Source organism: Melozone crissalis, unplaced genomic scaffold, assembly GCF_028551555.1.
Source record: "Melozone crissalis strain CALT ecotype California unplaced genomic scaffold, PUWL_Pcris_2 ptg000034l_1, whole genome shotgun sequence".
Taxonomy (NCBI): domain Eukaryota; kingdom Metazoa; phylum Chordata; class Aves; order Passeriformes; family Passerellidae; genus Melozone; species Melozone crissalis.
In genome coordinates this window covers 7734189-7806277 of record NW_026535812.1, presented here as the reverse complement: position 1 = coordinate 7806277, position 72089 = coordinate 7734189, and the positions used below count along the sequence as shown (strand labels likewise).

General features: G+C 40.7%; 1 protein-coding gene across 1 annotated transcript; it reads left to right on the top strand.

Moving 5' to 3' along the window:
• The first annotated feature begins 24046 nt into the window (after nt 1-24046).
• Nucleotides 24047-51667, top strand: SLC25A36 (solute carrier family 25 member 36). Its single transcript, XM_054282477.1, has 7 exons — nt 24047-24198; nt 33328-33498; nt 37254-37331; nt 39969-40069; nt 47310-47376; nt 48503-48792; nt 49497-51667. The coding sequence occupies exons 1-7, from the start codon at nt 24158-24160 to the stop codon at nt 49688-49690; spliced, it is 942 nt and encodes a 313-aa protein (XP_054138452.1). The 5' UTR covers nt 24047-24157; the 3' UTR covers nt 49691-51667.
• The last annotated feature ends 20422 nt before the right edge of the window (nt 51668-72089 follow it).

Here is a 72089-nt window from a genome sequence, read left to right as displayed (position 1 = left end):
TTTCTGGACCTAGCTAATGCATTTCTGATCTTTTCAAGCTTTCAAGGATTTAGAACAAAACTTAGACACATTATCAGAGCAAACCCTACATTTAAATGCCAGGGAGTGAGCCAAAATAGACTTCCAAGCATTAGTTTAAAACCCTCAATTGACATGTTTGTTTAAAGGCAGTATTCAAGGTGCTGCTCGGCCACAGGAGATATAATTAAAATGGTGTTTCTGACAGGGAAAACAAAACCCTTCAAGTTGATCTCTTAGCCACGCTCACTAACTGCAATGATTTAGCCCAGGGAATATGTGATGATACTTTTACATCAGAGCTTTGGAGGGTATTTTTTAAAGAGCAAGCATGTGGTGGAGGTATATCAGGCAATTTGACATTGTAATATGGTCTGATCCCCACCAACCAGATTCTGCAACCAACAGCAGGAAGCAGGGCATCAGCTGGCAGCTCTAAATTCATATTCCAAAGGCTGAGGTACATTTTACAAGCCATCTGTGGCCTGCTCTCAAAGGGACAGAAGGCACACAGGAGTGCTTTGAATTCTAATGAGTGCATTGGCTTGTCAGTGCCCTCTGCACTGGCACCCTGCTTCCCTTCACTCTCAAAGTTATTTACCTTGAAAAGACAGCAAAGGATCTGTACTGAGTCACCCACTGTTCAGCTGAGGTGCAGTGCTTCCTGATGTCCCAACCACACCCCTGCAACTCTCCTTTTTCCTCTCCTTCTCTGAGAAGACAGTTTCTTGCTTGGAATTAATCTAATGCAGATGAAGAAAGAGCCTCTTTGCTAAAAATAGAGGTAGAGAAGTGCCAGATAATATTTCTCTAGTTTCTGGGAAATTCTACACAGCACTTACTAGAGGACAAGTAATAATTTACTTGATTTCTCCATCTTTTCACTGACCAGTCTGTGGACTCATGTAAGATTTGTCACTCTGACCATTTCCTGGAGACCTTTAGAGGAAATTATTACTACTCCTGAAAAATATTCTGCAAATCCCAAACAGGATGAGGATGACAAGAGAGGAGCTTCACTGCAAACAGAATAATTACATTAGAATTACCAAGGCACAACTGAAGAAAGTATTTGGCCCTAAGTCTCAGGCAGTAAGTGCAAATGTCTTCCTGCAAACAGCAGTTACACTACTTTCCAGCAAATTAGGCAACATTCCAGGGGGACACTTGGCTTTACTGGAAGTGATCTTTTAATTCTTTGTAAATGAAGGACTAAAATTATGGTCAGGTCAAGAAGGTCTGGGGTGCACTTCAGAATGTAGATCAATAGCCAGAAAAATTCCAAATAGACTCCCAGCTAAGTGTCAGTGCAGATTTTCCTCATGAAATGAGTAAAGTGCTGCTCTATTGGCAACCTCATTATTCACTACTTAGCAGATGCAGTAATGACTTTAGGCAAATGTGAATATTGAACCTGAAAGGTCTCAGTACTATAAGCAGGAAACAAGCAGAAATGACAGTTGTGTTATGTCTTAGTCCCTCAGAGGGCCAACAGAGCAGAAAACAGCAACTCAGAATTTGAGCAAATTGTTCTTCTAGGGCAGAATTGTTCTGAGAGAAGAGGATGGAAAGCGAAGCAGAAAGAGCCCTGTGAAGTACTTTGCTTGTTTACTGTGCCTTTCTTTCCTGAAGAGAGCAGGGGCCCCATGAATGTGACACATTTCTAGTCATGTGCAGGGCTGGATGGGGCACACAGCCTCTGACATCCCTGCTACACCACTGGTGAGGGAAAACATGAACCATGGCTTTCTCCACAGCAATGGTAAGATGAGCAAGGAGTGTCAGGGTATTGGTTTCTCTGGGTCTGGATTGAAGGCACTTGAGACAGTAATTCATGTTGGGACTCAGGTGTTTATTATTTCTTATCAGTAAAACAGTCTCACTACTGTGAGCTTGGCAGCTTTTCCTTAGAAGGCCCAAAATGGCCAATAATCTCTTGTTCCAAGGTCTTTTAAGACCAAAGTATCCAAGTAAGAACTGACACCTGTATTAGTTTCCCTTTTAACCCAATAACTGATCCCAAGGAGCTGCAATGGGGACTTTACTGCTCAATGACAAAATGCCACCCAAACCCATGGAGAAGAAACCCAGGACAACACCCTGTGCTCTCCATCTTGCTTCCATCCACAACTTACTAAAAATCCCAAAACCTCAATTTCTCACCAAGTGATACACCTGCACCACTCTCTAATTGTCAAGATGTTGAGGAATTTTTCCTTACCCCTGCAGTTTAACACACCCCCAGACTTGGAGGACAGTGACAGTCTATAGAGCAACCCTCAGTAACACCTCCCTACTCCCCTGTGCCTCACACAGCTTAAGATGTTGCTGTGCCTATAGAAAAACACTGAACACTAAGGAATACATAAGCAAAACTTAACTGAACAATTCCTTTAATTCTCTGGTAAATGAAAACTGAATTTCTGCTTGTACAACCCAACCTGCCCTGTTCCCTGAAGTTTCATGGAATTCTTTCATATGAATAGTTTATTTCCTTCCCATTATTCAGTGTGAATAAAATAAATTTAGACATTAACTGACTAGTGAGATAAAAATCTCAATGCCACAACTCAAGCCTTTTGTATGTCAAGCCTAGGGGAAAAAAGTGAACAATTAATTTCCATGGCATTAATACAGGCAGAAGGACCTGTCACAACCACCAGCACTGATTCCCAAAAGCAACATCCCTCTGCCAAACACTGACATATTCTCAGCCCAACAAGAAAATTGCAGAGAAAACTGAAGCAGCTGAAGGCCAGTCTGAATTCTGTCTGGTTCTGCTTTGTTTGCAAATGAAAACCCTTGTTCACTATGGCACAGAACTGTCCTCAACAATGTTAGATGGGGTTGTCATTTCCCAACAGACTGAGGGAAGCTGCTCTGGAAGAGGCTGTGTTGTAATGGCACCTGATTTACTGCCATGAGGGCAATGTGCTGCAGATCTTGGCCTCAGTTCAATTTAAAACTGGAAACACCAGAGCTATAGCTAGTTTAGCTAAGGAGAAGCTAAAGTAAACTGTGCTTTCTAAAAGTAGTTATTTTTATGATGTGTGAGGGGGAACCTTGCTGTTTGCTTCAGCCATACTGAGCAGAGAGTTTAAAGAAAGAAAACCTTGCACAGGGAGGAACTTTTCCCAGGGCCCAGCTCCCTTGGGATTGCCCCTCCTTGCATGTAAATTTTAAATGCTTGTTGAAGGTCATGGCATGGAAAAACTGAACAGGACTGGCTTTGTGGTGTCCAAACCACAGCGCACATCACCATCGCTTCATCTGTGTCATTTCCTTTGCACACCAGCTACTGTTAAAAAAAAAAAAAAAAAAAAAAACAAACAACAAAAAAGAAAATCAAGCATCTCACTGCTTCAGTAGATCTCTGATCTTGTCTACAACCATTTTCTGTGTCTTCCTTAAAAGCACAAGCAAAATGTGCCATCAGTAGGAGCAGGGCAACCTTTTGTGGTTTAGGATGTGGCGAGTGCAGCAACCCTTGGCATTTTGCAGGTTTGCAGTTCCCCTGCTCACTAAGGCTGGCGTGCTCTGCCTCCCTGTGGTTACTGCTGTCCTGGCATCGCACAGCTCAGAGGAAATCGCCTCCTGCAAGGACTGCAACTCGGGCAATCTTGGACTTGTTCAAGCCTGAGAATATTTTGGAATAAGCCAAAGGATGCTGTGGAGGCCAGGAGCATCATCAGAGGCAAAAAAAGCATTTCAGTAATGCTGGAGTTTCTCTAATGCCTCTCTGATTATGAAGAGACATTAAAAACATCACAAAGTAAGAGGCATTGTAGTGTAAATTAGCTGAATTCTGAGCTGGACTAACTAAACTAAATTTATTCTAAATTAACATATTAATCTTTCAGAGCTGGGCTTTTCAAAGGAAGCATTTCTAAATCTTTTGGCTACAATTTGATTAAATCTCTCTTTTTCCAGCCTAAAGCCTTTTTATTTAACACTGGTATATCATGCATGTTTTCTTTCTAGGATATGCTAAAGGCTGTTTATTATTAGCATTTTCCTTTGATTTACAACAAAGAAGAAAAACAAATTACTGTGAATACTGAAGCACTTTGGACACTTCAGAACAATTTTCATTATTATTTATCAACATCCACAATCGATTGCATAAAACAATCAAATGTGTTTGGAACGTTTTCAAAACTCATTATTTCTCCTGGCCCTTGAAACATAGCTCACAACAGGTGATGATCTATGGAGCTGAATTTTCAGTGTTATACCATGGATGGCTTTTAATATTTTTAAAAGGTCTTGCAAGGGCTGAGCTCAGTTTCACCTCTGCACCACTAGAGGGCAAAATGTTCTCACAGAACGGCTTAAAGAGAGAAAGAAATACATTCAAGATGTTAGTTTTGAAAGTACACAGTGTGTCCTTAAAACAAGAGGATTACAAAAGTAGGAGAGAGAGATATTATAGTCTCCAAAACTTAGACAAAACAGAATTGCATCTTTGGAAGCCATGTGTCTTTTCTGTCTGCATTTTTCAGTTATTTTAAAGTTATAGAAGAATGCTATTCTCGTTTGATAACTGATATCAATGCCCTGTGGGATATATGTCTGTCTCAACTTCAGGAAAACAGTTTTAGTTCACTATATTTTGTTCTTTGCTGATGACTTAATGCTCAAAATATCAACAGGCCATTAATAAACAGAGCTTCTACACACAATTCCTATTTGTTAATGCAGAATCTAAATCAGACCTGCATTAGGATATAAGGAGATTCCCCCCCCCTCCCCCCATTATGAAGTATTTGCTTAAGGACCAGGATAAATGAAGAAAGGGTTTTTCCTGCCTCCACATCCACATATACACCATAAGCATTTGGACAACCTGACTTTCCCCTTTCTGTCAGCACCTCAGTCTGAGAAGGGATGTCCTCACTTATAGAGAACAATTGCCTGTGGCATTTTTGGTAGCATCAAAAAGTGAAATGTGAATTCACCTATATTTTCACCTCAAAGAGTTCTCCCCAGGTGAGGATAAGCCAATAAATACTTATGGATACAACAGAAGTAATGAGAAATCAGTGATAATTGGCAACTCAACACATACCTCCTGAAATTTTTGTCCTCCAGTGCTACCTAGAAAATATACCATGGTTTTAAGGCTTGAGTCCTCCTTGAATAGTTTTTTCATTAATTTTCTGTAAAAAAATATTAAACCAATATAAAACCAATACAGAAATTTTAGTCATTAGTTTGAATTTCCTTTCTTACACTTCTACTTTCCCTGTGTCCACATGTGAAGTCCTACAGAGACTTTGCACATGTAAAAGTAAATCCAGAGCTGCCCATGAAGGGCAATCTTCCACCTTTCTCCATCCTAAGCACTGGGGGGGAAAAAGACAGAAGGAAAAATTCTAACATAACTAAATGTTTTGCATCTGAAAAAGTGATAGAAGAATCCTTCTCAAAAGAAAGTGGCCTGGAATTGATGCAGATGCTCCCTCATGGCTTTTGTGTAAAAGAGTGAGTTCAAATGATCAGTGTGAATGAAATTTTGGATGTAGCAGTATAGGGAAGATGACTGGATTGAGATGAAGTCCTGTTTAATCCAACTTAGTAAGTTTTTCATTTAAATCGGTTCCTGTAGTAATGGTAATGGAAAAATAAACTGTATCTGATGTGTTGAACAATAGCATGCATGTATCTGATGTGTTTAATCATAAGATGTATGTCAGTCCCACAAAAGGGTCAAAGAGTTTTCAGAAATTGCAAAGCAACAGGCCCTGCATTGATAAGGAAAAATGGGATTTCTTTCTCTTTACAAAGCAGTGTTGCAAGAATAATTCCCCTACCAGTGCTTTTGTGAGTGGTGTTCTGAGAAAACTGGTCTGAACTGGCTCTCAGTCATTCACATGTGCTACTTTGAGCTTCTCTGGCCATGAGATTGAGTGCATCTTTTAATTAAACACTGGTTTTAATAATTCACTGGCAGATTTCTCAGGAACTGCTGGTACTAAGCTCCTTTCTACTGTATTACTCATACCTAAATCAGAGAAATAATTGATGCCCAGCTCCATCAAGGCAAGCTGTGCAGACAGGGGTGACTTGCAATTTTAGGGTCCCGTTCTTCATACCAGGAGTGCTGGATGCTGCTTCAACCCCACAGAACGGCCATGAACCTTGGTATCCTCTTTGTGTGGGACACTTTCCCCAAAATAAAAAATATTATCTTCCAGATACCTCATGTGATGGAGTGCTCTGCTGGAAGATAGGGCAATTCAGAATGGCTCTCTGGCATCCATGAGGAACCAGTCACTCCAAGAACAGCAAAAATGCAGCTGCTGCTTCACCTCCTCCTGCAATTACTGATGTGAGGCCCTACCACACATGAGGCATAACTGCTGCCTAATTCAATCTGAGTAAATCTTCAGATGCTTTTCTGCTTCCTATATCTGAATCAGAGGAAATAAAGCTGTGTAAATATCTGTTTCTCCAGGACTCTGACATCTGAGTCAATATGAAGAGGAAAACACTTTGGAAAGTATAATTTTGCTGCTGTAGAAATTGCCTTACCCACATGTTAAGTACAGCATGCAGTTATAGTCTCTGCATTGCCAAGACACAAATTAATTAACAGAAAGTAAATATAAGGGAAACTAAACAGATCAGAAAGATGTGTGGCAATGTTTCCCAAGTGTGCACAATTCCTAGAGCTGCAGTGATCATGTACAGTTTTTACAAGTGTCATCATCCTCTGTTCTTTAACACAGCAGGGAGGATTGCTGGCTACCTTACTTGATAAAAGGAAAGTATTCCCACATAAAATACACCTTAACTTTGCTAATTCCTTCCCTTTCTCTGTCCTATTTATGTCGTTTCCCTGGTGTAGTGCATTTTCAAGGATGGTGACAGCTTGTGATTGATTCAAACTGGTGCGGCTGCTTCATGAAAATTGGATTTTATTAGCTTAAATCAATTAAAAAGAACAGGGAGTTCTAAGGGGGTAATAATATTGGAGTAAAGGGACTTTTTCCCTGAACCAACAGTATCCCTTTAATTTGTTTTCAAATAAATTACATTACTTTATATGAATTACTCAGATAGAAAAAGGACAGAAAAATACAACTGCTTGAGGTGAAAGCCACTCCCATGGAAGTCTTAATGAGTGCACTGATTTGATTAGGCTCTCACTTTCTCTAGAACATGCATTCCACATGTTGATTTAAAGAAATCTGATTCTGCTTTTTAAAGCTGAGTATAGGAAATGAAAGATTCTCCCACAGAGAAGTGGATTCTGTACAGATAAATAAGATCCAGGACTTTCTCAATGGCTTGTACCTGGAGCATTTTCTGTCTCTGTTCCACACTGCATCCATGTGTGTGGCTTTGCACAGAGCTGGCATGAACCCTTCCCTGATGGATGTTTTTCACAGAAAAGAATTATTCTGCTAAATTTATAACCTTTCTTAAAGACACTTCCATTTTACTTTTAAGAAAAAAATACAGGAAAGTCTGAGAACATCTGATTACTGCTGAAGGTAAAATAATTGATTTTCTTGATTTAAAGGAGGTGGCTGCAGTAAATTAAAATATCTCTATGGTTTTGGGGTCTGTATTAAGGAAGCAGGAAAACAAAATACTGGGAAGTTGCCAAGTGAATTATCCAGAGGCTCTGCAGCCAGAACTGAATTTATAAACACTAGAAGAAATTCTGCTGTCCCTTAGGCAACAGCTCAGCTGCAAAAAGTGAAGTATGAAACCTAATTACCCCAAGCTTGCAGGGCCCATGGCATCAGTCATATACTGCTTTTACAATGTCCATCCTCCTAAATGGATTTATTTCAGTGACTCAGTTTTTAAGCCCCCCTTCAGCAGTGCCCAAATTAATATGCAGAACTGGGAATTATAGGAGTAGGCCAAATTCAGCACTGTAAACTTGGCATGGCTTCCACAGTTAGTAGAGATCTGCAACAGCCAAGAATGTGGCTCACTGACCATTGCCCATTAATTTGTGTTCTAAAACAGATGAGAACCTCAGCACCTGGGAATGCTGGAAGTTTGCAGTGGAAGTTAAGAAGAATCAGGTTTACACACTCGTTTGATTCAAAGCTCAAATCTTGGTAGTTGTTTTCATTGCTACCATTTATGCCACTGTCTTTACTCTGGAGGGAGACCTGCTGAACAGAGCAAGTGAAAAGAGAACCTGTCCTCAAACACATTTTCTGATTTCTAGCAGAGCAGTGGAGGGAACTAGAGGCTTTTTTTAAAAATCTCTTAAATATATAACTGAAATAACACCATCTTCCTATACCTACATTCCATCAAGAGTTGCTTCCTTTCCCAGTCTGCTAGCCAGGCAACGCCATCCCAGCAGCACACTACTGCACCCAAAGTTCTTTTGTGATATAAATAAAACCAGGAATCAGTGAAATTAACTGGTTGGCAGTTAAGAATTCAGGACCAACTGAACCATATTCAATCCATACTGCTGCAGATTCATTTGCTTTGATGAAAAGCTACAAGCCTGGAAAACACTCTTTCCAGTTCAAGTTCTGCTTTGTCTTATCATGGGTTGTCAACACAACAATCCTCTTCAGAGCTATTGCAGGTCAGAGAGGGGCAGAACATAAAGGCCAAATCCAAATCCTTCTATATATCAAAAGGAAGGGAAAATTACAGTATCCCTTAGCAATATTTCTGGCCCAAACTAAGACTTCTGAATTCCCATCTTGCAATTTTTTTAAAAACTGAATTTTCCCATAATCTCGATGTGTTTTTCCTAGATAAGCTCTCAGATATATCTCCTGTTGAGAAACATTTCCATCTAACTTCAGAGTGAAATACAAGCTTTATACAAACACGCAGTCTAACTCCTGAGGGAACACACCACACCACAGGGCAATCAAATCAAATCAATCTTAATCTTAACTTTGTCCATATCAGACTGAGAACACTTTGTTCTTCACCTCTGATTTTTCCAGGCAGCCCACACCACCACTCTTGCTCTCCTCTCCTCTCTCACAGCAGTGATATTTTCAGCCAAGCTTTTGCCAATGCAGCTGGAAGCAGTGAGCTTGTTTTGCACTGCTACCAAGGATCTTCCTCTCAAGGATATCAGCAGCTGTGTTACCAAATCCAAAGCTCCAACAACTGTGTCCATATCAGTACTGTTTTCCATAAATCTTTGATTTTGAAATCAAACAAGTGAACCAAAATAAGGCCTCTAGCTACTCTTTGCATGGAAGAGCTCTCCATTTTCTCTGAGTTTTACTTATTCTCAGGATTTTCAGCTAAAGAAAATCTGATATATATTATATATTTTGATATATAATCTCTCATATTGGTCATGGCTCCATAAAATAAGTTCTGTTTGTGTTAAAATTTGAAAGTCCACTCACTGCTTTCCCTGAAAAAATATTTCCTTTCTTAAAAAGCAAACAATGCAAAAGTAATTTATCAACAAGAAAAAAAACCTTCAGTGAAAGTGAAAATACTCAATGCTAGTAAAAAAACAGCATCCTGGGCTTTAAGCTGTCTGACTTCCTGTCCATTCACTACTTGACATTTTCTCTCTTCCTATTTGAGTTACAGAGGTTTCAAAAAGACCCTACCCAGCTTTAGCCAAGCTGGCCTCTTCACCATTGCATGTTCTAGCAACTCTGTCACTTAAAAATTACTGCAGTCTACAAAATTTTGGGGTTCTGAGCAGAGGAAGTACTAGCAGGGAAAAACTGCCTTTTAGAGAAGTGCTGCAGCACAGATGGTAACAACAAATGCACTGTGACTCAAGGCAGTGACTGTGTGGGGATAGGAGAGGGTAGCAAGGGTAAGGGGAAAATCTGGAACAAATCAATGTTTTATCACTGTCCTCTGAAAAACCTACTGAGCTTGGTGCCTTCTTTCTCTGAGCACATCAGAGCAGGCAGTGACTGTTCTCATGCTGCTGTGCTCTTCCTTGAGGAAGGAACTGGCTGGGGAGTGTGAGTGAGGACAGTCCCCCAGCACTCACCTGTCCTACACTCATTCCAGCCCAAATGCTCCCCAAGCACACCAGCTGGTGAGCCACAGCCAGCAGCCAAGCAGGAGAACAGAAAGATAGGGAGGGAAAAGGTATTAGCTCATCTGTCTTATTTTCTTGGAAATGCAAGCTGGTTCTCTGTGGTTTACGGGGTTTTAAATATTTCTTAGGAAAGCAGAAACTTGTCACTGAACCCAGGCCTTATGGGTTTTGCTGATAAAAAAAAATACTTTTTCACATTCTTCAAAGCACATCTCAACATAACTAATAGTACAGCACTAATCCTCCTCTCCCCTGGCATTCACAGCCACTAGAGATCTACTGACAGTGGATTTATACTCAGTACTGCACTACAGCTTAGCCAAACTCAGACTGAGCTCTTTAGAACTCCTTACTCTTTAGAACCTGTGAGAATTATAATAAGAATATTTGCTTTTAGACTTGAATTTTAAAATATGAGACTGGCAGTTTTAATAAAACAATTACAAATGACTGTGTCTTTCTTCTGGTAGGTTTAATATACCAGAAATTCAGGTATACTGGATGCAAATGCATGCCTGCAAAATAATATTTATCATAACCCAGCTGCAAAGTTAGTCTTGGATATTTTGATGAAAATTTGGAGACATACCTTTAATGCTAGTCATTAAATCAATGTGACACCCTGACTGTGTAAGTGCCCATAATATGACCCATTCAAAATTCATGTTTTATAAGACTTCATGGAAAGGGCGTCGAGCAGTGGAAGGAAGGCCAGAAACAGACTGCCTTTGCTCTGAACCTTCAGGAGTAACTCACCAAGCCTTTCCCTAAAGCATCTGCACAGTTATGGCTTTGAGGTCACCAGATGTGCTTGAACCACTTCCTTAAAGCTTGCTAGTATCAATGTTTCAAAAGAAAAATCAGAAAAAATATTATGCATTGAGCTATTCTCTTCCAATATAGCCCCAACACAGAGGCTGCTTTTGCAACACACTTCCACTGCAGGCAGTAGCTTATGTAATTTAATACTACAATAAAAACATACATTCATGCAGTTAGGGAACTTCATTTACTACAGTTTTCTCTTTGGTCTGGATCATGGCCAGCAAAGAGTTAAAACAAGGAGCACAGACAGAGCTCCAGGCAGCAGAAAGCCAGTTTGCACTGCTGATTCATCTGGGGACTCCAAAGGAGCTGTTCCATCTCCTGCTCTAATATGTTAAAAGGTGGATGTGTCAGACATAAAGCATTATCTGTGCTCTTGCTGTAGGCAGCTCCACTTGCAGGGCTCTTGCAGAAATGTTGGTACAAGGGGTCCGTATTGCTCCAAACCTTGCCTACAACACTGACTAGGCAAGAAAAAAGCAGCATTCTTGCTTTGCATACTTGTCATAAGAATGGAGAAAGGAACAAGGAGAGAAGCACCAGAGACAATGCAGAGACAAGAAGGCTTTGATTGGCTCAGCACTCAGAGAAATGCAGCCTGTCCGTGCTCCTGTCAGGAGGCTGGAACAGGAGCTCCTGCCGAGCTCTGTACAATCAGTAAGTTTCCACTCTCTAGCTACATGAGCACACATTTTTGTCTCCAGGAGGAATGTGAGATCATCATGTGAATAGGAATGGTGCAGAGTCCAAAGGGCTCCAAGAAGGACAGCCAAAGATATTGATGAAAACAATGTGTTTAGCTAAGTTGAAAAAATCCCTGATAGTAAAAGGACTTGGTTTATTAAGATACATACAATAAAGGGAACTGCTGTCAATTACCACAGCTCCAGGTCCTGGAAGCACTTAGCACTGAACCACTTTTCTGAAGCCAGCTGGTTTTATCTGAAAGTAAATGCCAAGAAAAGAGGATAAGCAATATGCCAGGTCAGAACTTAGCTGTCCCACTTCACCCTGAATCCTCTATAAATTTAGAACCTCCTAAAGGCTGTCCTACTCTTTTCCTGTCTTATAACATTTGCTAACTTCACCCTTCTCTATGGAAAACTAGAAGTTCACTGGTTAGATTCCCTTCACCTAAACCTATTGTCACATTGTCTCTCTCTATTTTCTTTCTTTTTTGTTTTGTTTGGAGGGAGTTGTTGGGGGGTTTTGTTTTGTTTGTTGTTGGGGTTTTGTTGTTGTTATAGGAAATTATTATGGCAGCCACTGCAGTCTTTATTAAAACATCTGTAGCTTTTAAATATCCTGCACTGTGGTTCCTGTAGGAGCAAGAAGCTTTCAGCAGTACCAGACAAAGTCTTGCCCAGCAGAATTAGTCTTGTAGTAGGTGGCTCAGCTGAACTGGCATGTAAGTATTTCACATACTTTTGCAGTTGTGTATTTCATATACAAACGCCAAATGCATTTTTGGGTGATAATTTAATCATTCCAAAGGTTATCACTCACTTCATTCCGAAGTTCACCTTAAATATTGGACATCATCAGCACTATCACTCCAATCTGTTTGTCTGGAGCACTTCTAGTGAGAAACAACATTTACCTCTAGAGGCATTCCCTGATGCCCACAATGAAACACTATCACAGTGTTGTAAAATGGCAATTTTGGCCTTGTTTCCTGAACACCTCACAACAACAGAAGATGAGCAAACAGGCAGTCTGGTGGTGATTTAAAAACCTTCAGGGTTTCCTTCAGTTCTGGGACATGCAGTAGTTACCTGCAATTAAATCTGAAGGGCTACCTCACATGTGGGGTAATAGTGCACACATGGAAACTGCAAGCAGCGAGAAGCCAGGCTCTGCAGGAGTAGCTCATGCTGCTGTCACTGCTGTTCTGCTGCCACTGTCTGCACTCTCACAGGAGGACAGGCAGGTCCAAAGCAAAGAGCAAGTTTCTCCCACTTGGTCCTAGAAAGTTTGATCACTTAGCTCTGTCAAACAGCTCTAGTGAAGCATTCCACATGCTGCAGATAACTTATGCCCAGCTCCCTCCTCCTGATACTACAGCAAGCCAGCAGGAGCCTGGCTGGTGTCTGTTCCCTGCTTTGCTGCAGAAGCTCAGCAGGTAGAAGCCCCAACCTCATTTTGCATCATTTTTCAGTGCTGCAGCATGTGAGAGAGAAGAACATAGCATCTCTCTTGACACTAAGATTTTCTGGGTAGTGGCAGTGACAAGGTGCCATTGGGGAAATGGGAAGACATTTCAAGTGGTATCACCGTTTCAAGTTTGGGAAAGAGACCCCAAACACAAGTCATGCAAGGCTCTTGAGTTCAGAATGGAATAATCTTCAAGTACTTTTTCACTATTTACTGCTTTATAGACTTCAATGCAATGAAACTCTTTTATAGTCAGAAAGTTAACACAAAAACAACCAGACCAAGTGCATTTATCTACAAATCCAGACGTCTCTGTGTGAATAACCTTTGATATCTTTCACTCAGCCTTATTCCTACTGTAATTCTGTACACAAACCTCTCTCTTGGGTGTGGAAACATATGTGGCTCCATCCACCTCACAGCTGGCTCTGCCTTCTTGCCAAATTATTGTGCAGTATCCAGTGCAATGTAAGAAATCACCATCAACTACCAGAGTGTGTTGCCTTTTGGCTCATTTTTTAACAAAGTTCCTGTAAATCCTCTGAACTACAGCCAGCTGAACACATCTGTTGTTGAGCACAACATAACCCCATAAAGAGGTACTTCTCCCCTCTGCAAGGCCAAGATCACCAGCTCTTGGAGTCAGAACAACCCACTTCCCAGTTCTGAGGACAAACTCCCTGCCAAAGCACTTCTCAACAGATGCTCTGATTCAGCACTTTCTTTTCCTGTCAAACAACACTCTCAGCAATGGCACCTCTGCCTACTGCACACATCATTGCTTGGGGCCTATGAAACATGACTGGGAGACAAAATATACACTCAACAAAAACAGAGATAAAATCATGCTATTTATCAAGTCTATTAGATTACAAGACAGCAGAAGAAAAGAGGATATTTTCATGAAACAGTCCAAATAATAAAGGTCAAAGGATAAATATTGTTGTCTCACCCACCATAAAAAAGATCATTGCTGGCAAAGACCCTTGGGAAATAGCACACTTAGGTCCCATTAGAGCCTGGAAGTGACACATTGAAGTTTGTTCAGCTTTATCCAAATGGAAGCATTTCCTTCACACATATGTGTTGTATTCATATTGTTGTTATCATATTTCTAGAGTCCCATACCTTCTGGGTGGTTCTCTCACGCACAGCTCTTCACAGCAGTGTTGCTCCTGCTGCCTCACCAGGGCTCCACCAAAGCTCTCCCTGACCAGCCAGCCCACCCCCTTTTATCCCAGTTATCTTCATTAGCCACAGCTGCCACCCAATTAAGGACATCACAGCTGCAGCCCATTTAGAACAACTAGGATCGGGGCAAGGCCACTTATACAATACATATATTTTACTAGGACTCCTACTATACATATGTGCATCACAATGAGCTTTCATTTTAAGTGTTGAAGTCATGCTAAAATAAATAAAAAAAACACTGGAAGATCATTGAGGTTGAAAAAAACCAAACCACTGTTTTCAGTAAAAAGTGTTTGGACATTGACATATTCACTCAAAACCTACAGTCTGCATTCTATGAAAGAAGTTTGAGAACTGAAGTTTTCACCAGCTATGTCTGAGTTATGTTGCTTATAAACACAAACAATGATTTGGCTGCTTCCTCTAAAGCAAAATTCACACTCCCATTTAAGAAAGGGAGACACTCTTGCACTGGAAGAGCCCTGCTGTTTATCTTGCTTTTAATTGCTGTCTCCATTATCTGACCTCTCAAAAAGGCTACAAAAGCAAACAGCACAGTCCATGTTTGACTCGCCTACTCTCTCCCTGGCCAGGCTGATTTATTGACTGCAGTTGAAGATTAGCCAACACTCAAGTGCAGCTGATCACATTCTGTGTGAATTAGGTTCCACACAGAGTCTGAGGAGCTGGAAATGTCACACTGTTTGAGGATGCTCAGTTTTGTTTCAACTGAAGTATGTCCTTCACACACACACACCAATGCATCACCTCCAGTTCAGTGAGAGAATCACTTGGCCCAAGATCATTAAAGCAATTAAGTTGAGCCTCTATAGAGACTGTAATCCCAAATTTCAGCTACTGAATTTCTTGGAAACTGCAGTCAAAAGAGTGGATATGCTTATGAGACCTGGGGGAATACAAGCCTGTCTTTTGATTACCCAATAGTTTTGGGTTTGGGGGTTTTACAGACTGCTGCATAATTGCATGTCATTAACACCATGGTGTATGCTCCTTTCCAGAATTACACACCAGTACTCTTTAAAAATATATGAGCAACATCCAACTCCAGGTCTAATATTCTTTCTTCTAAAGCAGGGATGAAAATGAGGACATTGTGGAGCTATATTTTTAAGTATTCTATCTACTTGTTTCCAGAATTAGGCTGAGATTGACAATAAACTTCCACAACAACCCACTGAGATATTACAAGCAAAAAACCCCTATATTTCTGAAATGGCATCAGCAGCTGGCAGTGCAGCAAGTTTTACATGCATAAAAATTTCAGGATATATTTGCCATCTGATTTTAATTACAGTTCCTCCAGTTAGAAAATATCACTAATAACTACAAGCAAGAAGTGCAAAAGACAACAATTTTCAATATATACTCACACCTTCAGCCTTTTCTGGGACTAAGTGACTGGGAAAAAATAATTGTATCTTCGATTTGGTCTAGGATGGAATTCCTAAAGGCAATTCAGAGAATTAGAAAACAAAAATCCCATCTGTTCACAGCAAATGTCATTTAAGTGACATTGAAAGTCTCACTTGTATCATTTAACATATGTTCAGATCTTAGGATTCCCATCTCACCCCCCCAATAATTTAAATGTATCATTGCAATTGGTTTCAGTAACTCTCTTCCATAATATGGAATGAGGGGTCCCTGTAAAACACATGGACCCTTTTTCTTGTAATGCTCACCAATGTATTTTGAACTACTTTTCATGCCTATGTTTCAAAGGTGGCTTGAACACACTCTTAATGAGGGTTCCTTCAATAGCTTTTTTATAAAGTCCCAGCCTGATAATTGTAGGGGAGTTGAATTATAACCTAGAGGCCTTGTTTCAGTGTTTTTGTAAATAATAGGAAGGCAGTGTTCTTATTGTGATAAATCCTTGCTGCTTGTCAAACCCTGAGAATAATACATTCTTAATTGAAGTTTGTGTTTACCAGAAGGAAGCAGCAGACATAATAACCTTAGATCCAACTCACCATTAGCTCACTTTTCTGGAATTAATTGTTGCAGAACAGCAAGTAACTTCTCCTCCAAATGCTAGAAATTCAGATTTTTAAGAAGAGAGCCAACTACCCAAGTAGTGTCATTCAGTGCTTGTTCCTTAAAAAAAAAATAAATAAAAAACACCAGAGGTTAAAGCCATTCAGAGAGATCTTTACATTTTGTTAGAATAAAAATCTGTCATTTTGCTACCAACATTTATCTCAGAAGCCCTCTATCAGTATCTCTACCACCATCCCAGAGATGCAGGGTCTACATATAAAACAATTCCTTGAACGTTGTAATGCTTCCCTCTTCCATCCTACCTTAGATATGAGAATTGTCCATATCCATTTCTGAGAATTATTTCAACATCCAGAATGATGACTTTCATTACTTGAATATTCTTATTCTTGACACCAACAAATCAATAAAAGACTGTGAAGGGCAGTGTGAATGAGCAGTGGGAGGTGAGCTCCTGCTTCACCTTGATTCCAGTGGGGATGGTGGTTAGGAAGGAGAGCTTGGTTTAGAGTAACTGGTAGTATCTTTTAAAAAAATATTTCCAAACACCTGCTCTAACAGAAGACAGACATAAGCCTCAAGTTACACAGCAAAACTCCCCACAGACTCCACTTCATGGAAAAATATGGTCAAATATCTCAGAATTTCAACAGTGTGCTCCATTCTGGACAAAACACAGTGACAGGCAAGGAATCAAACTTCCACTAATCTGAACTCAGGTCTTGTAGAACACAGAAAACAAAGTCAGTACTGTACTACACAGCTGGATTTAGGAACACTGAATTCTGTTTGGAGGTACTTGAAGCACATGTGTATTTCATAATCTCACACAGAACTTGGCTTTGTGAACACATAGACCTCTGCTTGGCACCCATGGCAAACTAAAATCAAGATAAGATTCAAATATAACTGGAAGAAAGAATAAAGAGTGTATTCTTAATGAGAAACTCTTGTTTTTTGAGAGATAAAAATTGAAAAGACCCTTTTTAAAAAGAGAGACAGAAAATTTCATAGTATGATTACAAATAGGGGGCTTGAAATCTAGGTCACCATTGACACTGGGTTATGCAGAACTTCTATTTCACTTATGGGGATAAATACATCATGTTTTATCATGAAAATATAAGAAATTCGATTTTCTCATCACTTCATGTCATAGAAAAAAATTAAATACAGTTCTTCCCACCACAGTGGCTAACAACCTAACTCCAAATCCAGCCAGCATTTGAAAGATTAGTTTGTCAAAGCCACCACCATCAAATCTCACTCATTTCACATCACAAAAATCACTGCTTTTTTCAAAAGGCTGATAAGATCAAAGTCATCCAAGCTGCAATTTCATCAAGGCTAAGGCACATACAGCATGTTATGAATGAAACTATTTGAGGATCATTGTGTTTAAACTTCCTAAAAATGCACAAAAGATTTTGTAGAGTATTTTCAAAGAACTAGGGAAAGATAGCTCACTCTATTTGATTAGAGAACACTTTAAAAAACAAGTGAGCTTGTGTTCACAGCAGAGGAAATAACAGCACTGAGAAATGAAGAGTTACCAAGGCTTTGTATCTGAAACTGTGGTGCATCCCCAGAACTTACATGAGCCCACTTGTGCTAAAGAAATTCCAGAACAAATGGGGAGTTCACTGGTTTGACCTGATGCCCCAAGTGGTCCCAGAACCATTACTTCTCATCACAATCTTGTTAAGTTGTTTTAAAGGTCAAGTAAATGCTTGTAAGGATCCTTGAAAGTAAAGTGTTCCACGAAGTATTGAATAAAATAGAGCAACTTCTAAGTGTTCCTTTCGGTTTTGTTAAACATCTTTTAAACTGGCATTGCTTACACTGTAAGTAGATTCTTTCCATTTCTTCAAGTGCCTTTTCTAGGCAAAGGAATCACTTCCACAGGCTGTTCAGGGGCAGAAAATCAATTACAACCTGACCCTTTTAAAAAAACAAACCCAAATAAACTTTGTTTCCCCTACCATTTCTGGAAGTAAATGAGACTGTCAGAAGAATCTGGAACATGATAAGACATTTTCCATAGCCTACAGAAAACACTGAAACTTCATACAATGAAAATAAAATTTGAAATAATACTTGCCCCATTAGGATAAACAACCTGTTAATAATACTCAACATTCTCCCTTTGTAGTAGTAGCTGATGTAACAGTTTTCCTTCTTGTTATGGTTTCTACACTTCAAAATTGAGGCTCCAGTTGAGCTTTGTGCCATGTGCTCAACATCCAGGAAACAAACTATACTGTGCAGCTACACACCAACACTTCCAATTAATTATCTCTTGCAAAAAACAGAGACTCCTGGCAATACTTCTCTGTCTGGTTCATTAGCAATAATGAAGCTTATGTCTCTAATGTACACCTGGGTCAGCAAATTCCTTGTCCAGGCTTAGACAAGCTAGAGAAGTAACATCTTCTCCAGATGGACATTAATTATTAAACCACATTTATCAAGGGAGAGCAGCAAGGTAACTCACTCCCTAGGCAACTGCCAGTGGCCTGAAAACCCTTGCACAGCCTCCATGCACATCCAGGGGAGCTGGGTTTGCTCAGTTGTCCAAAGCAGGCTGCTCACATGAAACACCAAAGCCAGCACAGCCCAGGGAGCAAAGGGTGCTGCTGTGATCCCTGTGCACTGAGACCCAGCCTCTCCAAGAAACACAACAGCCAGGTGCAGGCAGTAAGCACACCACTGTCAAGCTCCCTGCATTTGCCCGCTCCATGTCTGCAAAACCTATGCAGTCACACATTCACCTTTTCTAAATGAGTCACACTTCCTTCTGCCTTTTGATTAAAAATGAAAGGAAGAAGTTCTGTTTCATCTAGAAGTGAGTAAATTTCTCAAATATTTGAAGTTTTTCTCATCAGGAAATTTCTCTCTGAGCCATGGCACATTGTTTACACAGCTCTCTCAAAATCATCTAAGGGCAGAAGCCCTTGCTGTGGTGATGGGCTAAAACAGAACTGCATCTTGGATTCACACCTTTCAAAAGAGGGATGCCTGACAAGGTAACCCACCCCTCCTGCCACAATTTGAGACTCAACTGGGCACAGGGTGCATACAACACTAGAAACCTTTCATTCTACCCTCCAGATGCTGTAGAAAATCACATCACAGACTCTCACTTTTTCTTCTCTTCCTGAATTTATTCATGACTCCTGGTGACTCTGCTAATATTGGCCTTTAGCTTATGTAGTATTTTACTGCTCTGGTCTCCATAGTTTATTGCTCTGACAGATTTTTTCAGGAGAAATCATTTCTTTTCTTAGCCTTTATTTACCCAGTCTAAACAAAACAAATCTTTTGAGTGTTCTTTGATATGATAAGGCATCCATTTGGCAGATAATCTCAATCCCTTTTCTGTACACTTGATTCTCTGAATAAATCAGCTGTAAAACCTGACAGCCTGTCATGCAAAGTGCTGAGCATGGCTGTCATGAGGGCCAACCATGAGGAATTATTTCCTTCACTCTGTATTAAGTACCTGCATGTTCCTGACTGTGAAACCCATACACCACTCTCCCAGTCCTCATTTACATGGTACTGATACCCCCATTCCTTTTTTAAAGATCAGCTGCTCCACCTTTCTTCTTTCCCTACTTATTATCCTTTTTTCCTGACCTCTTCTCATTTATTTTCTGAATATTATGTAAACTACAGATTTCAGATAAACAACTGAGCAATAGACTTACAAATATGTGTTTACAAATGTGTATTACAAAGGTTTTTATGTCCTCAAAGAACAGAGGCTGCCCCATTCTCAAGCAAAAGAAGGCCTACACAAAGTATAAAGACAGTTATTTATCTCACCCTCCCTGCTGGCTTTCTTGGTCAAAAGGTTATTTCTAAATCTGTCACTGATCTGTACAATGGTTTTGATTAAACATCTGTCTTGTCTCATTCTGCTTCCTTATTTCTGAAATGGAGTTTAAAATATATTAATAAGCAGATTGATGGAATTGTATTGATAAAACTAAGGAACTTTAAAATCTTTCAGTGGTCAGCTTTTGCTAGGACAGAATGGATGTCTTGTGCTTTATACCATTGCACAAATTCACTTCTACCATTTCAAAGGAGCAGTACAAACACACTCATTTTGTTCACTTTCAGAATCAGTACACTTCATGAGCTAAAACATTCCTTGTAATATCTTGCTGTGATTCCAGATTCTTCGGAATACGCAACTTAAAATATGTTTAACTCCTGACAACAAAAATCCCAAATTCACCATTCCTGCTGGTGGCATTTATCACAGGAGTCTGAGTCACACAAGTCAGAAGGCAAGTTATTTATAGGACAATCTTAAGATTTTGGGATTTATATGTCTAAAATTCTTTTCCCTTCATTGAAAAGCTCTGTGAACATACTAGCAGAGAGAAAAAAAACACTGTGTGAGAACAGAACCACCATCTCCCCTCTTTTGAACAGTTTATGGAAACAAACTAGATAAAATTTCAGGAAAATTGTATTTAAAAGGGAGTAAAAACCCCGAAATCCACTCCCTCCTGCAAAAAAAAAAAAAAAAAAAAAAATCTCATCTAGATCTCATAGAACATGTACTAAATAAACCCATGCAGTTTCTTCCCAGAGGCTTACTCTAGATCTAAATTTAACCTTTCCACCTTCATTAGCAATAATGAAGCAGTTTGATTTCTCAGTGTCATCAATAAGCATGAGCTCAAGGCTCATTTCTAAGCCAGACATATCAGGAGATTACTGCTGACTGTTTAACAAGCTGTACTACATCCACTTACAAATGTTGAATCAAATTGCTTTTAAAAATGCCTTCCATGGAGCAGAAAATAATATGAAAAAAAAAAAAAAGCCTCAATCACTACTCCTTTTCCAAAGCACAAAAGTTTTAATTTAAAGTCTGATATTAGCCTCACTTGCTTGTGAGAGCAGCTCACTGGAGTAAAACCCCTCATATTTTGTTGCTGCCAAGTCCTCGGGCTTTACCTTGCTTTGTGCACTTGTAAGGAGGTCTCATCTCAGCCCTACCTTTAGCCATTCCAGTTTGGGATGTATTCCCACCACTCCATCCCCTGAGATTTACAACCCATGATAGTTCTTCAGACACAGACAATTTGTGTGGGTACTAATTCTGGCCCTGAGACAGAATAGATGTTAAGCCCTGGAAAACTGTGCCTTGCAGGGGGAATATTCCTTCTCCACTCCCTGTGCAGTGCAGGATTCCTCAATCTTATTCCATCAGAAAGAAATACAGGGGAATGTCACACATCCTCAGGAAAACCCACACCAAGTGCAATTACACAAAACATTACCTTTGGAAATTTAAAGAAAATATGGCATAGTCTGTGACAATTTCTCAGATTATAAGTGTTGAGTTCCTAGAAATAAAAAACAGGTAAAGAGGAGAACATGAAGTTAGTGGTAACAGTTTTGTGAATAGTCTACATTCATTCACTCTTCTAGAAACTCTTGAAGTATTAGAAAGACTAAAGAAAATTAACATGAAGAACTTATTCATACAAGTCTTTGTAAAATTGTATTTTTGTATAAAGTACCATTCACAGGCTATTTTCCCCCCTGTCCAATCGATAAAGGGGTTACCATTGGTTGCAATATTTTAATAAATCACTTTTCTTCAGGTTATTCCTGAAATGGCTCCAAGCTCCCTCCAATGGGCCAAAACACTCTAAAGGGCTCTTTCTGACTATTTCCTTACTGCTGGAATTACTCATTTCAATGTAATCTCAATTGTACATGACTGCACTTTATAGCAAGAACACAAATCTTACTTTCATCAGCTCTCAGCCCCCCATGCACAACACAGTGGATACCAGAGGTGTGACAGACTTTCATATTTTCTTTTACAATTAAAAACACTCAATATGCACCCAAGGGTCCCACAACCATGGGACACTGAACCAACACAGTATTCCACACATGAAACAAGGAATGGGGCTCTTATAAATGGGTGGAATGAAATAGGGTGTTGGAGCAAGGTGGGACATGGATTAAAACTGTTAGCAAAACAAACTGTTAAAATTTCTGGCAAACACTCAAATAGTAACATCTGAAAAGGCACCAACACAAACAGAGAAAACTTTTGGCAGACACATAGCAGGCAGTAACAGTTGTTAGCACATACACAGAAAAGAAACACCAATTTTATAGAAAATACACCAAACAACACATACAACAATCAAACTCAAAATTCCAAGATCAAAACCAATAGGAAAAGTCATCAGACTTCTTTTGGGGCCTCTAACCCCTTTGTATTTCTTTTGGGGACTCCAATCCCTTTTTTGGGGGACTTTAATCCCTCTGTATCTCTTTAGGGGAGTCCTATGCCACTATAACATCATCACACACACCAGAACCAATTTAAGTGGTATGACCTGATGGTTATTAGACAGTTCTTTTGCACTGAGCTTGTGTCTCCCCAATTCGGGGGGGGGTGTTGGGGGTCTTTGATGAAGGCATCCAGGGTCTTCTTCGTATCTGAAATTTTCAACTTTGTCCTTGGAGCATGTGCAGTTACAGTGTTCTTTGTTCTGTCTGGTCTTAGCCAGCCTAAATTCTTTATTTTGTGGCTAAATGGCTTTCCACTTGTCAATTTTTCATTAGTACTACACTTCTCTATCTCTAAAGCTATCCACCTGGCAAGTTTTATCTTCTTTTTTTGTCTATTTAGCATTAAGCAACTAGTTAACCATATATGAACCATTACATTGTATAAAGAACTATGATTCAGGTTATATAGGAATAAAGAGATATGATTCAGGAGCTATGATTCTGGTTATACAGGTATGGAGAGCTATGATTCTGGTTATATAGATATATAAAAAGTCATGATTTAGATTATATTGGTATCGGGTTACTTAGATATATCAGGTTATATAGATACATAAAAAGTCATGATTTAGGTTATATAGATATATCAGGTTATATTGATATATAAAAAGCCATGATTTAGGGTATATTGATACCTTATAACTCAAGCTATATAAGCACCTCGTAACTTTGATCTAAGTTATACAGGCATCATTTATCCCTACGATTTTTAGGAAAACCAAGATGAAAGCCACCCAGTGAGCCAGGATAGTCCCTTCAGAAACACCCAAGGAGCAGTGTTCGGGTGCCTCTTTGGGGAGATGGGATTGCTTCAGTAGCTGAGGCGATGATCCAGAATTCAAGAGTAAGAGGAAACAAAACCTAAGGCCACCACACACCTTCCTAACGCTGCTGCTTTGGGTTGCTGAGGGCACTGGGGCTGTTTTTCACATCCTTTCCCCCACATTCTCTGCACTTGCTGGTTGACACCTTCCCAGCCCCAGCGACTACAACAGGAGTCAGGTTGGAAGGGACCACGGTGAACATTTATCGCACGTCCCTGCTCAGGCAGGGTCATGGCACAGCACAGGGAACAGCACCGTGCCCAAACAGCTCGGGAACACCGGGGACAGCGGCCGCCACCAGCCCCCGCCACGCGCGGCGCCGCCGCCTCACGGAGATCGCGCCCCGCCCACTCCCACCCTTATAATGCACCGTGCGCGTGACGTCAGGCGCCGCAGCCAACGGCGGCCTCTGTTTAATCGGGGGCGAGCACGTTCGTTGCATATTCACGCGGCGGGCCCGGTGCCTGCGCTGATGTCGCGCTGCCGCAGCCAATAGCCGCCTCTGTTTGGGGGGTTCATGCATATTCATATATGCACATTCATAGCCACGCACTCTCCGTGCTGCAGCGGCCGCGGCGAGGGGCGGGCCCGGCCCGGCCCCGCTTCCCTGACGGCCCGTGAGCCTGCGGAGCCGCGCCGGCAGCGGGAGGCGGAGCCGGCCCGCCCGTATTTATGCTGAGCCCCGCCAGGAGCGGCGCCGTAAGTGTGGGGCGGAAGCGCCCGGCACCTCGTTCCTCCCGCCCGGGCGCAGGCGACGAGGATGAGCCAAAGAGACACCCTGGTGCATCTCTTTGCCGGCGGGTAGGTGAAGCCCCGGGAGCCGCTCCTGCGCTTTCCCGTTCTCCTCCCTGCGCTTCGGGTCTGGCCCCGCTCCCGTGCCCGCCACTGGCTGGGCTTGCCTGGCCTGGGGGCGGCGGCGGCGGCCTGGAACGGCTGCCTGGGGACATCTGGGTAGGGCTGCGGGGTGCCCCGCTCCTCCGTGCCCGAGGGGCCGCGGGGAGGAGGGAGCGGGCCGCGCTCGGCTTCCCGCCCCGTGCCCTGAGGCCTTTCCGGGCCCGCTGCGCGCGGCCGGGCCCGGCCCCGGCTGTTGCGTTGTGTCACGGGTGGAACGCGGGCCCTTGGGGAGGCGGGGTGGAGGCTTCCCGTAAAACCAGCCCCTGTCTCTGAACGCATTCCCGGGTTTGGCCCTGATCTGGCGTTTTGGTGGAGCAGCACGCAGGGCCCGCCGTGCGGGGCTCCCCGCTGCAGGGAGCAGCCCCGGGACCGGCGTGGCGGCCTCGCGGGCTGGCACTGCCCGCTGGGCACGCTCTGCCCGGGGCCGCTGTGTCCGTGCCGTGCGTTCTAACGCTCCCGTGTGCGCTGCCCTTCCCTGTGGGGCTGTGGCACCTCCGGCTCTCCGGCCACAAAGGCGGAGGAAATGGGAGGGGAAAATGTACTCAGAAATAAAGATGTAGCCTTGGTTAGGTTTGAGGTAACTTTTGTATCTTCACACCTATTAAAGAAGTTTCAAAATGTCTGTTTTTAGGATTCAAAATGTATGGGCTGTATTTGTGAAGCCTGTGGTCCTTCCAGGGGCAGGGTGGGAAGGGCACCCAGCCTAAAAGGGGAAGCTGGGGGTCCTTGGTTGTAGTACAGTATTTAAGTAGTGAGCATGACTGTACAGAAGGGATGCAGCCTTGCGTCCCATGAGAGAGCTTGAACTGTGATTTCCCTTTTTGCTCCTCACAGACAAAAATGAGCTTGCTGCTTCTGGACTGAGGTGTTTGAGGTGGAGGAACAGTGGTTCTGGGCAAGTCTGAGTGACTTGGACACATGTCAGTACTTTTCTCTGCTTCTGGCACACTTGGAGGAAGTATTGTTCACCTGATCCAGTGCCTGTGTGGGGGCTTTTTCATCCCCTTGATTTCTTGCACCCTGTTTAAGAGGAGAGTGGCTATGCAGCAGGAGGCTCAAGATGTAGTAGTGTGTACTGTTTTCTGCAGACTTTGCATCCTTGTAAGCATGCAGAAAAGCAATAGCAGGAGCTGCTGCAGAGAATCCAGTAGAGGGCTACAAATATGATGAGGTGTCTGGAGCATGTGCTTTGTGAGAGCAGACTGGGGGAGCTGGGCCTGTTTTCTGGTCCAGTCTGAGAGGGGATCTCATTAATGCATATGAATGTCTCAAAGGGGTGCCGAGAGAATGGTTCCAGACTTTTTTCAGTGGTGCCAGCAACAAGACAATGAGCAGAGGCCATAAACTAAAACACAGGAAGTTTCACCTCAACATGAGGAAGAACTTCTCTATATTGAGGGTGGCAGGGCAGTGGAACAGCCTACCAAGGGAAGTTGTGGGGTTTCCCTCTCTGGAGACATCCCAAACCCACCTGGACATAATTCTGTGTTACCTGCTCCAGGTGACCCTACTTTGGCAGGGACATCAGACAATATGATCTGCAGAGGTCCCTTCAAGCCATAAGGATTCTGTGAGTGGTGCCTGATTGTGGCCCTTCAGCTTGACAGCTCTGCACAGGGGAGATTACTGAGCAGAATTGTGCATTATGTCAGAAACAGGTTTGTAAACCTGAAACTTGAGAGCGGATGAGGATCGCTCAGCTCAGCTGCTCATTCCTATTTATTGCAGAGCAGTCTGGTCGATGGGTAGGTGCTGGCCAGCTGGGTCAGGGGTTAAAGGCTGAGTGTGAGCCACATGTGCCCTGTAACCTTAGTTCAGCCAAGCTAACACTGGGTATTTGGTCACATTTGGCAGTGGAAGAGTTTTTTGGGGTCATCTCATGACTTTGCAAGCATGGTGCCCTGCAGATCACCTGAGTGATCTTTAATCTTCAGTGAGACTTAGAGGAAGGAAGCTTTGTAGCTTTGTTTGCCTTTAAGTTGCACCAGAGCCTCTATGGAAACAACATTATTATCTCTATCTGCTGGTGCCTTTTCTTTCTTCCATCCCCAGATGTTCAAGTTCATTCTTCAGTTCCTGCTTTCTGTAATGAAACTTTGACAGATGACATTGCTGGTTTAGTAGCATAAGTGGGACTATGCTGGGATTTTTCTGTAGCTGCCTAGGCTGTATGGAGTTTTTTGTGTATGGGGTTTTTTTGTGTATCTTCTCTTTTTCTCCCACTTAGTTGAGCAGCAGCTGTTATCACTGTAGGCATTATGTTGGTAGTATAAACTCAGGTACTATTTATTCAACATTCTTCATTCTTAAATCAAAAAGTCATGTGATTGAAATGTGGGATGTAGATGAACATTTTTAGTTCAAGTAGTAAGTATAGCTGCTTTTTTTAGTTGTTAGACTCATTTTAAAAAGTAGTAGAAGACCTTCATGTTTTGCTATATAGAAAAGATTAATATGTTTTGGATGTACTGCCTTGCAAGCATACAGTGAAAATTCAGGTGTTGGCTACAAAAACAGTGTTCAAGTTTTCATGATTTATTCTTCATTTCCAGAAGGTTATGACAGTAATGGTGTATCATACAAACTTCCATCAGAGCAGAGAACTTGTGTGAGTGTTGTTTCCTCAGCAAAAGGAGAGGTTTGGGTTAGGAGGTGGACAGCTGCTTTTCTGACTTCACACTTGGATAGTCTCAGCTTTGCTTCTTTTCTTCACTTTTGGTGTTTCTTGCAGAAATTTGGCTCTTTTCTAATTTAGTGTGTGAGGAAGTATAGGGAGGAGCTTCTTTATTTATCTTGAATATAGAACTGTCTCAAATCAGTCTGTAACTGTAATCATGCTCTGTCTGACAGAGGTTGTTAGCAAATCCCTACAGAGGCTAAAATGGTTAAGGTACAGAAAATGTATTTAACACAAGTGTCTGAGTTCTCAGCAAGATCAGACACTGCTGAAATGTATGAAGGAAAGGTAAGAGACCCTTGGGGTTTCCTCATTTCAGAAGCTTGTTAATAATGTGTAGCAGGTATTGTGATGATGGGGGCACTTTTACACCATGTCAGGGAACAGCCCCTTGAGCCATAACTGAGTTGCCAAGCACTCACTCCTCTCTGCCCTGAAACACATTTGTGGCATAACTCTGGATGTATTTCAGAGCAAGTGAGAAGGAGGTTAGTGCTTTTCTGTCCAAACTTGAGGTTATATTTATATTCAGATACACTTTTGTGTGAAATAACAGTGTTTGTTTAAGGCTTGGGGTTTGCTCCATGGGGTTACTAAATTACATGAAAATTGCTGTCAGTACTTGAGAAACTGTGCCACTGGTATTTTTCTCACATTTCTATCTAGATGCTTTGAGCTGTTTTTACTTAATACAAATGTTACTGTAAATATTGATTTACCCCGTCTCTTAATAAAAGCTACACTGTTCATGTTGATGTTTGTTTTGGATAATGGAACCCAGTGATGCTTGATCCCCTGGTGGTGTTTTTCTTGTTTTCACTTGTAAGTTTCTATGTGGCAGCACATCAGGGGATTTTATTTTTATGCTGTTCATTACACACCACAAGTTTGAATAGTATTTGTGGTTTATGGATGTGAGCTTAACTTACACTTTCTAAGTTTCAGCAAAGAAACATAATCAGTGAGTAGAGTGATTAAGGGTTTGTGGCTGGTAGTACTCCAGTTGAACAGTGTTACATCAGGAAAAACCTGGAAATTCAGGATTAATGAATGCTGTTTCTGAAAGCTGTACTTGCTGAAGCCCTTCTGTACTCTCTGAAGGCTGATAATATAAATGTAATATCCAAAGCTGCAGCTTTGTTGATGTGCAAGTTACTCTGGTTGTAAGACATATGCATGAAATTGCTGATAGACTTGGAACCTGAATTTGCAGTAACTGATGAAGAGAGAAAAGTTCTGTTCTGCTTGTAAGTGGCTTGGATACTTTTTTTTGACAGAATTTTGAGCTCAGTTTACATGCTGTTTCATTTGACAGCCAGTGTTTGCATAGAACTTTTATTTTTGTACAGGAAAGATAAGTAGCTGGTAAAATACATGAATTAATGTAGGCCCAAGATAACAGGGTCAAGGTTTATCTTTAAGTCTTTGAGGCTACTGTGAAAGGTGAATCTGAAACTAGCACTGGACAGCCATGGCTTTTGTTTTCATAAAATGCATCATTATCTCAAGGATTTAAAAAAATATGCACTGACAGTGTTAGTTGGAAGTCAGGCTACACTGGCATTGGGGATCTCAATCTGCTTTAGAGCACTTTTAGTCAGTCCATGGCTGAATTTGAGACCCTCATCCATGCTGGAGCTGTCTCTGTTGGTACCTGCAGGGCTGACAGGTACCAGTAGAAGACACTGAGCTGCTCTGGACAAGGGCAGGGACTCCTCAGCTGATACCTTAACCTTGCAATAGTAAAACTTTCTTGTGTGGCCTTGTCTGGAAGGAGAAGCTGGGATCTGAGTGCCAAACAGGTTGAGGTTTGTGAAGCATGTGTGTGTTTTTTCCTTGGATAGTCACACAAATAATGCAGAGGTGTCTGAGGAAAATGGTTGTCAGAGCTGTACCTATTGAACAGTTAGCAGAATTTAAAGCCCAATAGTTCCCGGTTGGTTTCTGTTAAACCAGTGGGATGATGGTCTTCTAACTCACCACTTGGGATCAAACTAAATGTGTTGTGGTGGTTGGGGTTTCTTTTGTTGGGCTTTTTTTTTCTTTTCAGTATGTGCTTTCTGGAGGAGAAATGTTCTCCTTAGTTTAGGACATTACCATCTTCCTAGATTCTTCAGTTCAAGAGATGTCAAGTAGACAACTGTTCTTGGTTTTATTGTTTTCTTTTAGGTTTGTTGTGATCCTGCAGATGATAACTACATCTTGTGATGTCCATGTATTTTGTTCCACTGAATGTGACATCTCTTAGCTTGTACAAGAAGGCTCAAGTTGAAATTTTAATTCTCTAGCTTGACTATATTAATAGTGGGATTTCAGTCTCCCTTTTTTAACCAATGTATTTATTTTTGTGGAGTTACCTAGTGATCTCTGCTTTTCTGCCCTTCAAATTACTTGGGGCCTGCAGGTGAGTTCTCATACCCTTTTATGATCAAGGTATTTTTGCTGAAAGTCAGCTTTGCAAGATTTTTTTATACTCAAGTGGTAAAGCTGAGGAAGGCTTGTAGTAAACATTGATTAGAGGCAAATATCACATTTAGGATAGGTAAAATGAGCAGGTGGTTTTCTGAATAGCATTCCCTGGAAACTGCAGTAAGCATTCAGACATAGGAGTGTCTCAGTCTTGCCATTCTTCCCTTCCCATTTATGCTGTGTCAGCAGGAGTGTGTTTGTTCACCTACTTACTCCAGCAGGTGAAATTAATCTAATCCTGGAGAAAAAGTTACACATTAGTAAATGTTCCTGCAGGTCACACTTGTTGGGGCCTGGTGCATGCGTGACTGGAGAAACTCAAGCCCAGAGTGGTTTTAGGTAGTAGAAATTTCTGAAGTATTTTACAAAATCCCACCTGCATTCTTGAGAAGAAATCCCATATTTTTCAAACTGCTAAAAAAAAAAGGTTTTCTGAACTGTTCTAGTTCCTAATTTGTTTTAAACCACAAACTAAAAGTATTCCCCTTAATTTGAGCTAGGGAGGAGGGGAGCAGGAAAGGTGGCAGCAGTCTGCTGGCCATTTATAGAGCACTTGTTGTAGGCTGGAGCTGGTGGCTTGCTGTCAGTGACCTGCCAGGACTGAGCACAAAAATGCAGCTGTCTCTGGGGGTATTCCCAGGAGTGTGTGAAATAAGCAGGGCTGGAAATACATTTCTAAGTAAAATCCACTGCCCTTGATGCTGTAACAGAACAGCTGCTATGCTTCTTAAAAGTTGCTTATTTGTACAGAGTGCATATTTTTAATTGTTTCTCTTCTTTGTTTACCCACAAGCTCTGTTTATTGACAGTTTTTCATAAACAGATTTTTGTTGAGCCTTGAGGTGTTTATCTTAAAGGTCAAGTGAAATAGACAAGTCAGGGTAGTTACTGGATTGTGCCTTTGTAATTCAGACTTAGTGGATCTTGTGACCGTTGAGAAAGTTCTGGTTCCTCAACATATCAAAACATTTCATTCACTCCTTCCGTTTCAGATGTTGTCTCTGTTATATGGGGCTTTTTGAGGGCTGGGAAAGTGATGTGTTACTTTGACAGAAGTAGAATTTGGGGATTTTGCCAAGACTCACATTACAGAACCACACAACACTGTGAAACTTCTTAGCTTTCTTCAGCTGTAAGAAGAAATTTGAGATCTTGAAGATCAGGGACAGAGAAGAATTTTAATTCAAACTATCAATAGTTAGTGGAAAACACTGAAAATATTCTTGGGTTCAGTGGAGACATCTTAAATTGTTGAAGAAAAGCCTAACCAAAGAAACACAACAGCAAGAAACTGCCAAGGGTGCTGATTAATTGAAATTACTTGAATGGCAGAATGTGGTGCAGGAAAAGGCTCTTAAAGGCAGGCAGGTGAATCTGCTGCTTCTGTAGGATGCCTGTGAGCGTGGTGCTGCCTGCTGCTGTATGTGCTGGCTGTCAGTGCCTGCTGCAGCCAGAACAGCAAGCACAGAGCGGCTGTGGATCAGCCCCTGCCCAGGAATCCCCTGCTGAGGGGAGGTGTCTGACCATCCCCTGAGTGTCTGGTGGCAGTGCTGCACTCAGGCGTCCCTTGTGGTGGGGGTGTGCTGCAGGGGAGCACGCAGGGCATGAGCTCCAGCTCAGTGTTAATCTTCAACTTCAGAAAATGTTTCTGCTCTGATGTAGGAGGGGCGTGAGAGGGGTAAGGGCTCCAAACTCCAAGCCCTGTTCAAGAAAGCAGCTCAAGTTTTTTTGTCCTCATTTCTTCCCTGCTTCCATAGCATTTATCTCATTAATATAAGTCATACCTTGTGCTTTCTCTTGTGATTACTGTTGCTTGAAAACACGTTCTTGTGTAACCTGTCCAAAATAAATGCAGAAAAGTTTTCAAGAGAGTAAGCTCGAGGAGAACAGAAATGGAGGAGTTGCAGGAAAGGAAGTAAACTCTAAAGCCAGCTTCCCTCATTGCCTGCAGAGGCATGTTACCATGGAGTGGGGTCTGCTTGAACTGCAGGAAACGGCTTTCTGTCTCAGAGCTTCAGAAGCTTCAGGTCAAATTGTTTTGGGAGCTGACCTACGTGTGCTTCTCATGTGCTGTTCTTGTTTTGAACCTTCACATTACCAGCTCTTACTATTTCCATCCCTGGCTAAAATAAATATTAGCATATCTACCCTCTTTCTGCAACTCTTAATTTTAAATTAAGTCTATTTGTAGCTTACTGTTAGAAGCAAGTGAATTGCTCATTCAGAGCAGGCTGCTCTAGTGTCTGTGTCAGGCTGGAACTGCATGTGTGCAGCACCCACTGAAAGACTGTCTTTCATCTTCCTGTGATAACACTTCTTTCCAGACTGGCAAAGAAACTCAATAGCTTACCTCCTTTAAACCTTGAAAGAGAAAAGACTGCAGTCTAATGTTGGAGCTAGGGACAGGCAGGATGCCTTTAGGCTTAGTAATAGGATACCTCTAGGTCACTGGGTTTAAATGGAGTGTTAAGTGACCATCCAACTTCTACTTGGCAGCTCTACTCTCAGTTCACTTCGTGCAGACAGATTAGGTTTGTAGGATGCATTGCTGTATTTTTTCTATTCTCTGTGGTAGAGGAGTCATCAGACTACCCTCCTATGAAAATTTATAGGATATCTTGAGTCTTAGCTATTACTCCTAATTTGGACTGATCTCTCCTTTTCATTTTGGAAAAAAAGCTAAAAGTACTTGAACGGGCTTACAGCTTATTAAAGGGTTTGGAGGTGTTTGAGCTTCTTGCCTTAGAAAAAAAATAGCTGATAACTGTCTTGTCAGAATCAAGCACTTCCTGTTATGTATATATTATATATATTTATTAGGGGAAGCAAATATGGGCCCTTTGACTTTAGTACAAATTGTATTTATGTGTTAGTGGATTTCAGACTGAGCTGTAGTTAGCATTAATACTTGAACTGAAATCAAGGTTTGCTTCTTTGGCTTGGATTGTTTATTTGTTTTTTAAAGGAGATAGGTAGTGTCTTGGCCATAGTTTTAAGAAGGGTGTTTAGCAGTGTTAAGAACACTGATCTCTGAAAAGGTTCAAGAGACTGTCTTGGAACTCAGAATTAGTGGATTTGCTGGTTTCCCCTCCAAGGCTGTAGTTGCAGAGCTGGGACTGCAGACATTAATAACTGAGTTCTGAAGGCCAGGAAGGCTGTGAGCAGAGCAGGGCAGAGTGCTCTGGCTGCACTGTGGTTGAGCACAAGGGCAGGAACTGCTGTCAGCACAAGTTGTGCATGGCTTGCTTTGGTTTGCTCTCAGGAATGAGAGACAGACTGAAGCAAACCCAGCAAGTCTTCACCTGCTCAGCCACCTGAGCTCTTCTGGCTTTGCAGTTTCTACTCTGCAGTACCTGGTCAGCCTTGCTGAAGTGGGCAGAGCTTGGGAAGCACGTGGACAATCGCTGCTTTTGTGATGCAATGACCGAAATACAGTCAGGCTTTTGAAGATGTTACTAAATTGCAACACCAATTTAGTTTTTTTACGCATAGTCCTGTGTGCATATTGCGTAAATCTTTTCTGCCCTTAAGGATTTTTGGCACCTTTTTTGTGGTCAGGAGCACATTAAACATTAAAGAAAAAGGTAAAATTTATCATAAGAAGTTAAACATTGAAGCTACTGAGCTTCTTTCCAGAACTGATTTGAACAGTGTGTACTATGCACCTTCGCTACATTTTGTCTGTTTAAATTTTCACTTCAAGTTGTGGGGTTTGCAGACTGGCTTAGCAGTTTGCTTGCCTTCAAGGGCACATAACTGTCATTGTCACACATGTTCCCATTGGTTCTTCACTTTTTGCAGTGGGACTGTGTTGACTATGATGTCAATTCTGTGTGAATGTACCCTTCAGTTTCTTTCTCTTGAAAACATGTTCCTGTTTCTCTTTGCAGATGTGGAGGTACTGTTGGTGCAATTCTGACATGTCCACTGGAAGTTGTAAAAACACGCCTGCAGTCCTCCTCTGTGACTCTCTACATCTCTGAAGTTCATCTCAACACACTGAATGGTGCTACTGTCAACCGAGTAGCCAGAGTTTCTCCTGGACCTCTCCACTGTCTGAAGTGAGTGTACCTGGCACAAGGGTTTGGCTTCATTTTGGGGAGAGAGGAGATCAAAATCTATATCAAGATTCAGACTTTTAGATCTGTCATTATGCTACCAGGAGATGATTTTCCATTTTTTGCCTTTTAACTGTGTTTCCAAATTTTTTTAACTTCCTTCATGTGCTGGAGTTTGGATGTTGAAGTAGCCAGAGCACATGTACCTTGTACAACTCACAGCTCCAAACTGCATCCCCAAAATTCACTAATGCTCAAGTGCCAGACTCTTATTTTCATCCTGAAAAAGCTTTAGTATAAGACTTTTTTTAAGCTGTTTTGTGTCCTAATCATAGAAGTTACTGAATGTGGAGGCAATTAAAATTAAATCAGTTTCTTAGTCTCTTTCAGCTTTCACCACCCCCACACAGTTTTTGTCTTTGAATATCTTCTGTTGGATATGTGACTTGTAACATTCTTTTAGAGCTAGTAAGAAATAGCTGAGGCTGGCTCTTGCAGTGATCTGTGGTTTTTGTGTAGTGCCTGACTGAATGGGAACTGCCTTTCCTCTCCTTGTTTGCAGTGCTTGTGTAGTTCAGGAGCCAGCAGGGAAGTTGTAATCCTGCAGTTGAACTGCTTGTATGGCCCACAGGGAGGGTTCACTTTTCCCTGGGGGACTCAGGGTAGCCAGTTCAGGGGAGGGGAGGTACCCTCAGCATTTGGGGATGGCAGGACATTTCCTACAGGAGGGACCTGCTGCTGCTTCTTGCATTAGAAAGTTGGTTGAGTCTTGACAACTTCTATTCTTAATTAATTAGTAACAAGTAGTTTGTGGGGAGCTCCTTCTGGCAGTTGAAGTGTAGTGTTTAAACTTAATCTGGTTAGAGCATAGGATTTGCTTAAATAGGGATTGTACCCATATAGCTCCTAGAATGGAAGATCATTCTTATCATGAAAGTTTGGGTTCAGAGCCTTTTCATGGCTCTTTATTCAGGCTCTGATGGGTGAACATGTTGGGAACAGGTGTATGGGAAGGAAAGGCTTGGATTGTGACCAGCAAGGAGATCTGCTTGACTGAGTGGCTTCTCTTGATGGAAGTAGAGTGCTTCAGCTTCTTTCTGAATGCTTGGTTATGAATTTACTTTCCATTTAGAAATGTATATCAATGAATAGCAGGTTGAATAGATGCATTTTTGTAATGCTTCTCTGCTAGAAGTCTGCTATGCCTTAAATGAAACTGAAAATAACTTGGTATTCCCAGGAAGCAGATTCAGACTGAGGTAGAGGTAGCCCATGATGAAATTTATTGGCTTGTTTGTTTTGTTAGTTTGTCTTTAACGATTGCCCTCTCACACATGTTCATCTGTAATACAAGAATGTACCTCTTCTGCTGCTTTTGTCCTTTGCTTAGCTGTGTTTTCTTTCAGGCCATTTTCAAAGGGCTGAGATGCAAAGCCTGGCTTTCAAGTTCTTTAAATACAGTAAACATGAAAAAATCCCAAATGACATGGCAGTGGTCTGTGATAATAAAAACACATACATGCAGGACATAATTACTCTTGGTCAAGGTTAGGGCTGTTTAGTGGGGAAATAAAACTGGATTCCTTTGTCACTGTCAGGCCCTTACTGTCATTGGGTATTTTTTGATTCATAGTTGTCAGACTTTGATTGTGTCATAGCAAATTTGGTGCAGTGCTCAAGGCTCACATTACTCAGTCTAAAAGCAGAGTGATTCAGGCAAATTCTGTCAGAATTTCAGTGAATTGACTGCTGTAGAATCACTTCTGCATCCTAAGCATCAGTGGAGGTGACTTGAAAGGCATCTCTGTCAGGAAACAAACTCAGAAAAACAGGTGACTCTATTCTTTGGCAACAAAAGCAAATTCTTTTGTTCTCTTATGTCTGCGTTGCATGTCATATTACATTTTCCATCATTCATGTTGCACAATTTAAACCTGAGCTCTTGCTAATGGAAATCTCATGAGCCTCCCAGTGCAGGCTCTCCATGTGACATAAGACAGTCAGCTGAGGCTGTATGGAGCACTTTCCTGCTCTTCCAACCATGGACTTGCCCTGAACTGCTCTCAATAAACAAGTGCAGGCCCTGGGATCTGCTCTTCAATGCAAGAAGTTTGTGTCTTATTTTCATTGCAGCCTCTGGCACTCTTCCAGCTCGTGTCTGAATGCAAAACAGCATCAGTAACTACCTCCATTATCATCCTGTCTGTTGCAACCTCTCTTTAGCTCTTTGCTGCTCTGTCAAATTCTGGGACTGCAGATCCAAAATAAGCAAACAGACCTGGTACACTTCATTCCTAACTTCAAAGACACTGAGATTCCTGTTGCATTGAATACATGTCTAGCTATATGTGCATATATACATGTGTAACACATGATGTGGTAGTAGTGGTTTAAGTGGATACAGGTCCTGTTAATTGGGTTCAGCATTGCAAGGCATTAAAATGCTTTCATCATGACAGACAGGTCCAAATCATTTGTATTTCCAAGGTGTCTTTGAATGTGTGTTCAGTATTCCAGTTACTGCTGTGCAGTGATGCTGCCCACATAGTGAACTCACAGCAGATTGTTATGGCCCAAAAGCTGGGATGTTGCTGGACACATGAAATGTCAGTATTCCTGAAGAGCAGCGGTAACTGCAGAGCCACTGGTTTATTTTTGCTTAGTGGAAGCAAAGGTAAACTTTTAATTTGACTTAGCAGCAGAGCAATGGTGAATCAGTGCCATTGAAATCAGGAAGTCAGAATAGGCTTGGAATATCTTTTAGTACTGTAGATTGCTTTCACTTGTTTGTTCTGATAGTAAATTCCAAACAAAATGGCCATTTATACAAGGCTTTATTGAGTAATTGACTTGTCATTAACCTGCATGGTTCTTTGAAGAAGAAATATACAAAACTATTTGTGTACCTTTACCATTGTTTCTAAATCAGTAAGCACAGGATTCTGTTTTGTAGCATCTGGGGATGTAGTTAATTCTTAACTTTAAATCTGGTTCTAAAGTAATTGCTAGAGCAATTCCCAGTAATGGGATGCAGGTAGTCCTTGTTTCTCCTCCCATGTCCTACCATACTTTTTAAAATACCAATGTGATTAGCATCTAGATTGTGGGGCAGACTGATTTCACTAGAACTGAATATTCATGCATAGTCTCTTACTGTGCCAGGGTACCTTGCTGCATAGGTCTCCAGCTCTTCCTAAAATCCCCAACCATGTGTGATCCATATTGCAGAACTAAAGGACTAATAATGCCTTGTTTGAAGTCTCAACTCACTGCTTGTACCATGCTTTCCTGTAAATTCCACAAATGTGCAAGGTTGCCCTCCCACTCCAAGTTCATAAACCCTGGGAGCTGAAGGGTGGTGAAAGCAATGTAGTGCAGAATTAAGTGTTTTTGCTGCTGAACAATCTACAACCTGCACGAATGGCAATGTTTCCATGCTTAGTGTTTTCTCCCTGAATCAAGGACACTTTCTTTAACTTCCTAACAGCCAACTCTGTACATGTATGTGTTCCTACATATAAGTTAAATCTGTATCAAGATCTCAAGTCTTATTTCTGCATTTGGTTTATGGTTTTCATGGTATTTTGAGCAATAATGGAATTTTTAATGCTGATTCTAGGAAATGACTAATTTTCTTTGTGTTCTTCTCTGTTTTATTGCCAGTAGTTATGAAAGTTTTTCACATGATGTAGTTCTGGTGGTTAGTGCATTCCTTAATTTTGCTCTGAGTGTTACAGTATTGTCTTCTTGTTTTCTAGGATGATCTTGCAAAATGAAGGTCCTCGTTCTCTGTTCAGAGGGCTGGGTCCTAATTTAGTTGGTGTTGCTCCTTCCAGGTAAGTACAAATATTACAAACGTGCACAATAAATAAATACATTAAAGGCTTTAATGTGTATTTGAAATAAGTCTTGCATCTGCAGTTGTAAATACTAAATTAGCAGCAAGTAACCTTTGGTTCCTGGGGTAACTTTTTGCCTGAGGAATTGAGCCATTTAAGTACTCCAGAGCTCCAGCTGTCTCAGCATTTCCTATCCTATGTGCTATTGAATAGTATTTACTGTTGTGTGCTACCCCTTATGCAGAGTTTTGTCCAGTTAAAAAGAAAAATTCTTAAGGAATTTCACATGTAAGCTACAAGTTTGGATCTTGGAAAATACAAAGGTAGACTTGACTTTCAGTTAATCCATCATCTTCAGGAAGCAATTATGTGATTGTAGCCTCAAAACACAAAACAGGGTCTTCTTCCTGAGTTCTGGTGAAGCACAGCCTGGTGCTCCCTTGCAGGAGGAAGCCTGTTCTGATATAAAAAGGATGAGACACTGGGTAGGAGGAGAGACTTTGCAGCTGTCCCAGTGAAAGCTGGGATCCAGCAGTGTCTGGGCCCCAAAGGGTACTGGGGCAGTGCAGGATGTAAATCTGATCTAGTTGGCACTGGTGGTGGTGTTGTCTGTTGCTCTGCATCAGCACAAATACTCCAGTTCCTCAGCTGCTGCTGGCAGGCAGAGAGAGAACATTTTGCCAGAGTTTGAATTTATCCTTACATAGAGCTGTCAGCTGAAGTTCAGTCCAAAAATGGCAGAATACATGGAAAGAGTATAAAACAAAGCTGTGTAAAATTAATATATTCTTTAGGCCTGGATGAGGATACTGGAAGTTGTTTCCTGGCTCCTTTTATTTTTTCTTCTCTGTTTAAGAGAAGAGCCTTTATGCAGAAGGAATATATTCCACAAAGGTTTTATTTTTTCCTTGACTTAGTGTCTTGCTTTTGTTTATTTGTTTTGTTTGAAGAGAAAACATTTCTATCTCCTGCACCTTCAGTTGGAGATTATCTTAACTTTAGTGGTTTGAAGTATTTGGATATTTCTGAGAAATACTACTAAGCTGAACTTTAGTTCTGATGAGGTCATGTTCTTTAGATCATCTGCATAAATAAGAAAAACAATTAATGAAAGAATTAGGTTATCTTTATTTTAGCAGGTTTTTTAAGGATTTATATCAGAGGTGCTTTCTGATCACTAACTTAGCACTGCCCTTCGGAAAAGCTGAAGTAAACCCAGCAGCATTTTTGTTCTTGACACCTATGGGATATCAGTACTTGGTAGTCTGGAGAGCCTGTGCTTTTGTACAATAGATCAGTCTGTTCTACCAAATATTCAATATTGATATCTTTATTGATACTTGATATTGATACTTTAATAGCAATTTTAACCCAGGAATTGGATCCATTGCATAAGTGAATTCTTCTTCTCCATGACATGAAGAACATCCTCAGTTGGAAAAAAAAATATATTTCTTTTCAATTAATTATATGTTAAATCTTCTGTTTCCCTTTGGCTCTTCCCCTAGGTGAAATACTTAGCTTGCTAAAATGTCTGCTTGATGTAGTGTGTAAACCTTATTTATAAGCACATCTTCATTTCCCTCTGGCTGATTCTGTCTGCAACCAGTACTTCATTTCAATTAAGCATTAGCTAAGTGGTTTTAACATCAGCTCTTTGTTTAAATAAGCTGTAGAGAAGCATATTTCATAACACATCCAGTGTACTTAACTGAGTTCAGGTTCCATTTTAGAAATTACACCCATAAAGCAAGCACTTTATCTTTTTTGTAATAAAGAAAAACATGTTCACACAGCTAATGAGGTTAATGTTCTGCTTGGGAAAATGGCACATTGGTTTTTTTTCTCTTGCAGAGTAGTGTCTGTAGATTTAAAACAACTGAATTACAACCTGAAGTGTGAGGTTTATATGTGCTTAAAATAAGTTTTTTAGATTTAATGACTGAAAGCAACCATTTTTTGTAATATATTGAATTGGGTTGCTGACTTTGCCTAGCTTCGTTTGGACAGCTCACAGACTTGTGTAGCACAAGTTTACAACATTTTTCATGGTGTGTTGAGAGACAAAAATCAGTGTCTATTATAAATACAGAAGTCTGGAAACAAAATGTGAATCACAGCTTCAGAGCTGTTCTAGCATTTAAAGTATAAATATTTATAACATCAAGTTATCAACATTTAAATGTTAAATGCTATAGTAATAGGAATGTTGTTTGTTTCTTTTAAGAAGCTGCATACTTGGTAGTTCTCTTCAAATTGCCCTGCTACTGAAATGAATTTAGGTCCATTAGAGAAAGTTTGTTCTATTATTTATGTTGAAGAATACTGAAACTTTTTCAGTGTTTTTCTTCTCTGGCTGAATTTACTAGTGTCACAAAAATCACTGTCATATTTCAAACTATCTGTCCTTCCCCTCAGTAATTGGTAATTGGAGCTGTTGCGTGGAAAAAAGTCAAGTGTCATGTTGAGTCTTTATTTCCATTCCTAGAATAGTCCCACTACTTTGCAAGAATTAATCCTTGAGTAGTTCTTTACTGGGGAAGGGAGTTTTAGCCCAGTGAAGTCAATGGTGCTGCTTGTTGAGAACTTTGAAATGTAAAACATATTATAACTTGGATTTTGTTCTAATTTTAGAGCAATATATTTTGCTGCTTACTCAAATTGCAAGGAAAAGTTGAACAATATTTTCAATCCAGATTCTACCCAGGTACACATGATGTCAGCTGGTGTGGCAGGTAAGGATCTGTAACTTTGTAGTTTCATCCTACAGTCATATCTGCAAATGAGAGGTGACAATAAATATGGAAAAAAAACCCCAACAAAACAGAACGTGCTCAGTAATTGAATGATGCCTTTTTAGTGGTTATCTGCCTTGGCCTGGCATTAAACAGGCTCTCTGGAAAATGTATGCATGAAACTGCACTAAGTGATAAATAACTGTGAGCAGCCTTCTCTAGAAAACATCCATGCCTGCTTTTTCAGTTGTAAATTTGTGAAATGAAAAATGTAACCTTTCAAAACAGTAACTTGTTGCTCTGTAAGCTATAAACAGTGTTTGCACTGACTCCTGGTTTAATTCTTCCTAATCAGTTTTTTTACCCACTCTGCTACAGCTTTGTATATTTTAATTATTTTTGTCTTTCAGAAATGTGCCTGCAGTTATTTGTGTAAATTATATGTAACAATTCGTCCTCCTTTGCTCATTTACCAGTCTATGAGAAGTTTGCTCTGCCAGTAAAAAGTCAGAGAAGAGCAGATTTTTCATAGTTCTCATGTATTTTCATCTCTGCAGATTTTATATCTGCAGTATAACTTTGGTGTATTTTAGCAGCTACAAATATTTGTTGCTTGATTTGATTATTCTGTGCTTTGGGGTCATTAACAAGGGAGAGTTAAAGGCAACTGAGCTGAGTTATGGTCATGGACTTGTGCTGATAAAATCAAAATATGGGTTGGCAATGCTTTATCTGTTGTTGCCTGTGCCTTTTCCTGCAAAAAAGCAAATATTGAGGTTTTTTATAGGCCATGGGCACTTTACAGATGAATTCTGACAATTGTTGAAGTTCCTAAGTCCTGTCAAATTTTACAGCCAGTCTGTGAGTACTGGCAATCTGGAATGGACTGATAAAGGTGTGATAACAGAATAAGGTATAGGATTTATTTTCTATTTCTATGCTTGCTAATAATCCGATACATAGAGGTACATAGTGTATGAAATCTAAGTGACATTAGCTTTATACCTAAAAGACAGTAATGTTCATCTCTGGCACATGAAATGTGACAGTTTTTAATCTTTAGGGTATAAGAAGAGCTCCTTTATTTTGCCCAAGTAGACAAAGACAAGGCAGTACTTGATCTTATCTAGAAGTGAGTGGTTTTGTTTATTGGTGAACAGCATGGGGAATGGGATAGAAGGGATTTAATGAAGAGTTCAGCCTAATCAGTTAATTGCATCAAGAAAGATGAAGAGTCTTCAGGTCCTTGTCAAGGGAATAAAACATGTCCTCGATTTGGGGGCAGGGGGAAGCGTGGGGACTGTAAACAGGTCTGTCCTCAATTGAAGGCAACTTGTGCATCTCATGCAATGCTGCAGACAAATGAAGATTCTGAGTGTTCCTCATTTTTGGAAGTTGCTGCCCTATTCTGTAAAGCACATTTGTGGGGATGTGCTGTAGTGCCTTTTCCTGGGTGTTTGCAGCCTCAGGCTGTGGTTTGTCATGGAGCTCTGTAGCTGCTTCCCTTCAGAAGGTTGGTGTTGTGCATTTGTACATGCAGCTGCAGTGAACTGGGAAATGAATTTCAGCCTTCATTGCTGTTTGCCTTTTTTTACTTCTGTGTACAAGTTCTAACATTGAACAGCTCTTGGGGCTGTTAACCTCACACTTCCCAGGTTCTGCAGTTGTATTTCTAAACCACAGTCAGTGGAACAGTGCTCAGTGCAGGCTCACACCATAGGTCTTGGCGCTGCACAATACAGAAATTCTCAAGTTCTTTGACAAACATTTCAATTCTCTCTTCTGGTGTTATTCTGATATATGACAAGGACTCTGCAGTTAAAATTAACAGTGCTTTCTTGGGAATGTGCTAACCTTGTTTTTGTAATTCTAATATATTTCAGAAAATGCACTTAAACCAGCTATTAACAGTTTTACCTGCAAGGTTTGTATTGCTGTATAATGCAAATCACCTTAAAGAAATGGCAAAATAATAAGCCAAGATCAAATGTGAGCTCTTACTTGGTTGACAGGTTAATACATAGGATTATTGCAATATTTGATTTGGAACCTAAGATTTCAAAATTGGTGAGGTGGATAAATACTTCAGAATTAGTAAAAAATAATCGGTGTTGGTGTTTTTCTCTTTTAGCTGCCATTGGTTTCAGTAAGGAATTAAGTAATTCAGTCTTAAATGAGGGTTATTGTTTTGTTGGTGGTTTTTTGGTGGGTTGGTATTTTTATGGATATGACCTTCCTGTTTCATGAAGTCTAATATGTATTCAGCATGAAGTGAGATTTGCGCTTACAAAGCTTTTCCTGTAGGTTGCAAAATACAGTAATGATGCAAAAATATGTTTTTAAACAACATAATTGTAACATTGTTTTATTAAAGTACTGCAAATAGTGAACTTCAGCCAACTTTAAATTCTGTTTATTTGTATAATATGCTAACACACGTCTCAGGCTAGACTGATGTCATTATTAAATAAGGATGCTTTTGTGCACTTTGGTGTTTTTGGGAGTGAAAAGCTGATGTATAGTATTTTAAGCATATTTTTTTTGTTGGTTGGTTTTAGGCCTGATTCTTCATTCTCAAAATATATATTTATGGTTTGAAGGTTCTTCTACTAAGTTTATTTTATTTTAAGGAGAGTAAAGTATCTGCATATTAGTAACTGATGCCTTATGCAAACAGAAATGAATGCTGTCTTCTTGCTGTGTTAGTTTCCAGCATATAGAGCACATCCCCTTCATACCTAAAATATCTGTGTTGACATGAAGTACTCAGCAATCCTTTTTGCTTACTCTTGAGCATAAACATGGTTCTCTTTTTGCAAACTAGGGCAGGGAAAATATCTGAGCTTGGTACAAGAATGTTTGCTTGTGCAAAGACAGTTGATTTCTGGACATTTTTCCAAGTTAGGCTAAATTCTCAGATTCACTGTAAACTCTGCCTTCTCATTGCACTCAACCTCCCTCACCACAGAGAAGAAAAGCTGTAGAGAACTGAATGAGATACTTGATTCCTGTATGGCTTTCTTGTTTGCTTTTTTAATGATTCACAGCCTCAGTCAGACAACATGGTTGCAAATCTGCTGCAAAACTACTTTGCCTTGTATGCTTTTGCTGGTTTTTTTCTAGAGTTTTACTGGCAAACCAACCTAAATGCAAATTTTAAAAATTATTATTTATTTATTTAAAAATAATTGGGACTACTTTATTACTTAGAGATACATTACTTTGTAAGTTTCTAGTGCCATGTACACAGTTAATTCATGCCAAATAAAATGCATATTTAGTTCACTGATCTTAGAAAGTTGGATTTCATAAGGCATCTTTTCTGTCCTAAGACTAGGCTAGCTTTAGTGAATAGGATTTTCAAGGGAGTGGGGAAGGAGGAGGTTTCACTTCTAAATTTTCTATATAGGTAAGTATTTGGAGGTATAAAATTAAATTGCTGCAAATGAGCAGAAATTTCAGTACTCAGTGCATTTTACACATCTATTTTAATATCTGTGGCCTGTTTTGATTATTTTTCTTTCTTTTTTTCCTAAACTTTTACCTGCAAACAGTTAGATTTCCCAATAACTGACAAATCCTTCCGCTGGGATTCGATTTGTACACTTGTGTCTGATGAGGTCACTGCTTGTTGTTATGATACAGAAAAGCCTGTGTCTATTTTAGGCATTTACTGTACATTTCTCCCGTGAAAAGAGTGAGATCGTGTCATCTCATGCTCCCCCTCCGCAGGTCACTTCCTGCAGCAATATGGACTAACTTAAACCTCGTGAGTACTGAACTGAGCGTCTCTTGCAGCCTCTAGTGTAAGAACCACACCTTGGGTTTGTGATATTACTGAATAAGCACCGTAAGGGGAACACACTTGTAGCTTGAACTCAGATGATGTGCATTGTGCAAAGACATCACTTTTGCTTAGCTCTGTTTAGAGTGATTTTTTTTTTTTTCTGTGCCGTTCAGGGAAAGGTAGGAAATACCTTTCACTGAGAGCTGCTACTCCACTTAGCTCTGGTCAACTGAAAGCCCCTACTGGGTTAAACAAGGCATTTTGAGAGGTTTTTTTCCCAGTATCCCAGAGCTGCCTTTAAAATGCTGCAGCTGATATTCTGTGTTGTCACATTTATTTCAAAGACCTCTTTTCTTTTTCTTTTTTAATATGTGTATATAATCCTTTCTGTCTCTTTCTGTTTACTCTTTTGGTTTGTTTTTATTTTACTACTTTTAAATTTTAATTCATCATTCCATGTTCACATGCGTCTGTATCAATTACATTGGCTTATAGATTAAAAAGCACCAACCCTATCCTTTTGAAATATGATACGTAATAGGAATACCTGGGATCTTACCTGTCGGTAGCTGAAAAAGTAGATGGAGATAATTCTGTCTGAAGCTGGGATAAAATAAAACTACAGAAGTTTGTAGTATTGCCAGATTTATCTGTACTTGTCATGAATCTGGGATCTTTCTTGAGGGTGCAACACATCAATAGGTATTGTGAAGTATTATAAAGATCATAAAGGCTTTTAAAAAGAGAAAAGGAAACAATTGATGGATCTTCATGGCAGTTGTTGAAAGCCCTCAAAGTTTGTTTTTAAGAAAATTTTTGCTACAGATTTTCTGTATTTAAAAATCAAAGTTTATCTTCTCAAGGATCCTAAATCATATGTTTCATGTTTTGGAGGGCTTTCCTTGGTGTCAGCACCACACAATTCCTTCTTCAACTAACTGCATTTGCTACATTAGCTGTAAGAATTGACCTGTAGTCATCTCACCTTGAAACCTGAATTATTGAAGGCCCTTTGATTTGAAAACTTTGGTTTGAACTGTCAGCTTAGGCCTGTAAAAGCCATGGGACAAAATACTGGCCATGTTGCTGAGTGTCTGCTCCTACTGTTGGAGGTGCTGCATCTAAATAATTCTTAGTGACCCCAGTTTTGAGTAGAATAGGGGCTGCATCCTGTGCCAACCACTTTTCACTGGAAATTTCCAATATACTCTACTCAGCCACTGATGGCACCTATGCATTGCCTGCTCCAGATTCAGGATTTGCAGACAGCCTTATTTTGAGTTGAATATGAAGGAGAAAGGTGGTATGTTACAGCCTAAGAGTTATAAAATTCTTCCTTTAATAGGAATGCAAAAGGATTTTTGCCTTTGTTAACTTGTAATTAAGAACTAGGAGAGACTAAAGAACTAATTTTGGTTTTACACAAGTCTTTCATGGAAGATGTCTTGCTAGGGAAAGGGAGTGATTTTTTCCCCCCACCTTATTTCAAAGCCTTTGTTACAGTTCTGTGCATTTCCTAGTGCACTTCATGCCACAAAGATTCTGATTGGGAGTCAAACAAAATTAAAACTTTTAGTGCCAGTGTAAAGAAATAAAACCATGCAAGAATGAAGTTTCCTTTCAGTGTAGATGACTCAGGCTCAGGCACTACTGGAATCAGTGGAGTTTCTGTGACATGAAGTGACAGGTCAGACAGGTTATGGCTGCTTGAGCTACAGAGCCTGTTTTGCACACGTGGTATTTTAAAAGCATCTCGTGCCTTGTTTTGGCAGAGTTGTTCCCCAGTGCTTTGAGTTTTTACATCATTATTTACCGTCATTAAATAGAGATAAAGAACTCTTGGATTGTTAGGATTTCACTGCATTATGTGAAGATTATATCTCAGTACTTCTTTATAGGAAGAATGAGTAGTGAATCAGAAAAAAAAGCCAATTCCAAATCTTTATTATCTACCATAGGAAGTTGCTTAGTTAAGTAGTTTGAGCCAGTTTAAAAATCTGTTTAATTAGAAAATTGAACAGAACCCTCCAATCTGTTTTCATTCTTCTCAGCTCAATCTTAGTAGCTGCCAAATCTGTTAATTTTTTTTAAGAATCTGAATTGAAAACCATCATGACCTGTTTAAGCTTTGAGGGTGGGCACAGATCAAACCTTAGAACAGTTAAGATCCCCTGGCATTTCTGAGTATTGCAGACCTTTGTGTGCAATGTAAACCTAGATCGTGATTGAGCAGGAGTAACATGTATGCAACCAGTTCTGCTAAAGCTGTTTCTGTGAGCTGTTGGTGATCTGGTAGAAGAGCTTATCAATAGCCTGTTGCTGGATAAGTGCTGTGCCCCAGCCATGCACTGAGCAAGGTAACTGTCCTTCCCCACACACCCAGTCCATCCCCGTGCAGGAGGGCAGTGTGTCTTTGTAGTTATAAACCAGCCATGTGTGTCATTTAGAGAGCAAGTGTCTAAATTTATCATCTCTTGCCTGGCCATGTTCCAGCTTTTCCCTTTTCCTATTCTCTCCTGCAGACATGACACCTCATTGATGGTGCATGTGTGGTATTGCAGCTTGAGATGATTTTTTTAATTTTACTTTTTTTCAGAGCTGCCTTTCACTCTGCTTTCTCTCTCTCTCCACAGTTGTGCAGAAGTAAGAGTAATTCTTACTTCTTTTTTTTTTCTTTTTTCCTTTTTTCTTTTTTGTTTCCTTTTTTCTTTTTCTTCTGTTTTCTTTAGTGGACTGAAAATCAAAGCTTTAATCCTTGGCCCTTATGCAAGCCTGAGTAGTTGCTGTCTGTCTGAATAGCTAGAAGTCATAGTATTTACTTTTAACAATTTAAACACTCATATGCATATAAAAGTATCCCAAGGCCAGCCAACAATCTCTGCTTTGAACACTAAATAAAAGATTAGCACTCAAATATAACTGCTCTTTATAGTTCAGTATTAAAAGGTCTCCTAATTTGCAGTAATAAATGCCTTTTAACTGCACCAAAAGTAGTATTTATTCAGTCTGCATGCTTTTAAACTCGGATTGTATTTCAGGTAACAAAGTAAATTGAGGCAATGTTTTATAGCATCTCAAATTGCTATTGCTCTCTCTGCAATGCATTCTTATTGACTTTTTTGCCCAATTGGCTGATACTTGTCTAGTTGGCATTGCTGTTCTGTGGTGTCAAAACAGGGTTGGTATTAAATAGGCAGAGAACTGTACTTAATTTGGCTTTTTTTATACGGGGCATCTTGTGCTAAGAATCAAACTTATTCAATATTAAAGTAAAATTTAAAAACAATTTAAGTGTTTATTGGCTGTATGGATTCACAAAATGGGGACTCCAGCAAAATCAGTGTAGTCCGAGTTTTTGCACCCACTGTGTCTTAACTGTGTGCATTTGGAATTTAGATGCATCTGTTGTTGTGATATTATCACATCTAATTATGTTATTTTTACATTTTTTAGGCTTTACTGCGATCACAACAACTAATCCCATTTGGTTGGTGAAGACACGATTACAGCTTGACGCAAGGTAAAGTGACAAGAGGAACTCTCGCTGCTGTGACAACATTGTACTAAAGTCTGGTGAATCTGTTCTGCACTCCAAAATAGAATCAATTCTTAAACATTCAGCATTTCAGATTTGCAAAGGTGATGCTGGTCTCTCTACAAGTTACACTATCGCTTCTTTTTTTAATCTGTTCTGAGACATGCTTGAGGCACTGTAGTGGACTGACCAGCAAATTTGTAATGAATTATAAGGTTAACAGTTTCATTAAAATCGCATTCTACCAACCATATGCTTACATTTTCAATCAGTAATACATTGTCTTTAACTGTTGAGCTAAACATTCCTGAAATATGGACACAGTATTATAGCAGATATTTAGAAAAGGCCTTAAACATCCTCAGGTATTTATTTTTATTCTGTGACTTGCTCACTCAGACCTCTGCTGGCACAATCCATGTGCCTGCACTTGCAGCTGTGGTGAAGCACATCTCTACAGTGTTGTCATGTGTTTGCATAGTTGTGTACAGTATTCTAACTACTTCAGTATGCACAACTCAATTTAGTGAGCCAGCTCAAAATGGGAATAAAACTTCATTTGCCAAATACTGCTTTAAATAGGTGTGTCTAATGAGCATTTTCCTTGACATCAGCAGTGGCTTAGTTCAATCAGACAACAGCTGCCAGTGTTGCACTGGTTGCTGTGCCTGTTGTTTGCTGAGAGCTGTAATGCTGAGGGCTGCTCTTTTAGCCACTGAATGCTGTGGAGCTCTTTATTGAGGCAACAATTAGGGCAAATCCATTATGCTAAAGGAAATGGTCATTTTTCTCATGAGTTGCTGACATTGATAATCCATTTGGGAGTCTGTTTCCAAGCAGTTTAGTCCTTTATTGTGTGAGAGTTGGGGAGGCCTAAAGCCGCTCAGTGTTTCACTGTGATACTTTGTCCTTAGTCAGTGTGTGAAGTTTGGCTTGGATTCCCTGTAATACTTTCCCTGTGTTTAGTGCTGAAAGCCTTTGAGACTGTGACTTGGAGCCCCTCAGCATCAGTGTTGAGTATTTCCTAAGTCTTATTGTCACTACAAAGCTGTTTAATTAATTTTCCAGTCTCTCTGGTTGCAGACACTCTGACTTGTTTTCTCCTTTGTAGGAATCGTGGAGAAAAGCGAATGAGCGCATTTGAGTGTGCCCGCAAAGTTTATCGCTTGGATGGCTTTAGAGGCTTTTACCGGGGAATGTCTGCGTCCTATGCAGGCATATCTGAGACTGTTATTCACTTTGTCATTTATGAGAGTATTAAGAAAAGATTACTGGAATATAAGACTGCTGGTGCCATGGACAATGAGGAAGATTCAGTAAAAGAAGCATCGGACTTTGTTCGAATGATGATGGCTGCCGCCACTTCCAAAACGTGTGCAACATCAATAGCATATCCCCATGGTAAGTGGGATGTGTGCAGCTGAGACCCTGAGGCAGATCCATCAAAGGGAGTCTAAGTGAGATTTGTAGCCAACTTTGGTTTTCTTGCTCAGAAACATTTCCCTGTCTGAATATCAGATGTAGCAGGTCAACATAAGTATAGTATTCAGAAATGGAAGTGCTTTACAGTGGATATCCAGCATGACCTTTTCTTAGGCAATGTTTATTTTGCCATGGGATTGGCCAGGGTATGGCCCAAGGTACTCCAAGAGGTAGTTGTTCAGTTGGAATCTTTCTGTATACTCAGCAGTTTTCCATAATGTGCCATCTCTTCTAGGGATGTAGGCTGCCTAGCTTGTATGTCAGTTGCACTTGATCTTCCTGCAAAGTAGTTGTGTATACATTGTTAATGAACTGAGTACTGAACTTCTGTCAACTTCTGAGCTAAAATGTAACCCCAAGCAACAGTCCTCTTTTGGATTGTAGCTAAGCAAATGAACTTGCCTTGTTTAGTCAAATACCTAATATTTGCTCTCTTCTTACACATACTTGGTTTGCTGCTCTTTGTCTTCCTCTTGCTTTTTTTAAAGAGCAGTTGTGAGACTGAGAACCTGGGGAGGGGTATTTTTGTGTAAAAATCCTTGATCGGTTGCTGGGAAAAATAATGAGAAGTGGTGAATGTAACCACTCAATTTTTCTTTTTTGCACTGGTTTTCTTTGTCCAGAGGTTGTACGAACAAGACTAAGAGAAGAGGGAACAAAATACAGATCTTTCTTCCAGACACTGTCTTTGCTGGTGCGAGAGGAAGGGTACGGCGCCCTGTACCGAGGGCTGACTACACACCTGATCAGACAGATCCCAAACACGGCTATCATGATGTCCACCTATGAAGTTGTAGTCTACTTACTTGATGGATAGCAGTGTGCCAAGGTGGAAGAAGGTGGAAGACTGAAGGACTGGAGTGGACCACTGAATGTCAATGCCAATGTGGTGGGCTAAAGGAGCATTGTATTGGGAGCAAGCAACTGTGGACGAAACAGAAGGTTGATTGTGGGCAACTCTGAGTAATTTTGCTGCCTTTATTGTGTGGTCTCATGTCAATGTGACAAATGGGAACTGCCCCTTAGGGAATGCCTTCATACATCTCTTAATTCAGAATTATTCTTTTCTTCTCATCTGTTAAACTAGACAAAGCCATTGAGTCATCTTCAGAGACCTGATGGGTGAGGGAGGGGACATGAAATATGTTGCTGGGCAGTCCTATTACCTTCTCTTAGTGATTGCTCTCAGCTACATCATTTTTGTTCTGTTTTACTGAATGGTAACCTGTTGGGGGAATGGGCAAGAGAGTACTTTCAAAGCTTTCTATACCTGAAACTTCCATTTAGTTGCTCTGAAGATTCATAGAGAGACTGAGGTAGTGTGGTAAGTGTGTGAAGTTTTTCATGTTGCTACCTCAAGACGAAATAAGGTGCAGGGACCCAGAACAGTTATTTCTTCACTACAAAAGGTGATACCTGTTGTAGCTTTTTGGTTTGGATTGTTTTATTTTTTTTTCTTTGACGTTTGAGCAGTGTTGTGGGTTAATGAGAGAGAGTCTGACTGTTCAACTCTTCAGGTTATTGGTCTGTTCATGTTGGTGTATGTGGACTTCTGGTCCTGCTGCATCATACTTTTCCTTTTCTGGAACTTCTCTTAAGTCAGAGAGGCCTATGAAACATTGTCCTGTATCATCAGTTTTCCTTGCCAATATGTTCAGGTCACTCACACAGCTAAGGAAGTTGCTGAATGCCACTTTATAGCCTTTTTAAGGATTTGTAATGTGATGAGAAATCTCAACTAGTCCAGCTTCCCACTTGTGAAGACAGGATTCACTCAGTTTCATGCTGCCTAAGCACAAGCTGTATTACCCTTAAGTATCTGGCAAATCCTGCCTTGGGTTACCAGTGTTTATATGGGAGTACTGGGGGAGAACACATATCACTGTGGCTGGGGTGACCAGAAGGCAGAAACCAGTTGAAGTTGTGATAGATCCTGTCAGTGCAGACAGGCTCTGTGCAGAAGGATGGAGAAATTGTAAATAATATTTTCTTGAAAGCATTCCCCCTCATAAATGCTGTATCACTTCTCTGAGCTTGAGCCTGTGTACTGAGCTATAACCTTGTCCTCCACATTGTCTGATTAGTCAGGCATTGGTTTTGTTCTGTAAGCCAATTGCACATTAACGCCCTGCATTCAGCAGTGAGGCTTAGCTGGTTTATGCTGTCATAATTTACACAATTTTCCAAAATCATACAACTGGAGTGTCAAGCAGTTTAATGTTACAGGAAGTTTTACAGCTTTACAGACAGATACCTTCTCAGTCTGCATCCACTGTCCTTATGAGGAAGATGATAAATTATAAGTTGGGGTCAATAGCTTTCTCCATATAAATGCTGCTACACTGGCATGGACAGAACTGTGCTCTCAGCTCTTCCAGTGTGGTACTTCAGTACACTTGAACTGTGCATCATGTGCAATGGCTTTATTTTATGAATGACTTCTTATGCACTTTGTGGCCTTCTTAGGGCTTATGACTTTCTTCCTCTTACTGATTATCTGGAATCAAACCATGTTTGTAATATGCAGTTTGGTTTTAAACAAAGCATGTGGTTTGATTTCTGTGTAAGCTGTGCAGGAGTTTATGCTGTAAATCTGTAGCATCTCTGTGGCACTGGTTCTGTAGGCTCTCTGTAAAACCTCAAAGCTTGCAGAACAGTCAGTCTGGGTTTTTCTCGTTTGCTTTCCTTTATTTTGACCCTTGTCATGTTTTCCATACAGTGTCAAAGTATTTGAGTATTTAATGTAATTCTCTGTATTAATTGCTCATCCTCTAAAAGCCACCAATAGTAAGTACATTGACCTTGCAGTGCTGTATTGACTTCCCTGCTTGGAAAATGTTCCCTTTTTAAAGACAGCATGGTCCAAGGGTGACCATGGTGAACTTGATTGTCTCATAGAAGTGGAAAGAGTGCTTAAATGTATTTTAAAGTGGGCTTTTTCTAGTGGTCTCCCTAGGAAAAGACTGGAGTATTCATGACTGACCTAAGCCTTGATGTGATGCTTTTGTTCAGATAAATAAATGCAGTAGTAGTGACTTACTGTCACTTTTGTGATGTAGGAAGTGGGTCACTCTTCAGGTTATCTAGATTACTCAGTCATAGCCAAAACTTAAATTGACAAAGACCATACTCAGCTTTGGAGTTCATGAATACAGTGAACACTTGGAGTAGCCTAGGCTTAATGAGAGTTTCTCTCCTCTCTTTGGATTCGTTGTCCCTTGGTTCTGTGTTTGTCTCCCATTCCAGGGTATTCCCTGGGTGCTGTGTGTGTGCCTTCTCTGGGTAAGAGCAGAGCCCCTGGAGGTGATAAGTAGGACAATTTAACAAGGACAGTTGAATATGGGAGATAACAACTAAAAGCAGACAATCAGCTTATTACTCCACCTCTTTAAAGGTTTGTTTTAAACTTCAGGGGTGATCATTTTGGCTTCTTTTATTATAACCAAACATAACCTAAACATTTATCGGGGTTTTTCATTATTTTTAAACTACACGTACCTGCAAAATTACCTCTGATCTATTTCCCAAAGATCTTTAAATTATTTATGTCGTTTTCTTGATATTTATTATAAAGACTCAAGGGAAATAACAAGATGCTTCATTCAATAATATCCTTAATTACAGAGCTGAAAGCAGTGCATTTAAACTTGGTCATATTCATTAGTATTTGGGTGTCATGTATTTATGTCCCACTTGCGTGTGCTAGACGATAGGACGAGTGAAGAACTCAATTTAGTAATGAATTTGTTCCTCCTGTCCCTGGCTGTGGTTGGAGCCGAGCTTGGTGCGCGGCGGGGCTGCAGCTGCGCGGCACGGCCGGCAAGTGGCGCGCCCTCCGCGGAGTCACGGCCGGGAGAGCAAACGGGGCCGGGAGCGGCGCCCGGAGCCCGGAGCCCTTCCCCGGGCCGGGAGCGGCGCCCGGAGCCCGGAGCCCTTCCCCGGGCCGGGAGCGGCGCCCGGAGCCCTTCCCCGGGCGGGCCCGGAGATCCGCGCTGTGTGCCCCGCTCTCTGCTCTCCGTGCTTGGCAGCGCGCTCACACGAGGGAGCTGTGGAGGTTTCTGGTGTTGTAGTTGTAACTGAGACATCGCCTGTCACTTTCCCATCTCGCCCCTATCTCTGTTTACATAACGCACTCCGCATCTTCCCGTGCTGATTGAGGTGTTAATGACAGCGGATTGTTTGTTTGTTAATGACAGTTTCTGCTAGTCTGTTGTTTGTACGACATCTGCAACATTCCGCAGACTGCAGCATTGTAAAAGAATGCTTCCAGAGACAAGAGTGGAGAGCCTTTATAAATGTTGCTTCCTGTTTAAACTGTTCAGATTTGGAAAACAAGCTGAATGCTGAAGTGTGCCTAGGTAAATGTACTACTTTTTTCAACTTTGTCTGTTAAGACTGAGTTATGTAAGTTTTTTCAGTTCTTCGATTTAAGAGTCTGCCTACCCTGCATATGTGAACATAACTATGCCCTCAGAGTCATAGCTAAACACTCACAGATGACAGATTGAGAATACTTCAGTACTCATGTGAGGTTTGCTATTATTCTTGCATACATGTAGTTGGCTGTAAACTATGTGCATTTACTCTGTATTTATATAGTTTAACTTTTTGTTTGGATTGCTTTAAACTTCAAAGCAAATTAAAATTATGTGCTTCTATTCAAATGTTGCCTGCTGTGCTAAACTGTACACTGTTTTTAACCTTCGAATTTTTCTATTATTGATACATACCAGTGCCTGCACAGTTGTGATTAAAAACGAAAAATTCATTAATCCAGTGAATCATTTTATCTTGTACCATTTTATAGTAGCTGAAAATGAGGTGTGTGTATTGTATCTTCAGTGTGGCCTTTTTGGAGGGATTCATGGATGACTTAAACTAGCAGTATGTGTTGGTGCAGTTGGATTTGAACAGAGTTACCTCTACAGAACCAAGTGACCCTGTCTGTCAGCTGAGATAACGGAGCTGGTGACCACAAAACTCATGTCCGTTTGAAGTGCCAGCGAGCACAAGCCACTGCTGACAAAACTGAAGGGCAGCAATTCCTTAAAATGCTCAGAGTTAATTGCATGTGAGGTTATAACCAAGTCCTTGAACTTGACACATTGTTAGATATCAATATGGTTTTTCTTAAAATAGTTGGTGGTTGATCTGAAATCTGTCTTGAGCTTGCTCTCAACTCATTCTCCAAATGCATCCATGGGGTTTGTTTGGTGAGTGCTGTTTTTCTCTGTGTGTGTTCTGAGTCTGTAGCCTCTAATACAGAGGCAGGCTCCATGTCTCTGATTGGATTCTTTCAGCTATTTAAAACTACTTCCAAACTTACATTCATCAGCACATCTGTGATAGCTTTTTTCTTTCAGTAGGTGTTACTGTGAATTGCCCTACCTTGCCCCATTTTAACAGGCCTTAAATCCCAGGCCAGCCAGGCTTAGAGGTAATCAGTGTGCTGGAACCAGTACAGGTAACCAGTGTTCTTATCCCTGGCACATCTGAAATTATGCCTCTGACTGGCACAGCTGTAATTGTAATTGATCTTTCACTTTTACCCTGCAAAGGGGGCACTTGGCAGGGCAGAGCTTAGGGTAAGTCTGTGGGGATGTTTTGAAGCTCATGCTGCTTTACAACTCCTTCTGCTAGAGGGGTTATGTTGAACTTGCCACAGTCAGAAAGTTGTGTGTAAAATGAAGGTGTATTTAAAGTGCTAATTGGTTATGACTTGGCATTAATGCAGCACTGCAGTCTGACAGAAGATGCAGCCCTAAAGCATGTGAGGCTTGACAATGATGTCTTTCACAAAGGAAAGCCCTTAAATTTCATAATGCACTTACACTACAATAAAATGTACTCCCAAAGACAAACACTCTCTCCTCTTGTATGTGCTGCTGCCAGCCACTGTGCTCTGTGCTAACTCAGAACATCCTTATCTTCTTGCACAGCTTCTGTAAAAGGCAGGAAAGACCAGGACTGGAATCCAGTTTTCATGAGCAGATTGATGCAAACAGAATGATATCTTGAACTGTGAAAGGCAGATTGAAGCACAGGATCTTCTGTTTATATAGATGGAGTATTTTGAAGGGTGCTCCTGAGACTCCTCACTACTGCAGACACCTCAGTGATGAGGTTGTGTGAAGTTGACTAGAAGCTTCCCAAGACAAGCTCAAGATGGTGAAGTGCTGGTAATTCCAGGCAAACCTCTCCAAAGGCAATGTTTCCTCCATTATCTGTGTCTGTCTGAAGGCTGGTACCTTGTCTTAATCCTGCTCTGTAGCAGACACTGGGGATGGGACTGAGGATGTGCATGCATCCCTCTAAAGAGAACAGGCCAGTTCTCCTAGGACTGCTCAGTATTCTCTTAGGATGGACTTTGGCTAAAATGAGCACCAGCCAAGAGCCTTTTGGATATGAATGCTGAAGGGAGAGCACACCTCCTGAGAGAAGGTGCTCCCCAGTTGTTGTATTTATCCTCTAGATAGGAAAAAGAAGTGAATGCTGAAGTAACTCTGTTCTTGCTAAGAAAGCCCAGTAGTTGTGAATCTGTTTTGAGAAATGTGTCATTCTTCAAGGAATTGTGTGAGAAGTCACAATGGATTTCCCCAAGGTATTCTCTTTCAGTCTGTCCTGGAGTGAGGTCTGCTTGGGGAAGAGTTTCCTTCCTCATTCCCTGGAAATAGTTGAAGACAGATCCTGCTGTTAAGGCTTTCACTGACCAGAAATGCTACTCCTGCAGAAAATCCTTAATGATGTGCAAATAACTTTTTTTCCCTCTGGCTGCTAAAGGCAGGCAAAGTGAATTTGTTTCTAAGCTGGTAAGTTTTCATTATAGTTCTCAGTTACTTTTATTGTCATTTCTGGAGGTATCTGTTTCCATTCTGTCTCTCCTGGAATGCAGTTAGCAGCAAAAGTTTAGAATTCTGTTATCCTGCACTGCCACTGTAAATGTTTCTGACCTTTGCAGTGACTTGCAAGGTGATTTGGGGAGCTCCAGCTGGATTCATGCTGGTTATGCTTAGAGACTTGGAAACTTGCTATGAATTACTTGAAACAAGAATGATCTATTATCACTGACACATTTTCCAGAGAGACTGCTTGAGGGGAAATACTGAAAAATTACAACCATTCAGCTCTGCTTGTAGGGTGGTCCAATATTATTCCCTAATTCATTCAGGCAACAAAGATTTAAAGTGCTTTCTTTGCAATACTAAAAAAACCAAAAGTAAAAATCACAAAACCAGTATAAAAATATTGACCTTTCCCCATTAGGGAGAAGAATATCTGCCCTAGTCCCTAATTGTTATAAACCAAGGAGACCACTGCCTAAACTTTATAGCTGGGATGTAAATGGAATATTGCCTCTCAAGCAGGAGCAGCTTAGAGCTGTTAAAACCACATACACATTTGGACACACAGAGCTGAACCAGGTAGAGCCAGCATTCCCCAGAGTTAGGACAGCCAGAACTGAACTTTCTTCCCATCACCTTCTTTCCCAGGGTAAAAGATTGTTTCCTTATGGCAGGGCAGGGACACTGGAGTGGCCATCAGGTATAATGGGATATTTCTGTGGGCAGCCTTGTAATTCTCAGGGTCCAAACTTTTCACGTGGGCTGTCACTTCTCACACTTCTCACCCTCAATGGAAAAGTGATCAGCACTAATTTGAGAAGGATGGGATTTTTAGAGATGACAGATATGGAAAGGTGCTGAAAGGTGAGTAAAAGCATGAGAATTCTGACTTACCAAAGGAGACAAAACTATATGACCATCCCCCTTTTTCCCAAAAAGCTCAAGAAAGATACATCTTTGTGAAACTTGGAGCTTTATTCATCCCTAGCTGTGGAAAAACCTGTTATTCAAATGGAGAGTTGGCAACACGTGGTGGCAGTATCTGCCATGCTTCCTATTCCTGAAGGGGAAATAAGGTTCAGCCCTGTGAATTCCTAAAGAAGGATTCAGGCAAAGAGACAGCAGCTGGGAAAGCAGGGAGTTCCAACTGCTTCTTCAAGTCCCTGGGATAACAAGGCTTTGCCCTGCATTGTGTTACACGCTATATACACACTTCTCAATGATATCCCATCCTTCCAGTTTGCATTTTCTGAAAAAGGAGTAGAGGAGCTTTCCCAGCCCCTGGTTTCTCCTCAACCTCATCTCCACCTGCAGCTTGGAGGGGAGATGGAACAGAGCTGCAGCAGTTCCCAGGCCTCTTAGGGTACTCCTTCCCTCTTTGCTTGAGCCAGACATAAAAGTAAGAGGGATAAAAGGTGACTTTAAATTGTTAACAAGGAGCAGAAACTCCTCCTAATTTGACTCTGCACCTCTTTACTAGATGTGTGTGTTTGTGTTTTTCTTTCAGTGGTAGATTTTGATGATAGAAGTGGTAATGGAGAAAACATTATCTAACTAAGTGGAGCAGTTTTTCTACACGAAAACTGAAGTGGCATTACAAAAAAAAGCTCATAACAGAAACATCCGCAGCCACCCTGAGCTGACAGACTAAACAGCATTCTTGGGACTGTAACCTGGCAGTCTCTGCTAAAGGCAGGGTAAGAGTGGAATATCAGCAAAATCACCCATAGTTGGGCTATATATAAGAAAAAGATGAAGTGGGTTAGGCTGGAAGAGGCCTTAAATTCATCTTGTTCCAACCTCCCTGCCATGGACAGGACACCTCCACCAGACAGTGTTTTTTATATTGGCCCTGGCTAATTCATTCCCTTACATGAAATAAAGGCAAAGAAAAAGGAAAGAAATTGAGGTATTAGTCAGCTGAGCTTTAGATGAGGAAAAATTATTAGCTCACTCTATTGCAGGGAACAACTAATTTAACAGCAGTGTTCTTAAAATGTTTTCTTATGCTTAAGTAGGTTTAGAGGTGTTTTCCACAGGAAGGACTGATGATGAGACCTAATATGAGACGATTTAAAATCTCACCTATAGTCTTCTATGGATTTTTGCTGAGGCAATTTGGATTATGATCAATGTTACTGCTGTAACACTGAGGAGTGTTAATCATGAACAACCCAATCTAGTGGGAGGCATCCCTGCCCATGGCAGAGGGGTTTGGAATGAGATGATCCTTCAGGTATCTTCCAACCCAAACCCTTCTGTGATTCTATAGCAGGACCTCTGTGCAAGTGACAGATGTGCACCTTTGGAATGTCAGCTGCCTTCTAAGCAGGCCCCAATTAATGCAGAATGTTTTAGGTTACTATTAGTGCATGGAAATTAATTTTCTGCAAACTAAGTAAAAAAAACACGTAGTCGAACATTCTTGATTTTGCTTTCTCTTGGTTTAATTTTTTGAGGATTTAGGAGTGTTAGTGGGAAGAAAATCGTTTCTACCTGTTATATCTGATCTACAAGAGCTCTAACTTAGCCTGTTAAGTTGAAGTGTTACCAAGTGGTTCCTTGTGAAAAAGCAGTCTAAGTCAGGGAACCCAGAGGGACCAGTGAAAAGATTTCTATTTTTGTAAAAGGGTCATTTTGAACTTTTGACTCTGAAACTGGGGGCTTGTTCTTGACCCTGGCGTTTCTGGCCTCTGGACTGAGGGTGATCAAGAATATTGAAAGCAGAGCTATAGGAGAGTGCCCATTTTCACTTATGGAAACTGACAAGTATGTGAAAATCTGACCCAGGGTACAGTGTGCTTTTTCTGCCAGCCAACCTTCCTATTCACAGTGTAAATGACTGCACTTTTCCCTCTGGGCAAAATGGTGAATTCGTCCAGGTCCAAATATGTCTTTTCATTATGCAACTTCACCCCCTTCTATCAAAAGCAGCTTTTTAAAATAAGGAACATGGTTTTCCCACTGTTTTTCTAGTCATAAGAATTTCAGTGCAGAAACAGTGGTGTGGTGTTTTGGGAATTGCATGCCAGCTAAAGCAATTCCAGACATTGTTCTCCCAGCTCTATTTCCACCCCTCTGTGGACCCCCCACTTCAGCTTTTCCAGGTTAGGGGCAAATCAAGAATTAACTAAGGTAAAATTACGTGAATGCCTAAAAGATTAATTGATGCTGATTATTTCCTTTTATACAGAGAATCAAATATCTCCTAACATGAACAGAAAGTCTCTAACATGGTGAAAAGTTTGATACTGTTAGAGAAAGTACTCTGAAGGTTAAAGACAATGTTAATATCTTACAGTCAGAATTATGTGCAGCACAGTAGGGTCACTGACAGTAAACCATGAATGGGTCACAGCACTTACAGAACAGAAGTACCACATAAATTCACATTCATAAATAACATCTGGAGTCCCTTTGGACAGGAAAGGAAGTATACTTGAGCTTTCTCATATTTTCCCTCAGTATGTGAAACATAAGGAGAATTACTTTTTATTTAAGGTGACTAAGTGTAAAGGGATGTACATATAAATTACTGAGATCAAGCTCTTGGGGCTGGGTTGTAACATTTTGTTGAGCTTATGATGATTGAAGTTCATTCTGCATTTGGAGTTTCTGATTATGTCAACCTAACTGTCAGTCAGAAAATCTTGACCCATGCTGCTTAAGATGTATTTGGCACCTAACAGCAAGTGGTAGAATGAACAGACCAAGTGAACTATCTACAGTGCTTCCTACAGAGCCCATTTGCAGAGCTCTGTCTGAAATGTCACTGCCCTCCAGAGATAAGGGCATAAGACACTAGGAAGAGGTGTTGTTTTATAAGATGAGTCAATATAAAAACATTATTCAGAGTGGGAGTTCTAACAAAAAACAACAAAGCCATGACCCAGGTCTTGAATAGCCTGGGAAAAGCTTGAATATATCAGTGTATAGAGATGCTAGTGCTTTTCTTCACATGACTGATAAGCATTTGGAAGTGGGTATGACTTGAAAGAGAGAGTCTTTAGTACGTCACACTTCTAGTAAAGTTTCATTGATGGTATTTTCTGTACAGGTTGATATTAAGGATAATTTTTGTGGTTGATAAACCTGGTCAATTCTAGTAAGTCAGTAAGTTGTTTATGATATGAGGGTATCTAATACCTGGTTGTGCTGTGGCACTGCTGTTTAGATAGATCATAATGCATCTCCCAAGGATTTATAAAACTTGAAGAAATGGGACCTTAATGTGCAGAATTAGTATTACTACTGAGAAACTGTGATTTTGTGGGTGATTTCTGGCTCACAAGTGCCTACAGAGGCCTACACAGTAGGAGCTTAAAGACCATTGGAAAGAGAATTAATTTTTTCCAGTTCAGAGCTATCCTTGCCCAGCTCCCCAGAAGGGCCCTGCCACTGAGCCAGCCTGGTGTAAACTTGTGTTGTTACTGTACTGTGACTTCTGTGCAAGGCTAGAGTAGCAACCAAAGCACATAACAACCTACAGACACATAAGAAATGAGTCCCCTCTCACTTAGCAATGCAGGACCAAATGGGGATTCTTGTGTGGTTAAATCCAGGTCCTTGTGGCCTAAACCATTCATAACTCTACCAGGCTTCATCTTTAAACTAATTAGGTTACTTGTTCCACTGGGAGGTTGCCTGAAAACCCAGCTTTCTTGTGTTGAAACTGCTCTAATTTACTGTCCTAGCAAGAGTCCATGGAAATTGATATCACCAGTGACAATAAGTGCCAACAGCCCTCTAAGGAGTCACTTGTTGTAGGTACTTTGTATTGGAGAGAGTTTCCTTGAATTCCCTTTTCTGCTGGCTTGCTTTTGCTTTTGAGTAGCATCTTGAATATGGAAAAGTGCCCTGGGTTGCCTTGTTCTTGGATTTGCGTAGTAAAAATGCTGTCTTATTTTTATTTTAAAACAGTTCATCATATTTGTACAAACAAGCTGAATAATCAGCCAGCTATTGTGTCTTACAGTTAGCAAACAGCACAGCTGGCCCAGCTTCTGTGCACCCCAGCAATTAGTTCAGACTGACTCTCTTGGATTGTTTTTGCTGTATCTTGGATCTCAATTGCTGGTTTGCAGCACTGACTCACACACTCTGAACAAAGTTTTTCTATGGCTCTATAGACACTAAATTTCCTTTGCCACATGAAATTATGACACCATTGATGTATTTTTGCTTGTAATATTTTTGCTTGCATCCCTCTGTGGGCCTGATTCTGCCCTCAAATGAGAAATCCTTCTCATTTGATGCCATCGTGCCAGCCTACTACTGCTCTTCCAGAACACAGTGTAAGGCTGTCCTAAAAAAAACATTCCAGTGGTTTTTAGCTCTCCTTCATTGCTGCCCTGCAAGTGTGGGGAACTGCTGTCCTGATGTTACTGCATTGTGTGTGTCTGACCTTCAAGGCTGCAGAGTCCTTCAGTGGAGGGGTTGTTTAAAGTCATGGCAGAGTCAACACTTCCATTCCTGGCTCTGCAGCTGTGCACAGCCACCAGTAAATCATGTTCTCCTCTCAGTGGGAATTAGCCATGCACTGACAGGCTGGGGATATAAATAACAACGTGTGTGGAACTTGAGGTGCATTCAATTGATCTGTCTGATAATAAAATAATTCACTGGCAGCTGGTCTTTATTACAAATTTCATCGCTGTTGCTGAAAAAGCTGAGTTGTTATCCTCCTTTTTTTTTTTTTTTTCTGAGAAAGTTTTCCATTTCCCATTATTTCCTGCTGGGAACTATATAATTCATAAAACAGGTGACTGCACTGTACTGATTGAGGCTAATGCCAACAGAAGGAGTCTTGAGGGGGGAAAGCTCTTCCTGTGGGGGAGAAAGCTGTTCCTTTAAAGAGTTAAACCACTGATTCTTATTTAAAAAAAAAAAAAAAAAAAAAATCTGTGTTCTTTTGCACTACTCTTGATGCCAAAGGGAAATAGATTTACAGGTATTTTAGTGAACCACAAAAAGCTGTCTCTTACTTTTCCCCTTGACAGAAATAGCTTTCTGCTAATTTCAGAAAGGCCTTCTCTGGACACTGTACTTAGAGTGGTTTCCTGGATTCCTCCAGATGAGACTTTGTTTCATTCAGAAGGGATTATACTTCTTGGGCTCAGAGAGCCTTTAAATTAGAGCTGCCTAAGTGTAACTTAATTTATGTCAGCATTCCCTGTCCTTCAGGCTGTTGTCTTGTGCCCTCATGTAAGGTATTTTCACCCAACCAACTGCAAATCCTAACACAAGCCTTGCATAAGTGAAGCCATTAAATTGACAAGAGCAAATGGGGAAAAATATTATAGGTGCACAAATTGTAAACTTAAATGAGCCAAATCATAATTAATTTTTCTTTTTTATTATTAGAATTTTGTTTTAATTGTTTGGGGAATTGGGGAATCCTGTGAAGCTGAGGTAAATCCTTTGATGTCTAATGGTTTATGAATATTTTCAGCATGATATCTGATTGCTGTACTCATCCTTTGAGATTATTTTCTTCATGAAGTGAAGTTAGTTTATCATTAGAAATCATACAAAACCCAAATAAGTAGCATTTCTGTGACTGTAGTGCTGGACTGCTTTCAGTAAGGATTTTTCTTTGTCATTATTCAGTTGAGATGTTGCAAATGAAAACCTTTTGCATTTTTGCCCCTATTCTGAGACAAAGACAGAGAGATATTTTGATATAACCAGGAATTGCTTCAGGGTCTGGGATAAGTGGGCACATTGGAAATAATCTTTGTTTTCTCAACACAGAACATTTCAGAACTGGATTGGTTTTTGTCTGAAGCACTGCACTGGGACCAGCTCTCTGCACATTTCCCTGCTATGCTGCTCTAGGTCAGACACTTTCAAGAACAACTCCCATGCAGGAAGATTAACTGGGATGTGGCTGAGGAGTCTAAAAATGAGAAATAACCAAAAATATTTGAAAGGCATCATGCCTGCTTTGGACACAGGACAACACCATGGGATAGGCTTGCAGGGAGGGAGAAGGGGAGCAGCTGAATGGATGAACATTCAGATTATTTATAGGCTTCCTTCCAAATCTTGTTTGGAAGGCTGGCTTGCTTCCTTAATCTCAGTGAAGCTATCAGATCAGCTGTGCCTACTTATAAGGATTTTTATTAATAGAACTGCTTGAGAGACTTTTGGTTTCTTGTTGCAAAATGTAAAGAACTATCACCACAATGTAGAATGAAAAGCAGGCTTGTTAAAATCCCCACACAAAACCTCAATGGTCCTGAAATGAGAATATAAGCAGACCCAGAGAACAAGTATTAAAAAAGTATAAATTTTGTTGCGTCAAGCATGCTGTTCTGAAGGGGAGATGTGAATTCAGCTTTGAATATTTTCTTGTCTTTGGGGTTGCTGTGACCTTCACAGGAGGGAAGGGGAAGGAGCTGTAGCTCAAAGGGAACAGAGCTTTCTTTTCCTTGCATGGGTACCTGATGCTCTCCCCTTTTCAGACTGGGAAGTTGTGTTTGACCATTCTGCACCCAGTTCTGACTGCCCTGCAAGGACTGTTCCTGCAGCTGCCCATTCCCCTGCCCTGTGCATCAATAAAGCTGTATTTGTGCCTGCCTCTTCCTGGGCCAGGTTGAAGTTTCCTTTCCAGCATGATCCATGTGCTGCCACCATTCCCTGTTGGAGGAAGTTTCCTCTTGGATGTGGTGCTGTGCACATCTCAATGATGCTGCTTTCCAACACAAATCCATTGAAATAATAATTTAACTAATAATCAACTGACTATTTTGTCAGGAAAGCATTAGACTATGCTTATGTATGGTATCTTGGAGCAGTAAAAGCCAGAGAAGGGACAAGCAGCTGGGGAGGAGATTGGAGTGACTGTATGTCCATGGTCTGGGCACGGGGACACACCTGCAAGTGGGTATCTCTTAAAGCTTTAAATGTTAAATTTTCTTTTTCATACATAAATATTAGTTAAATACTTGGTTCCCATTGAAAGTCATCCTGAAGGTCAGGACTTGGGTGTTTAACTCCCATTTGTGTCTTTTGAAAGCCTCCACTTTTTATTGTGCCAGTATGCAGCAGCATTCCAGTGGGTCCAGCTAATTTTGAGGTACTCAACATAAGAAAAAAAATTATAATGTGAAAATGCTGTTAAATTTTACAAACCTGCTTTGCAATGCAAAACTCATTCACAGCAAAGAAGTTGAATCAAAGGCTCACCACTGCCAACTAATTATTTAATGTTCTCCAGCTAATGTTGTTATGCTGCCAAAAATGTGTTTCCATCTTTTTCTTTCCTCATTAGAGGAGGATAAGCTATAAATTATTTTTCTGCTTGAGTTGTTTGATTTGGACTAAATTTTCTTTTGTGAAACTACAAGCCTGCTCTATCTGCTCACCAGTAAACTCGGAAAAATGGCATATAATTTCTTTGTTGCTGAAGTTAGAAGCAAATACATTTAATTGGGTTTTATCACACTTTTCAAACAAAATATATTCAAAATCTTTATATGAGAATCCAGAGACTGAAATGAATGTGTGACTGCTTGTTTCTACAGGGCTTTGAATATAATGGTGCAAAATAAGGTGGTAGTTGGTTGCTTGTCAAAGACTTGAGAGATTTGCCTTCAGTTTGCTGGTGTTGTAAACCATTAGGTGCTGTAAGATTGCTGACAAGTAGCTTAAAAAAGGCTTTTCTTAGTACACAGACAAGAAAAAACCCTGGAATTGAGGTGCAGTTCAGAGGTGCTCAGGGTATAGCAGGGAGTTTAACAGATGCCCTCAGTACCACCTACAGCTGGTGCCTTTGCTGCACACCAGGACTGAACAAACACTGGCACTCTGTCCGTGTCAGTCAGGGGCTGTTGATGGGAGTGCAGGCAGGATCCCCTGGATTTGATCCTAATGTAAATTCACACCATATCTGTGTCCCCTTGTTGCAATACCCAAAGATAAGTGTTTCCTAGTACAAGTTTATTTTTTGGACAGCTTGTAGGTGTCCCAGCAGGAGCTAGGAATTCACCAGCTCTTGCAAACAGCATATTTCAGTCTGGTTCAGAGACCGGGAAAGAAAGAAAACCCAGGATGTTACTGCTGTGATTTAGTGAATAGTGCTGTCCTGTTTCAGTGCCACCTGTGCCTCCCTCAAAAGGGACAGAGAATTGGTTGGATTACATTCCATAGAGACCTGGTTTCCTTCACTCCCACCCAGCTGAGGACTCAATGGGATCTGTGGCTGACAGGTACCCCCTGAGGCACCAGCCAGCTGCTCTGTGCAAGAATCCCAGAGCCCCTTGCAGACCAGATTCCCATTTTTAACTATCACTGCAAACAGAATCTGTTCTCTCAGTCTTGTTGCAGGTTCTGACCAGCCCTGTGTGAAGCTTGTCAGATTCCTGGAGATCACAGGTGAGGAGAACACACCTGTAAGGTGATGTGGTTTGCAGTGCACCAGGGCACAGCAGAGCAATGGTTGGAAACAAGGGGAAACACTGGGAAAAACAGGAGCATTTTTATCCAAACAGGTAGGGATTCCTTACATATCCTTAGTGCAGAGACAGCTGGCAATGGTCAACTGGAAGTAATGCCGCACTTTAGCTAAAGCAAACATGTATTTATTGAAATAGAGCTGTCCCTAGGAATAGGAAGCATTTGTATTTGTTTTGAGAAGTAAAGCCAACAGGAGATTCCTTTGGGTTAAGAGTCAAAGTCTGAGATTTTCAAACTGAGGTCTCATGACAAGGCATTTCTAAAAATGTGCAAATAATCAGTCTGTCAGATTTTTGGCAGAGCTTTTGTTTTTATCTCTATAGTGAACCTGACAGTTTTAGTGCATGGAACTGGTCAAAGAAGTAATTGAGGAGTTCAACTGTTGTAGCCACAGATATCTCAAATCTGTCATAGCTGGATTCTTTTTAGCTAAATTCAGCATAAAACACTCTATGGTAGTAAATGTCTTTAATACCACTGGAGAAAACTGAACTAAGAAAAGGCAGGTTGAGGTCTTGGTGACAGTGGTTGAAGAATCTGAAGCATAACCTGGCAAAGCTGTGTTAGAAGCTTGGATTTATCTCTCTGTATTTTATCAGCCCTCTTTCAGGAATGGCTGTGTGGGGCTTTGGTATGAATGCCTGGGCTCAGTAAAACTGTATCCACACTCACTTGTGTCAGCATAGGTGTGTGATATCCTCAGGAAACACACTGAAAGTGAGAACAGAGTACAGCAATCCAGTTATATGCAAAGGAAAAGACAAATTGCCCTTGGATGCTTCCAGGTCACCTGCCAGGGTTTGACTGCCAACTTCCTCCTCAGCTTCATGAAAACCTTTCCATTGCAGTGGTTGTGTCCCTATCTAACAATCTGAGTGGTCTCTACAGTGGATATTGAACAGTTAAACCCCAGGCAGTGAGTGCCTATTTAACCACTCTTCAGAAGGCTGAAGGAAGTCTAAAAAGGATTTTTAGCAGAGCTGCAGTAAAATCATTCACAGCTGTCTTACTTGCTGTCCTGAGGTTCTCCTGCTGCAGCTGAGATGTTGCTCTAGGAAGAAGCAGTGTTATTCCAGCTTGCAGAATCTGTTTCCCTGAGCTGGTGCTCCTTGGTGGGTGGTGGGTAATGGAATGATATCCTGAGAAATGCCACCACCTCCGGGGTCAGTAACTGCTCACCAGCAGCTCTGAGTGTAACAAATGTTTCCATCAGGGTGAGTGGGATTCACCCAAGTGTGCCCCTGATGAGCTGCTGTGAAGGGGCACTGTGAGCTGGGATTTAAGTTGACAGAAGCATCTAAATTTGTAATGAAAAATTTTTGTCTTCCATCCATTTTACTACAGAGCTGTGTCCCATATGCCTGCCTCCCAGCTGCACTTGTGGGACTTGGAAATCTTTTGTTTCCTCCCAGCTGAGAATCAAGTAAGGGGGTGAAAATACTGAGTTAGTCTTTATTCAATTCTTGCATTTGTTTGCAGTAGCTCAGAAACAGAATTGTGGAGTTTGTGGTTGGTCTTACTTTTCATTTACAAGGGCACTCTGGATAGAAGCAGCTTGTTTTAAAATGCATTAAGTAAGACATGCTTTAAAAAGAAGCTCAGAAATTATTGCAGAGATGACTAAAGATTTTATTTTGTAAACTGTATGCTTTATTTTAAAATGCTGCCAAGTATTGATTATGGTCTTAAAAAATCCAAAGGACAGAGAACCTAAGTCAGGGACAGGATATTAATAGACACATTATCAGGTAAAAATAACAACTAATGTTTTGAGGGAGAGAGAATTTTCCTGTTAGTTCACCAAATGCCCTGTAAGCAATACATTAAACTCATCTCTTCCATTCTCTTGGCTTTCTGGTTTACCATTTTTCCCTAGTGCAGCTTTGGAAGAGAATGAAAGGCAGAAATAGCTGTAGGGTTTGTACCGAATCCCTTTGTGCCTTTGACACCTTATGTTTCCAATTCCTGCTGTGGTATTTGACAGAGATGAGTCTGCCTGCAGGTAAATAATAGCCCCTGCTGTACTTGAAGCTATCCTCTGTCTGGGCATGAGTGAGCAGGGGAGGGCTGAGCTGTGCCACTGCAGGCAGCTCCCAGGTGTTGCCTTGGACAGCCTGCACTGGAGGAAGTTTTCCTCCTGGGACCTCCCAGTGAATCTGATCCGCTGCAGTTGCTTACATGCAGAAATGTTTCATGTGATTTCCAGCTCTCTCTGGATGTGTGCTGCCAGGTACGTCCTGCAGGGAGACACAGTGTCATGGGCACAGGGATCTGATGGGAAACCACGTTCCTTCCCAAGGGCATTTTGTTCTCTGGGCTCCTACCCTGCCCTTCCTCTGGGCAGCCCTGCTGTCTGGGAGCTGTTCCCTTGTGGCAGGCAGAGGTGAAGATCTGGTACATCTGGATGCACTGAAGCACAGTCACTTGATAGAGAACACATTTGAGGTTTTACTTAATGCAGTTGGAGATCTAATTCAAAACTGGCATGAGCCAAGTTTAGGATGGAGACATAGACTGAAGTATCAAGGTCAAGAATAGAGTTGGTCTATTAAGGGTCTGTGAAAACTTCCAAATAGCTTTTCCCCTGCTGATAACACAAATTGTGCTACTTTATATGGACTGTATAAACTCTTTGACAATATTGTAGTGGATAGTGATAAAAGAGGATTATGCTAAAACTGATGGCATATATTATCTAATTTACCTTTTTATATATATATTATTCTATGCATTTCCAGTTATTGATAAGTTTGGCACTATTTTCAAATTACCTCTACCAATGTTTCTCTCCCTGTTAGCTAATTCCTGTCAAATTTCTCTGAGGCAACAGTAAAAATTATGGTCAAACAAGTTTCCTCCTAGTAGACAGTGTCTGGGGAAAGAATCTCCATGAACTGTCCTTGTCAAGGGGACCAGCACTGGGTGAGTTTGCACCTGACTGGACATCAGAGAAGCCACCAGGGACTGAGTTCTTTGACAAAGCTTCAGTTAAAGCTCTCAGCTGTGGAGATGCAGCAAAGTTGAGTAGTCCTGCTGCTCACAAAGCAAACTGGCATCACTGAGTTGTAACTGCTTTTTGTGTCTGTAGGTTGCTTAAGGCCTTGAGGCTTCCTACAGCAGTAGCCATCCCATGGAACTAAAAGTCACAGTAACTAAATGACTGATTAAGATGTTGCTGTTGGCACCATGACTTTAACAAATGTATTTCACCAGAAGAAAATTTGTTTTCCAAGTTCGTAGTGTATTGGATTTAATGGTAACTTAATTCCTTAACTGCTTTGTGAGCCCTTAGTCAGAAAAGCAGCTGAAATTCTGAATTTCTGCCCATCTTCATTGCATTAGATGAGGGGAAATTTCCCTAAATGTCAATCAGATTTAACAATGACTAATCTTCAGTAACAGCTGGAATAATACAGAAAGCACTTGTTATGCAAAAATCTGCAAACATATGGCAAGTACAGTTCCTTGTTTCTGTTTCTACAGTAGAAAATGAGAAAGATTTTGCAATGTCATGGAAACAAAATAGCTGTGCTAATCTGGAAAGCACAGCCCCGCACAGCTTTTCAAGGAGAAAAGAAGAAACCTGATATTTGTGAATGGCTGAGTCTCCCATGTAGCAGTTTTGGATTGTCAATTTAGTGCTTCTGCATCTTTTTCCCTCATATTCACACACAAGCCAGTGTTCCATCAAAAACAGCCTGCTCCACTCCTATCCTTTCAGAGGAGAAATGCAAACATCTTTGTTTGCATATTTTCATGCATTTGAAGAATATTCTAGAATTAGGCTTGCTATTAAGAAAATCACCCTGTGTAGAGTACCACAGCAATCCTTCCAAAATGCACACTGGTGCATTGCACACTTCGGGGTCTAGTTTCCTAGTTGAACAAGTTTATCTCTGCTGCATGAGGGAGAGACAAATTTGTTCTCTGATTTCCTCAGTAGCACAGCATGGATGGCTTAGCAGCTGTCAGGGTTTCAAGCTGGAGTCATTAAAGCATCAGACAATTTTTTTATACATATTTCCTGTTTGTGTGTCACACCCCAGGAAGGTGACTGTGGATAGAGGTCAGTGGCACATAATGAACACGTGCACAGTGCTGTAAGAACTAGTTCATCATGGCTGTATTTGTGCTAAGAGGGATCCTGATTTCTCTTTTCTGATTCACTTGCAATTTATGTGTAAATTCTCATCTTCTCACTGCATTTGTGCTAAAACAAAGGGGGGGAATGTATTCCTTCCACCTACAAATCATGGCCAGTAGGTTTATGTGCACCATTCACACCGGGTGTGGGCTCAGTGCTCTACTTTTATACAGAGATAACAGGGGGAAGAAAAGACATTTGTTGGTGAAAAAGACATTTCTAGCAATATATAGTAAGATGGACTCAAACCAGGGAATAATTACTATTTTCTCTTTCTACAATTGGTATAATTTGTGCCATGGCAATGGCTGAGGTCCCATTTGGTTGGTCACTGAAATAATAGCCTCCTGAAGATCTCAGTCCTGAAACTTTTGTAACTCTCTTCCCACTTTCTCCTAAAATGGTTTGTAAAATCTGCCAGGTGATAAAGTTTCTCATAAGTCAAACATGTTTTAAATGGGAGAAATATTAATGCTAACAGTATTCTTGGTTTATGACATAAAGGAAAATTTAAAATAGTGTAACAATATTTTTCAGCTCAAATACATCTCCATACTTTTATGGCCCTGTTAAGATCCCACTTGCATGTGAGAATCCTAAGTAAAGAAAAATTGAGTGTACAATAAGAGAAGTGATTGCTCCTTTGAGAATTTGAGTGTCAGGTCTTAGTGAATGGATGAAATCTGGGTGCTATGGTAGATATCTGAGGGGATATGTGACATCCACAGACAAATTAGTCTGCACCTCAGAATTCCTGCATTTCATTTTCTGGAGTTCTGCTTTGCTCACATGCTGTCAGAAAACCCCTACTGTCAGATGGCACCATAGAAAAGTAGAACACACAGAAAATAATGTCATTACATAATGTCTCTGCTCTTTCCCTCATCTTAGAAAAGGATTTTGCCTCTGCATCAGACTGGAGTGTTTGCATGTTCTACTTCCCTTTAAGAAATAAATAGGTCAGTTTTCTGCAACAGGGTGGAAAGAGCCAGCCACGTCCATGGTGCTGCCACAGGCACGTGATTACTTATAAAATATGATTATTAACCATGCAATCATGTGTTTCTCTACTATATTTTTCCTGGGGTGGTGCTGTTCAGTAGTCTGTTGAAAATGTGCCTGAGACACAGAAATGCACTGAGCAGGATCCCTGCCTGGTGATTCAGTCCTTTCCAGTTTCCTGAAGGTCACCTCCAGCTGCCTGCCTGTTCACGCTTCAGTCTCTCCTGGTTCCATTTCAGGGCTCTGTGCACTAACAGGTTGCAGAATCCAGTGTCTTAAACTGGCACCCTTAAAAAGCCCTGCTCTGAAAATCTAAACACTTTAATGATTATGTGAATCCAACTCATCTCCACAGAAGCCTGGAAATCTGACTTTACTGGGCTCTCTAAAAGTATTTTGCTACATAATTTAAGCAAATTCAATGTAAAGCAAAACCCTGCATCTGTTTCTTGGAATAATTTTCACATATCTAGAATCAGAGTTTAAATTATCTTTTAAGTTATTGATTTAATAGATATTACTTAATATATTTATTGTAGTAATAAAGTCCTTCTATTACCAAGTTAATATTTCCCAAGGAAAATCTGGCAAGTGGCAAGTAAAAAGTGAATTGCTGCCCACAGCTGATAGTTTAATAATGGAAATGCTATTTAATTCCATTATTATTCAAATTTATGTTCCGTTTTCTCAATTAGCATATAAATACTATAAATCTCTTCTATGGAAAAAGCCTTATTGTGGAATATTTGTAATGATTATAAATAGCTGGGTAAGGCAAAATCTTGGCTAACACACAGCAGTGAACACAAATTAGACTAAACAGGGTTATGGTACAATGAGAAATGTTTGTCTTCTCCAACTTAATTCCTGGAGAAGAATTTTTGGATCCTTCTGTAAGTATCAAAATCTTTCTTTCTTAAATGTACTCATGGAAAGGAGTAATCATTTTCTTGTATGTGTATTTTCTGAGATGGTTTGCACACCTGTTCTGAAACAGAAGCCTTTTTTAAGGATAAATTCAAGCTCCTCTTTTGCATCTTTAAAAATTGGTGCTAAAAGGATGCTATTCCTGTAGCCACCTTTTGCCCAGTGTAGCTATGAATTAGTAACGCAGCTGAAGAAAATATGCCAAATCATTCTGCTCTGTCACTAGAGTAAGGACATAGATTCAGCAACATGGATGTTTATAAATGAGCACCATTTTAGATCAATGAAGGGGGAAGTGACAAAGCCAATGATTGGTTAAGAAAAATCTGTTTTCATCCCCATTTTGCATGTGTAGACTGAAGTGCCAACATGTTCAGTTACAGCAGTAGGAGTAGGCAGCTTCTAGTGGTTTTAGGTATAAATTAACACCCTAACCTTTTTTCCATTTTTAGTAGACAGCCAGAATAGAAAAAGGAATATCAGTTTCATTTCCTCCCACAAAAATACTCAGGCTAAGAAATGACCTATTGACACCATGCGTAACTTCAGACAAGGAGATATCAACACCTTTTGCAAAGCACAGTGCAGTGCTGTGATCTGAGAGCAAACCCACCCTGGAGCATGGCAGGAGTCGCACTGCAGCAATGGGAATTTGAGCCTTGAGTAGAGATGATTACTTGTAGGCTCAGGTAGAGTCTGCCCTTTGTTTCTGCAGGTGAAACAAATGATGCTTTGCATCCAAAAGGAAAAGCTGTGACTTATAGCATTCAGTGTTCTGGCTGAGCTGGTCAGTGCTTTGCTAACAGGTGGTGGGAACCACCCAAATTTCAGTAGAAAATTCA

What these genes read in the sequence shown, in the direction of transcription:
- SLC25A36 (XM_054282477.1), top strand. Translation starts at nt 24,158, where the DNA reads ATGAGCCAAAGAGACACCCTGGTGCATCTCTTTGCCGGCGG. An exon ending in GGACCTCTCCACTGTCTGAA is followed by an intron (nt 33,499 to 37,253) that starts GTGAGTGTACCT and finishes CTTGTTTTCTAG; the next exon opens with GATGATCTTGCAAAATGAAG. An exon ending in CGATTACAGCTTGACGCAAG is followed by an intron (nt 47,377 to 48,502) that starts GTAAAGTGACAA and finishes TCTCCTTTGTAG; the next exon opens with GAATCGTGGAGAAAAGCGAA.